Source organism: Rutidosis leptorrhynchoides, chromosome 8 (genome assembly GCF_046630445.1).
Source record: "Rutidosis leptorrhynchoides isolate AG116_Rl617_1_P2 chromosome 8, CSIRO_AGI_Rlap_v1, whole genome shotgun sequence".
NCBI classification, from domain to species: domain Eukaryota; kingdom Viridiplantae; phylum Streptophyta; class Magnoliopsida; order Asterales; family Asteraceae; genus Rutidosis; species Rutidosis leptorrhynchoides.
The window spans coordinates 357,091,207-357,163,295 of record NC_092340.1 but is presented as its reverse complement, the minus strand read 5'-3'; the positions used below and the strand labels follow the sequence as shown (position 1 = coordinate 357,163,295).

At 33.4% G+C, this 72,089-nt stretch overlaps 1 protein-coding gene across 1 annotated transcript; it reads left to right on the top strand.

The window, feature by feature from the left end:
* Positions 1 to 40,672: 40,672 nt before the first annotated feature.
* LOC139864656 (protein terminal ear1 homolog) lies at positions 40,673 to 44,577 on the top strand. The gene is made up of 5 exons (XM_071853233.1): positions 40,673 to 41,300; positions 41,899 to 42,448; positions 42,656 to 42,778; positions 42,880 to 43,021; positions 44,196 to 44,577. The coding sequence occupies exons 1-5, from the start codon at positions 40,673 to 40,675 to the stop codon at positions 44,574 to 44,576; spliced, it is 1,824 nt and encodes a 607-aa protein (XP_071709334.1). The 3' UTR covers position 44,577.
* The last annotated feature ends 27,512 nt before the right edge of the window (positions 44,578 to 72,089 follow it).

The following is a 72,089-nucleotide window of genomic DNA, read 5'->3' as shown; positions in this document are numbered from 1 at the left end:
GCAGGTCGCATAGGTACATAGTTATTTGGTACCTGATATGATAGCTGGCTCATGATTTGGTGTTGATGAACTAACCAGCTATCGTGTTGGCGTCGTCTATAATCCTCGTATACTCGCTCGGAGTTCCACTGCTCATACATACTATGTCTTGCCGCGTTCGTCATTGCTTCCTCATCTATACGAACGTGGACGTCAAGAATAGCATCTCGAAAGACATCCCTAATGTCTTCCGCCTCCTCCATTTCCTCGTCTGAGCCTCTCTCTACCTGAGGATGAGATTCCTCATAGGGTACTGCCTGGTTACGTCTACTTTTCAATACCTTAACACCCACATAAACTTTCAATCCTAAGGGCTCAACATGTTCTCTACAAATCTGTAATGGACCCCCTTGGTTCCTATCAACACCTAAATACTCTCCAATGAGAGTAACAAAAATACCTCCTCCTATTATACTCCCGTCCTGCATTCCCTCTACCATTTTAGATAAATAAAAAGCAACACAGTAAGGGATATTGACAAAGCTTCTAGGATCCCGAATACACTTTAGGTAGAATAAATCATATAAGGTAATTTTTTCTTTATTATGACCTCTTTGTGTAATCGAGTTAGCCAAAAATCTATGAATAATATGAAGCTCGGCTCTGTCAATATGTGTATAGGAGTGTCCTCCTGCTCGTGTAAAAACATCAAAATGTGACATACGCCTCCAAATGGCGTCGGCGTCAAAGTTACTATCTACCCGTTCACCATAATGAATCAAGTTTGTACAATCGGGTAATAGCAACTCACCAGGAGTATATATCTGTAAGGCCCTGGCCATGTCCAACATGGACATTCTGTACATCCTACCGCCAAGGATAAACCTAAGAAATCTTCTATCATCTATTCTAACTATATTTGTATCAAGTGATACAGTACTCATCAACTCAACACACCATTCCTTATATACAGGTCTACGAATGGTGAAAAGACGTTCCCAATCTGTAAAAGAAGAACTGCCATACCTTTGAACTAAAAGCTGTCTAACACGGTCAGCTAGATGGACCGTTTCCAAAGGGGCCCAATCGATTACCCTTGGCACCTCTACATTTTTTGTTACCAATTTGAATTTGTTCCTTTGATATGTCTCGTAATCTCTCCATCTTCTATCAAATCTCAGATTAGGATGTAGAGTGTGCTCAGGAATCGTTGGGAATTCTACTGGCGGCCTCATTGGGAATACTATGAATTCATCAACAAACTGTACCTGATCATAATAATGTATGTGCTGATCAGGCTGTTGTTGTTGTTCCTGTTGTGGTTCTTGTTCGTGTTGCATTTCTGGTTCTGGTTCTGGTGCTGGTGCTGGTCGTCTAGATGATGATGCTCCTGAAACTCCAGTATCGACTTTCTGCAAAACACATTAAACACAAAATTTGTGCATCCAAATATGCATTTAGTGTTAGCAAAATAACAACTTAAAACAATCACTATAACATGTTAAATCAAAATTAAACTTATACACATTTTCACAATTTTTCACAATTCTACATTTTTCAAATAAGCACATATGAAAATGTATACAAAATTCATAAGCATTTAACTCAAATAACATGTCAAAATAGTTATTACTAATAATTAAACAAGTCTCAAATGGCAATTACATCAAATTAATCAAGTTCATGAATTTTGGACTTAAAAAGTCCACTTTAATCTCCAAAAATCATGTTTAGGATCATTGTTTGGATCATTTAACTATCTAAACATGTTACACTACTCAATTTAGCAATAATTCATGACAAAAATCGGCCATAACCTGTTTATATCAAAAAGCCCCAAATTGCTCAAGAACACAAACCCTAGATTTCTAAAAATTTTGAAGTTTTTGGCTTCAAATCATGTTAAATAGCATCAATCTAGGTTATACATGCATAAAATACTAACAATTTAACACTAATTACACTAAAAATTAACAAAATTGTATTAGGTAAAAAAATTGGTAATTATCACAAAAACTAGGAATTTATAGAGTTTAGGGGTGTAATTTTTACCAATTTGCTGAAGAATGAGAATCTAGGCATGATTAGAGCAAGAAATTTGATGAATTACGGTGGAAAAATGGCGAAAATTGGTGAATTTTTGGGTGTGTTTCGTGAATGTATGTGTGTGTTTGTGGTGAGGCAGAACCGAACTGCTGTATGTATCAGGCCTGCATTTAGTCCCCATGCGATCGCATGGGTTCCAAGTGCAAACCCCATGCGATCGCATGGGGTGCCGGCTACAGTGATTTCTGATTTTTTTTTTTTTATAAAACCTTATACTTTATAAAACTTATAATTAATTAAATTTTAAAAATTTTGATTTCCTTTAGGAGCGAGGGCGTTTCGGATCGTTGTCCTAGTCTGTCCCTCGACAAAATTTTAAAATTTGTCAAATCAAAGCGCGGTTTTTAAAAGTAAAGATTTTTTTTTTTTTTGGGTTTTTTAATGTTTTTGGCTTACTTTAATTCAATAAGATTAAAAATAATGATAATAAAAGTTCTCGTCCCTCCCTCGGGTAAAGCAATTTCGGTTCAAAGACCTAGTCTTCAACTTACGACGAATTTTAAAAATCATATTTTTAACTTAATGAGATAAAGTAAATTTTTGTTTTTAAATTCACACAACTTAAATATAAAATTCAAAATTAATATTAAAAATTCACACCAAACTTAAAATTTGAAATGCATAAAATTAAAAATTCATATTTTAAAAATTAAAAATTCACACCAAACTTAATTTAAAAATTCATATTATAAATTCACACCAAACTTATATTAATTTTTCAAATATTTACAATTTTAAATATATTGATTTTACAAAGTTTACAATATTAATTTAAGATTTATATATTAATTTTAAAAACATGGTAAAAATAAAATTAAAAATCTTTTTGTCTTTTTATCCCACTTTAATCAATCAAATATTATCAAAAATATACGCCCCTCTTTTCGGTAAAGTAATTTCGGTTCCAAAACCTAATTTAACTCATGACGAATTTTTGAAATATTTTGTGTTGATTGATTAAAGATATTTATACCTTAAGAATAAACGTTAAATTTCGCAGTGATGTAATAAATTTTTGTATGATATCAATAATTTCGGTCACCAAACCTAATTTTATTCAATACCAATTTAATACTTTATAGCGAACAAATTAGCGTTTATTATCAAAAGGTTAAAAAAAATAAAAACTGTACAGACTTACCTGTGAGATAGTATTCTTAGTTATATGATCTATCTCATTCATAAGATAGTCGGTTTAATTGGTTTTCCATAGCTACATAGGCGTAACCTCGAGCATTCAGTGTTTTTTCTTCTAAACATATGAACGGTCCGTCTCTGCATAAAGTAACAAATTCGGTATTTGAATAGGTTTGATTATTTGAACATTTACCTCCATGTGACCATTTTCCGCATTTGTGACATCTTTCTAGGTGTCGTGCTCTTCTTTTCGCTGCGGATTTTGATTTTCCTTTACCAAATTGTAACTTATTATCTTCGCATCTGGATTCTTTTCTAACTCCGTCCAATCTTTCTCTGATTACTGATACTATTTCACTCGGTAGTGTGTCATTATTACGTTTAGTGATCAAAGCGTGTAGCATTAGACCATGGTTTAGTTCACAGGCAGTCTTCATTTCCTAAAAAAATAAAAATTCAGAATGGGGGGAGAAGACTAGTTCTTTAGGGTCTGCTAGGGAAAGACCATTCAGATTTCATTTTCGAGAACTACATGAAAACAGACAATCTAACTCTAAAAGAAATACATATTATCCTTTAAAGACTTGATTCTCCCCACACTTAGTTAGTTGTGGTGTTGAAATTGTGATTAACTTCGTTGTCGACTTCCATCGGACTATCTATGTAGTGTTTAACTCTGTGACCATTAACTTTAAATTCAATCCCATTTGAATTTATTAATTCTATCGTTCCGTATGGGAAAACTCTTTTAACTATGAATGGTCCAGACCATCTTGATTTCAATTTTCCAGGAAATAGCTTGAATCGTGAATTGAAAAGAAGAACTCTGTCTCCTTCTTTAAATTCTTTTAAACTTCTGATTCTTTTATCATGCCATTTCTTCGTTCTTTCCTTATAGATTAACGAATTATCGTATGCTTCATGTCTTAATTCTTCTAATTCGTTTAGTTGACTTAACCGTAGACGTCCAGCTTCATGTAAATCAAGATTACATGTCTTCAAAGCCCAAAATGCTTTGTGTTCAATTTCTACTGGAAGATGACATGCTTTTCCATAAACAAGTCTAAAAGGTGTGGTTCTAATTGGAGTTTTGTAGGCTGTTCTAAAAGCCCAGAGTGCATCCTCCAATTTAATGGACCATTTCTTCGGATTTGATCCTACGGTTTTCTCTAGAATACGTTTTAAAGCTCGGTTGGTATTTTCAACTTGTCCACTTGTTTGTGGATGATATGCAGTGGAGATTTTATGAGTTACTCCATATCTTTTAAGAACTTTCTCAAGTTGATTATTACAGAAATGAGTACCCCGATCACTTATTAAAGCTTTCGGTGTTCCAAACCTTGCAAAAAGACGTTTTAAAAAGTTGACTACAACTCGTGCATCGTTAGTTGGGAGAGCTTGTGCTTCCGCCCATTTAGATACATAATCAATGGCTACGAGAATATAGAGATTATTATGAGATTTTGGAAATGGACCCATAAAGTCAATACTTCAAATGTCAAATACTTCACATACTTAGATGACATTTTGTGGCATTTCATCACGTTGACTTATTTTTCCAGCCCTTTGACATGCATCACAGGATTTGCAAAGAAGGTGTGCGTCTTTGTAAATTGTAGGCCAATAGAATCCAGCATCATAAACTTTTCTTGCTGTTAGTTGAGGCCCATAATGCCCTCTTGTTGGTCCTGTGTGACAATGGTTTAAAATTTTACTAGCTTCATCTCCAAATACACATCGGCGTATTATTCCATCTGGACAACTTTTAAACAGGTGTGGATCTTCCCAAAAATAGTGTTTTATATCATTGAAGAATTTCTTTCGTTTTTGGTACGATAATCCTTTTTCAAGGAATCCACAAACTAAGTAGTTTGCATAGTCTGCAAACCATGGGATTTCATTATAATCTATCTTCAATAGATATTCATCAGGAAAGTTGTCTTGTATGGCCGATTCATTTAGAACTTCTAATTCGGGATTTTCAAGACGAGAAAGATGATCAGCGGCGAGATTTTCTGCTCATCTTTTATCTCGGATTTCAATATCAAACTCTTGTAAGAGTAAGATCCAACGAATTAATCTTGGTTTAGCATCTTGTTTCGAAAATAGGTATCTAAGAGCAGAATGGTCGGTATAAACTGTAGTGACCCGAACTTTTCCATGTTTATATATATTAATTGAGATTGATGTTTACATGATTAAATGTTTCCAACATGTTAAGCAATCAAACTTGTTAAGACTTGATTAATTGAAATAGGTTTCATATAGACAATTGACCACCCAAGTTGACCGGTGATTCACGAACGTTAAAACTTGTAAAAAAACTATATGATGACATATATATGGTTATATATATAGTTAACATGATATTATGATAAGTAAACATATCATTAATTATATTAACAATGAACTACATATGTAAAAACAAGACTACTAACTTAATGATTTTGAAACGAGACATATATGTAACGTTTATCGTTGTAACGACATTTAATGTATATATATCATATTAAGAGATATTCGTACATCATAATATCATGATAATTTAATAATTTAAAATCTCTTTTGATATTATAAACATTGGGTTAACAACATTTAACAAGATCGTTAACCTAAAGGTTTCAAAACAACACTTACATGTAACGACTAACGATGACTTAACGACTCAGTTAAAATGTATATACATGTAGTGTTTTAATATGTATTTATACACTTTTGAAAGACTTCAATACACTTATCAAAATACTTCTACTTAACAAAAATGCTTACAATTACATTCTCGTTCAGTTTCATCAACAATTCTACTCGTATGCACCCGTATTCGTACTCGTACAATACACAGCTTTTAGATGTATGTACTATTGGTATATACACTCCAATGATCAGCTCTTAGCAGCCCATGTGAGTCACCTAACACATGTGGGAACCATCATTTGGCAACTAGCATGAAATATCTCATAAGATTACAAAAATATGAGTAATCATTCATGACTTATTTACATGAAAACAAAATTACATATCCTTTATATCTAATCCATACACCAACGACCAAAAACACCTACAAACACTTTCATTCTTCAATTTTCTTCATCTAATTGAACTCTCTCAAGTTCTATCTTCAAGTTCTAAGTGTTCTTCATAAATTCCAAAAGTTCTAGTTTCATAAAATCAAGAATACTTTCAAGTTTGCTAGCTCACTTCCAATCTTGTAAGGTGATCATCCAACCTCAAGAAATCTTTGTTTCTTACAGTAGGTTATCATTCTAATACAAGGTAATAATCATATTCAAACTTTGGTTCAATTTCTATAACTATAACAATCTTATTTCAAGTGATGATCTTACTTGAACTTGTTTTCGTGTCATGATTTTGCTTCAAGAACTTTGAGCCATCCAAGGATCCATTGAAGCTAGATCCATTTTTCTCTTTTCCAGTAGGTTCATCCAAGGAACTTAAGGTAGTAATGATGTTCATAACATCATTCGATTCATACATATAAAGCTATCTTATTCGAAGGTTTAAACTTGTAATCACTAGAACATAGTTTAGTTAATTCTAAACTTGTTCGCAAACAAAAGTTAATCCTTCTAACTTGACTTTTAAAATCAACTAAACACATGTTCTATATCTATATGATATGCTAACTTAATGATTTAAAACCTGGAAACACGAAAAACACCGTAAAACCGGATTTACGCCGTCGTAGTAACACCGCGGGCTGTTTTGGGTTAGTTAATTAAAAACTATGATAAACTTTGATTTAAAAGTTGTTATTCTGAGAAAATGATTTTTATTATGAACATGAAACTATATCCAAAAATTATAGTTAAACTCAAAGTGGAAGTATGTTTTCTAAAATGGTCATCTAGACGTCGTTCTTTCGACTGAAATGACTACCTTTACAAAAAACGACTTGTAACTTATTTTTCTGACTATAAACCTATACTTTTTCTGTTTAGATTCATAAAATAGAGTTCAATATGAAACCATAGCAATTTGATTCACTCAAAACGGATTTAAAATGAAGAAGTTATGGGTAAAACAAGATTGGATAAATTTTCTCATTTTAGCTACGTGAAAATTGGTAACAAATATATTCCAACCATAACTTAATCAACTTGTATTGTATATTATGTAATCTTGAGATACCATAGACACGTATACAATGTTTCGACCTATCATGTCGACACATCTATATATATTTCGGAACAACCATAGACACTCTATATGTGAATGTTGGAGTTAGCTATACAGGGTTGAGGTTGATTCCAAAATATGTATAGTTTGAGTTGTGATCAATACTGAGATACGTATACACTGGGTCGTGGATTGATTCAAGATAATATTTATCGATTTATTTCTGTATATCTAACTGTGGACAACTAGTTGTAGGTTACTAACGAGGACAGCTGACTTAATAAACTTAAAACATCAAAATATATTAAAAGTGTTGTAAATATATTTTGAACATACTTTGATATATATGTATATATTGTTATAGGTTCGTGAATCAACCAGTGGCCAAGTCTTACTTCCCGACGAAGTAAAAATCTGTGAAAGTGAGTTATAGTCCCACTTTTAAAATCTAATATTTTTGGGATGAGAATACATGCAGGTTTTATAAATGATTTACAAAATAGACACAAGTACGTGAAACTACATTCTATGGTTGAATTATCGAAATCGAATATGCCCCTTTTTATTAAGTCTGGTAATCTAAGAATTGGGGAACAGACACCCTAATTGACGCGAATCCTAAAGATAGATCTATTGGGCCTAACAAACCCCATCCAAAGTACCGGATGCTTTAGTACTTCGAAATTTATATCATATCCGAAGGGTGTCCCGGAATGATGGGGATATTCTTATATATGCATCTTGTTATTGTCGGTTACCAGGTGTTCACCATATGAATGATTTTTATCTCTATGTATGGGATGTGTATTGAAATATGAAATCTTGTGGTCTATTGTTACGATTTGATATATATAGGTTAAACCTATAACTCACCAACATTTTTGTTGACGTTTTAAGCATGTTTATTCTCAGGTGATTATTAAGAGCTTCCGCTGTCGCATACTTAAATAAGGACAAGATTTGGAGTCCATGCTTGTATGATATTGTGTAAAAACTGCATTCAAGAAACTTATTTTGTTGTAACATATTTGTATTGTAAACCATTAAGTAATGGTCGTGTGTAAACAGGATATTTTAGATTATCATTATTTGATAATCTACGTAAAGCTTTTTAAACCTTTATTGATGAAATAAAGGTTATGGTTTGTTTAAAAATGAATGCAGTCTTTGAAAAACGTCTCATATAGAGGTCAAAACCTCGCAACGAAATCAATTAATATGGAACGTTTTTAATCAATAAGAACGGGACATTTCAGTTGGTATCCGAGCGTTGGTCTTAGAGAACCAGAAAATTTGCATTAGTGTGTCTTATCGAGTTTGTTAGGATGCATTAGTGAGTCTGGACTTCGACCGTGTTTTCTTTAAAAATGATTGCTTAACATTTTTGTTGGAAACTATATATTTTTAACATATGAATATTATGTGATATATTAATCTCTTAACGTGTTTGATATTATGTGATAGATGTCTACCTCTAGAACAAGTCCCATTGACTCACCTAATAATAATGAAGAGTCAAATGTAAATTGGAATGATTTGTGGACTGATTCACAAGTTCCTGAAGAGGAACCGGAAGAAGAGTCGGAACCGGAAGAAGAATCGGAACCGGAAGAAGAATCGGAACCGGATGAAGAAATAGAACCGGTGGGGGAAATAATAAAACGGTTAAGTAAAAGAAAATCCTTAACCAACCGACCAAAGTTAATTATGGTCAATGGTGTTTCCGCCAAGGAAGCAAAATATTGGGAGGATTACCAATTCTCCGATGAATCGGATTCCGACGAGAATTCTGATGATGTTATAGAAATTACCCCAACTGAATTTAAAAAGGCAAAAGAAAATAATAAGGGAAAGGGCATAAAAATAGAGAAATCTAATTACAACCCCGATGAACTTTATATGTATCGTCAACCTCCGAAGTCCTTAAGTTGTAACAATGACCCGGGAACCTCTAAACCACCAGGTTTTTCTAAACCAATGTGGACAACGACAGCTCGTATTAGGGGAACATCATATATCCCTAGAAACTTGGCAAAACGAACCAAAACCGAAGAAGAAGAAACGAGCGAGTCGGAATAAGATAGTTGTATTCGTGTGGTGTAATATATGGAATATAGTGTTCTTATGCTTTATGATATATGTAAAAATTGCTTGTATTAATAAGTATTTTTTTTATGAATCTAACTATTGTCTATTTTACAGTTTAAAAACACAAAATGGATAGACAACCCAATATTTTAAGAGACCTACCCGGAGACATGATTGATGAAATCTTGTCTAGAGTCGGCCAGAATTCTTCGGCACAACTATTTAAGGCGAGATCAGTTTGTAAGACATTCGAAGAACGTTCCAAGAATGTCTTGGTTTATAAGAGACTTTCGTTTGAAAGATGGGGGATATCACATTGGGAAACCCATAAGTTACGATGTGTTTACTTTGACGCATATATTGCGGGGAACCCAAATGCTATTTTACGCAACGGGTTAAGAAATTATTTTGACTCAATATATCCGAATATTGGACTTCGTGATTTAGAAAAAGCGGCTAACATGCAACATAAAGAAGCATGTTATGCTTACGGATTAGTAATGTTCGCTTCTCACCAAAGTGAGAACAAGAATATCGGGCTACAACTATTAAACAAAACGTTTCCACAAGTGACGGAGTCGGTAATTGGGGTAAGAAATGAGGTTTTTAGATTATTACGGGACTGTTGGACATTACGTAACCCTCGTCCCTTTGATGACGTTACAACACGCTGTCTTATCAACGGCCATAACGGTTATGTTGCACAAGACCAAGGATGGGAAGTAGTCCTAGTAAAACCAGAATGCATGACTTGTTTCTGGACGTATGAATTACGTGTCTTTATTGCCTTTGCTGAACGACTTGTGTACTAGCTAGAATTGTCTTCACAACTATCTTGTATCAAAGTTATTGTGTGCTATATTTCATGCTTTATGTAAAATAAGCGGTATTGTAAGTTTGTAAAATATTGTATAAAAGTTTGAACGCGAAATATTATTATAATCAGTTTTTCATATAGAATTGTAGTAGTTGAATTGTATATTAGCTACTAAGTATGAACTTAACGGGTAGGTACTACCCGAATTTAAACTTATAAAACGCTAATATGAAGAAAAAGCTTTTATAAATGAGTTCATATTATGCTACGAAATACTATTAACTACTCTGGTATTCTGTATGATTAACTTGTTCCATTTAACTATTTTGAAGGAAATGGCACCGACTACTCGACACACCGTGAATATGAATGAAGAGGAATTCCGTACTTTTCTAGCTTCAAACATAGCCGCAGTACAGGCTGCGCTACATACCAACAATAACCTTGGATCTAGCAGTACAGGAAATCGTGTAGGATGCACCTACAAAGAATTCACTGCCTGCAAACCTTTGGAATTTGATGGAACCGAAGGACCGATCGGATTGAAACGGTGGACCGAGAAGGTTGAATCGGTGTTTGCCATAAGTAAGTGTACTGAAGAGGACAAAGTGAAGTACGCTACGCATACCTTCACAGGTTCTGCGTTAACATGGTGGAATACCTATCTAGAGCAAGTGGGACAAGATGATGCGTACGCACTACCGTGGTCAGCATTCAAGCACTTGATGAACGAGAAGTACCGTCCCAGAACCGAGGTCAATAAGCTCAAGACAGAACTTAGAGGGTTACGAACCCAAGGATTTGATATTACCACGTACGAAAGACGATTCACAGAATTGTGCCTATTGTGTCCGGGAGCATTCGAAGATGAGGAAGAGAAGATCGACGCGTTTGTGAAAGGATTACCGGAAAGAATCCAAGAAGATATAAGTTCACACGAGCCCGCCTCCATACAACAGGCATGTAGAATGGCTCACAAACTAGTGAACCAGATTGAAGAAAGAATTAAAGAACAGACTGCTGAAGAGGCCAATGTGAAGCAAGTCAAAAGAAAGTGGGAGGAAAACGGTGATAAGAATCACCAATACAATAACAACAGCAATTACAACAATAATCGCAACAATTATCCCAACAATCGCAACATCAATCGCAACTACAACAAACGGCACAACAACAACAACAACAACAACAACAACAGCAACTACAACAATCATCCCAACAACAATAATAACCGCAACAACAACAACAATCAGAAGCAACTATGCCAAAGGTGTGAAAAGAATCACTCGGGGTTCTGCACCAAATTTTGCAACAAGTGTAAAAGAAATGGTCATAGCGCGGCGAAGTGTGAGGTCTACGGACCAGGGGTTAATAGAACGAAAGGAACAAATGGTGTCGGAACGAGTAATGGCGGAGCAAGTAGTGTCGGAGCAAGTTATGCCAATGTAGTTTGTTATAAATGTGGAAAACCAGGCCACATTATTAGAAATTGCCCGAACCAGGAGAACACGAATGGACAAGGCCGTGGAAGAGTTTTCAATATTAATGCGGTAGAGGCACAGGAAGACCCGGAGCTTGTTACGGGTACGTTTCTTATTGACAATAAATCTGCTTACGTTTTATTTGATTCGGGTGCGGATAGAAGCTATATGAGTAGAGATTTTTGTGCTAAATTAAGTTGTCCATTGACGCCTTTGGATAGTAAATTTTTACTCGAATTAGCAAATGGTAAATTAATTTCAGCAGATAATATATGTCGGAATCGAGAAATTAAACTGGTTAGCGAAACATTTAAGATTGATTTGATACCAGTAGAGTTAGGGAGTTTTGATGTGATAATCGGTATGGACTGGTTGAAAGAAGTGAAAGCGGAGATCGTTTGTTACAAAAATGCAATTCGCATTATACGAGAAAAAGGAAAACCCTTAATGGTGTACGGAGAAAAGGGCAACACGAAGCTACATCTTATTAGTAATTTGAAGGCACAAAAACTAATAAGAAAAGGTTGCTATGCTGTTCTAGCACACGTCGAGAAAGTACAAACTGAAGAAAAGAGCATCAATGATGTTCCCATTGCAAAAGAATTTCCCGATGTATTTCCGAAAGAATTACCGGGATTACCCCCACATCATTCCGTTGAATTTCAAATAGATCTTGTACCAGGAGCTGCACCAATAGCTCGTGCTCCTTACAGACTCGCACCCAGCGAGATGAAAGAACTGCAAAGCCAATTACAAGAACTTTTAGAGCGTGGTTTCATTCGACCAAGCACATCACCGTGGGGAGCTCCTGTTTTGTTTGTCAAGAAGAAAGATGGTACATTCAGGTTGTGTATCGACTACCGAGAGTTGAACAAACTTACCATCAAGAACCGCTACCCACTACCGAGAATCGACGACTTATTTGATCAACTACAAGGCTCGTCTGTTTATTCAAAGATTGACTTACGTTCCGGGTATCATCAAATGCGGGTGAAAGAAGATGATATTCCAAAGACTGCTTTCAGAACACGTTACGGTCATTACGAGTTTATGGTCATGCCGTTTGGTTTAACTAATGCACCAGCTGTGTTTATGGACCTTATGAACCGAGTGTGTGGACCATACCTTGACAAGTTTGTCATTGTTTTCATTGATGACATACTTATTTACTCAAAGAATGACCAAGAACACGGTGAACATTTGAGAAAGGTGTTAGAAGTATTGAGGAAGGAAGAATTGTACGCTAAGTTTTCAAAGTGTGCATTTTGGTTGGAAGAAGTTCAATTCCTCGGTCACATAGTGAACAAAGAAGGTATTAAGGTGGATCCGGCAAAGATAGAAACTGTTGAAAAGTGGGAAACCCCGAAAACTCCGAAACACATACGCCAGTTTTTAGGACTAGCTGGTTACTACAGAAGGTTCATCCAAGACTTTTCCAGAATAGCAAAACCCTTGACTGCATTAACGCATAAAGGGAAGAAATTTGAATGGAATGATGAACAAGAGAAAGCGTTTCAGTTATTGAAGAAAAAGCTAACTACGGCACCTATATTGTCATTGCCTGAAGGGAATGATGATTTTGTGATTTATTGTGACGCATCAAAGCAAGGTCTCGGTTGTGTATTAATGCAACGAACGAAGGTGATTGCTTATGCGTCTAGACAATTGAAGATTCACGAACAAAATTATACGACGCATGATTTGGAATTAGGCGCGGTTGTTTTTGCATTAAAGACTTGGAGGCACTACTTATATGGGGTCAAAAGTATTATATATACCGACCACAAAAGTCTTCAACACATATTTAATCAGAAACAACTGAATATGAGGCAGCGTAGGTGGATTGAATTATTGAATGATTACGATTTTGAGATTCGTTACCACCCGGGGAAGGCAAATGTGGTAGCCGATGCCTTGAGCAGGAAGGATAGAGAACCCATTCGAGTAAAATCTATGAATATAATGATTCATAATAACATTACTACTCAAATAAAGGAGGCGCAACAAGGAGTTTTAAAAGAGGGAAATTTAAAGGATGAAATACCCAAAGGATCGGAGAAGCATCTTAATATTCGGGAAGATGGAACCCGGTATAGGGCTGAAAGGATTTGGGTACCAAAATTTGGAGATATGAGAGAAATGGTACTTAGAGAAGCTCATAAAACCAGATACTCAATACATCCTGGGACGGGGAAGATGTACAAGGATCTCAAGAAACATTTTTGGTGGCCGGGTATGAAAGCCGATGTTGCTAAATACGTAGGAGAATGTTTGACGTGTTCTAAGGTCAAAGCTGAGCATCAGAAACCATCAGGTCTACTTCAACAACCCGAAATCCCGGAATGGAAATGGGAAAACATTACCATGGATTTCATCACTAAATTGCCAAGGACTGCAAGTGGTTTTGATACTATTTGGGTAATAGTTGATCGTCTCACCAAATCAGCACACTTCCTACCAATAAGAGAAGATGACAAGATGGAGAAGTTAGCACGACTGTATTTGAAGGAAGTCGTCTCCAGACATGGAATACCAATCTCTATTATCTCTGATAGGGATGGCAGATTTATTTCAAGATTCTGGCAGACATTACAGCAAGCATTAGGAACTCGTCTAGACATGAGTACTGCCTATCATCCACAAACTGATGGGCAGAGCGAAAGGACGATACAAACGCTTGAAGACATGCTACGAGCATGTGTTATTGATTTCGGAAACAGTTGGGATCGACATCTACCGTTAGCAGAATTTTCCTACAACAACAGCTACCATTCAAGCATTGAGATGGCGCCGTTTGAAGCACTTTATGGTAGAAAGTGCAGGTCTCCGATTTGTTGGAGTGAGGTGGGGGATAGACAGATTACGGGTCCGGAGATTATACAAGAAACTACCGAGAAGATCATCCAAATTCAACAACGGTTGAAAACCGCCCAAAGTCGACAAAAGAGCTACGCTGACATTAAAAGAAAAGATATAGAATTTGAAATTGGAGAGATGGTCATGCTTAAAGTTTCACCTTGGAAAGGCGTTGTTCGATTTGGTAAACGAGGGAAATTAAATCCAAGGTATATTGGACCATTCAAGATTATTGATCGTGTCGGACCAGTAGCTTACCGACTTGAGTTACCTCAACAACTCGCGGCTGTACATAACACTTTCCACGTCTCGAATTTGAAGAAATGTTTTGCTAAAGAAGATCTCACTATTCCGTTAGATGAAATCCAAATCAACGAAAAACTCCAATTCATCGAAGAACCCGTCGAAATAATGGATCGTGAGGTTAAAAGACTTAAGCAAAACAAGATACCAATTGTTAAGGTTCGATGGAATGCTCGTAGAGGACCCGAGTTCACCTGGGAGCGTGAAGATCAGATGAAGAAGAAATACCCGCATCTATTTCCAGAAGATTCGTCAACACCTTCAACAGCTTAAAATTTCGGGACGAAATTTATTTAACGGGTAGGTACTGTAGTGACCCGAACTTTTCCATGTTTATATATATTAATTGAGATTGATGTTTACATGATTAAATGTTTCCAACATGTTAAGCAATCAAACTTGTTAAGACTTGATTAATTGAAATAGGTTTCATATAGACAATTGACCACCCAAGTTGACCGGTGATTCACGAACGTTAAAACTTGTAAAAAAACTATATGATGACATATATATGGTTATATATATAGTTAACATGATATTATGATAAGTAAACATATCATTAATTATATTAACAATGAACTACATATGTAAAAACAAGACTACTAACTTAATGATTTTGAAACGAGACATATATGTAACGTTTATCGTTGTAACGACATTTAATGTATATATATCATATTAAGAGATATTCGTACATCATAATATCATGATAATTTAATAATTTAAAATCTCTTTTGATATTATAAACATTGGGTTAACAACATTTAACAAGATCGTTAACCTAAAGGTTTCAAAACAACACTTACATGTAACGACTAACGATGACTTAACGACTCAGTTAAAATGTATATACATGTAGTGTTTTAATATGTATTTATACACTTTTGAAAGACTTCAATACACTTATCAAAATACTTCTACTTAACAAAAATGCTTACAATTACATTCTCGTTCAGTTTCATCAACAATTCTACTCGTATGCACCCGTATTCGTACTCGTACAATACACAGCTTTTAGATGTATGTACTATTGGTATATACACTCCAATGATCAGCTCTTAGCAGCCCATGTGAGTCACCTAACACATGTGGGAACCATCATTTGGCAACTAGCATGAAATATCTCATAAGATTACAAAAATATGAGTAATCATTCATGACTTATTTACATGAAAACAAAATTACATATCCTTTATATCTAATCCATACACCAACGACCAAAAACACCTACAAACACTTTCATTCTTCAATTTTCTTCATCTAATTGAACTCTCTCAAGTTCTATCTTCAAGTTCTAAGTGTTCTTCATAAATTCCAAAAGTTCTAGTTTCATAAAATCAAGAATACTTTCAAGTTTGCTAGCTCACTTCCAATCTTGTAAGGTGATCATCCAACCTCAAGAAATCTTTGTTTCTTACAGTAGGTTATCATTCTAATACAAGGTAATAATCATATTCAAACTTTGGTTCAATTTCTATAACTATAACAATCTTATTTCAAGTGATGATCTTACTTGAACTTGTTTTCGTGTCATGATTTTGCTTCAAGAACTTTGAGCCATCCAAGGATCCATTGAAGCTAGATCCATTTTTCTCTTTTCCAGTAGGTTCATCCAAGGAACTTAAGGTAGTAATGATGTTCATAACATCATTCGATTCATACATATAAAGCTATCTTATTCGAAGGTTTAAACTTGTAATCACTAGAACATAGTTTAGTTAATTCTAAACTTGTTCGCAAACAAAAGTTAATCCTTCTAACTTGACTTTTAAAATCAACTAAACACATGTTCTATATCTATATGATATGCTAACTTAATGATTTAAAACCTGGAAACACGAAAAACACCGTAAAACCGGATTTACGCCGTCGTAGTAACACCGCGGGCTGTTTTGGGTTAGTTAATTAAAAACTATGATAAACTTTGATTTAAAAGTTGTTATTCTGAGAAAATGATTTTTATTATGAACATGAAACTATATCCAAAAATTATAGTTAAACTCAAAGTGGAAGTATGTTTTCTAAAATGGTCATCTAGACGTCGTTCTTTCGACTGAAATGACTACCTTTACAAAAAACGACTTGTAACTTATTTTTCCGACTATAAACCTATACTTTTTCTGTTTAGATTCATAAAATAGAGTTCAATATGAAACCATAGCAATTTGATTCACTCAAAACGGATTTAAAATGAAGAAGTTATGGGTAAAACAAGATTGGATAAATTTTCTCATTTTAGCTACGTGAAAATTGGTAACAAATATATTCCAACCATAACTTAATCAACTTGTATTGTATATTATGTAATCTTGAGATACCATAGACACGTATACAATGTTTCGACCTATCATGTCGACACATCTATATATATTTCGGAACAACCATAGACACTCTATATGTGAATGTTGGAGTTAGCTATACAGGGTTGAGGTTGATTCCAAAATATGTATAGTTTGAGTTGTGATCAATACTGAGATACGTATACACTGGGTCGTGGATTGATTCAAGATAATATTTATCGATTTATTTCTGTATATCTAACTGTGGACAACTAGTTGTAGGTTACTAACGAGGACAGCTGACTTAATAAACTTAAAACATCAAAATATATTAAAAGTGTTGTAAATATATTTTGAACATACTTTGATATATATGTATATATTGTTATAGGTTCGTGAATCAACCAGTGGCCAAGTCTTACTTCCCGACGAAGTAAAAATCTGTGAAAGTGAGTTATAGTCCCACTTTTAAAATCTAATATTTTTGGGATGAGAATACATGCAGGTTTTATAAATGATTTACAAAATAGACACAAGTACGTGAAACTACATTCTATGGTTGAATTATCGAAATCGAATATGCCCCTTTTTATTAAGTCTGGTAATCTAAGAATTGGGGAACAGACACCCTAATTGACGCGAATCCTAAAGATAGATCTATTGGGCCTAACAAACCCCATCCAAAGTACCGGATGCTTTAGTACTTCGAAATTTATATCATATCCGAAGGGTGTCCCGGAATGATGGGGATATTCTTATATATGCATCTTGTTATTGTCGGTTACCAGGTGTTCACCATATGAATGATTTTTATCTCTATGTATGGGATGTGTATTGAAATATGAAATCTTGTGGTCTATTGTTACGATTTGATATATATAGGTTAAACCTATAACTCACCAACATTTTTGTTGACGTTTTAAGCATGTTTATTCTCAGGTGATTATTAAGAGCTTCCGCTGTCGCATACTTAAATAAGGACAAGATTTGGAGTCCATGCTTGTATGATATTGTGTAAAAACTGCATTCAAGAAACTTATTTTGTTGTAACATATTTGTATTGTAAACCATTAAGTAATGGTCGTGTGTAAACAGGATATTTTAGATTATCATTATTTGATAATCTACGTAAAGCTTTTTAAACCTTTATTGATGAAATAAAGGTTATGGTTTGTTTAAAAATGAATGCAGTCTTTGAAAAACGTCTCATATAGAGGTCAAAACCTCGCAACGAAATCAATTAATATGGAACGTTTTTAATCAATAAGAACGGGACATTTCATAAACCACCGTTTTTGCTAGAACGAGATATGAACGAAATTTATCAAAAGCAAAGACAATAGCAAGGAGTTCTTTTTCAGTAGTTGTATAGTTCGTTTGTGCTCCTTGTAACGTCTTACTAGCATAATATATAGGTTGAAATCGTTTTTCAATCCTTTGTCCTAAAACGGCTCCCATTGCAAAATCACTTGCATCGCACATTAGTTCAAATGGTAGATTCCAATTTGGTGTTATCATGATCGGCGCATTAGTGAGTTTCTCTTTAAGAATATTAAAAGATTTGATACACTCATCTGAAAAGATGAATGGAGCATCCTTTTCTAGGAGTTTATTCATAGGAGTGGCAATTTTAGAAAAATCTTTTATGAAACGTCGGTAAAAACCGGCATGCCCTAGAAAACTCCTAACTCCTCTAACATTGGTGGGATGTGGAAGTTTAGCAATTACATCTACTTTAGCTCTATCCACTTCAATTCCTTCTTTTGAAATTTTATGTCCAAGAACGATGCCTTCTTTAACTATGAAATGGCATTTCTCCCAATTAAGTACTAGATTTGATTGTTCGCATCTAATAAGCATTCGTTCAAGATTAACTAGACATGATTCAAATGTATCACCGAAGACTGAAAAGTCACCAATGAAAACTTCCATGCATTCTTCTATCATGTCGTGAAAAATCGCCATCATACACCTTTGAAAGGTTGCAGGGGTTTTGCAAAGTCCAAATGGCATGCGTTTGTAAGCAAAAGTACCATAAGGGCACGTGAATGTGGTTTTCTCTTGGTCCTCGGGTGCTATTGGAATTTGAAAATATCCGGAAAATCCATCTAGAAAACAATAGTAACTATTTCCGGCTAATCTTTCCAACATTTGATGAATGAAAGGTAAGGGAAAGTGATCTTTTCTGGTGGCGTCATTTAATTTTCTATAATCAATACACACACGCCATCCTGTTACAGTCCTAGTAGGAATAAGCTCATTTTTTTCATTTGTAATGACAGTCATGCCACCCTTCTTAGGCACGCATTGAACTGGGCTTACCCATGGACTATCAGAAATTGGATATATCAAACCTGCATCTAGCAGTTTAATAATCTCTTTCTTAACTACATCTTGCATATTAGGATTTAGTCTTCGTTGGCTTTGTACATACGTTTTATGACCTTCTTCCATAAGGATTTTATGTGTGCAATACGAAGGACTTATTCCTTTAATATCATGAATCTTCCATGCAATGGCTGGTTTATGAGCTTTCAACACAGAAATGAGTTGTGATTTCTCATTTTCAGTAAGAGAAGACGATATTATTACAGGTAATTCAGATTCACCATGTAAATAAGCGTATTCCAAATGGTTTGGAAGTGGCTTTAATTCTAATTTCGGAGGTTCTTCTATCGATGATTTATATCGATATCTGTCTTCTTCTTTTAGCATTTGAATTTCTTCTGTTGTTGGTTCATATCCATTAGCTATAAGTGTAGCTAACATTTCAGCTTCATCAATTGGTTCATTACCTTCTCCTAAAGAACATTCTCCTGTTCCTTGTAATTCTGGAAATTCTTCTAATAATTCTGCATGTGCATCTATAGTTTGAATATAATAACATGTATCATCTGCAGATTGTGGTTGTTGCATTGCTCTATCAACTGAAAAGGTAACACTCTCATCCTCTATACTTAGGGTCAATTTCTTACCGAACACGTCTATCATTGCTTTAGCCGTGTTTAAGAATGGGCTTCCTAATATGAGAGGAACTTGAGAATCTTCTTCCATGTCCAGAACAACAAAATCTACTGGAAATACTAAAGTACCAACTTTAACTAGCATGTTCTCCATTATCCCTCTAGGATATTTTATTGATCTATCGGCTAGTTGTATGCTTATTCTGGTTGGTTTCAATTCTCCAAGGTCTAGTTTAGCGTATAGTGAATATGGCATTAGATTTATACTAGCACCTAAGTCTGCCAATGCTTCTATTGAACTAAGACTACCCAGAAAACATGGAATTGTGAAACTTCCTGGATCAGATAGTTTTTCTGGTATCTTATTCAACAGTACTGCTGAACAATTAGCATTCATGGTAACAGCCGAGAGTTCTTCCATTTTCTTTCTATTTGAGATTAGATCTTTCAGAAATTTAGCATATCTAGGCATTCCTGAAATCACATCAATGAAAGGAAGATTTACATTTATCTGTTTAAACATATCCAAGAATTTGGATTGCTCGGCTTCAAGTTTCTCTTTCTTCATTTTACTCGGGTAAGGAAGTGGTGGTTGGTATTGTTTAACATAAGGTTTAGCCTTAACTGTGTTATCTTCATTAACCTTTTCAACTACCGGTTCTTTTTCCTTATCTTGATCAGGTTGTGGTTCTTGTGGAGTAGGAATAGCTTCATCAGAAGTTACAGGTATTTCAGGTGGTTTAAGTGTTGTACCACTTCTTGTGGTAATGGCTTTAGCTGTTTCATTCCGGGGATTAGCATTTGTATCACTAGGTAGACTTCCCGGTTTTCTTTCACCTATTAACCTTGCTAGGTTACTTACTTCTTGTTCCAGATTTTGAATAGAAGCTTGTTGATTTCTAAATGCTTGAGCATTTTGTTCATTGGTTTGTTTCTGAGATGTGAAAAACTGCGTTTGAGTTTCAACTAGCTTCGTCATCATGTCTTCTAAATTCGGCTTTTTATCATCGGTTTGTTGTGGTGGTTTGTTTTGAAAATTAGGTCTTTGCTGATTGTAATTATTATTGGATACTTGTTGATTGCTAGGACCTTGTTGGTTGTTGTATGGAATATTTCTGTTATAATTCTGGTTTTGATTGTAAATTGGTCTTGGCGGTTGATAATTATTCTGATAATTATTTTCAGGCCTTTAGTTTATGTATGAAATATTCTCTCTTTGTTCCATTGTTAATTCAATACTGAGACAATCTTTTGTCAAATGTGGTCCTCCACACTGCTCACAACTAATTCGTATTGAGTGAATATCCTTAGTCATCTTTTCCATTCGTCTCTCGGCAGCATCTATCTTTGCGGAAATGGAATCTAAGTCATGGCTAGAATCGGCTCTAGCTGCTTTAGATGATCTAACGATAACTTTTTCTTGGTGCCACTCGTGTGAGTGGGAAGCAGTGTTATCAATAATTTTGTAAGCATCAGTTTCGGTTTTCTTCATAATAGAACCACCAGCTGCTATATCTATGTCTTTCCTTGTAGTGATGTCGCATCCTTGGTAGAATATTTGTACTATTTGACAGGTATCTAAACCATGTTGCGGACATCCTCTTAATAACTTTCCAAATCTTGTCCACGCCTCATATAGAGTTTCATTTGGTTTCTGTGTGAACGTAACAATTTCTCCTTGAAGTCTTACGGCTTTAGATGAAGGAAAGAATTGTTTAAGAAATTTTTCAACTAAAACATCCCATGTATCAATCGCCCCTTCAGGTAACGATTCCAACCAATCTTTGGATTCTCCCTTTAAAGTCCAGGGAAATAACATGAGATATATCTGTTCATCCTCCACTTCTCGGATTTTAAATAGTGTGCAGATCCTATTAAAGGTACGTAAATGTTCATTTGGATCTTCCTTCGGCGCACCACTAAATTGGCATTGATTAGTCACCATGTGTAGAATTTGTCCTTTGATTTCATAATCTGGCGCATTAATGTCTGGATGAGTAATTGCGTGACCTTGGCCAGTGCGTTTAGCTCTCATTCGGTCTTCCATACTTAAAGGTTCCAGATTCTCCATAATTGAATTTGTTGAATCGGAATCACTAGAGGATTCTGATTTAATGGTTCGTTCCTCAACAATATCTGTTTGAATGATTGGTGGTTCCGGAGGAAAATTTAATGGTTCAGGATCTACGAATCGTTCCTGAATATTCTCCGGATTCTCAATTGTGAGGTCGGGTCCAAAAAATGGATTATCGAAAATTTGAACTGGAGTACTTGGTCGACTGGATGACGATTCTAAAGAAAAATCAACGGCAGTAATATTTGCTAAATGTCTTGATCTAGTTACAGGTGGTGAACGTACAAAAGGTAGTGAACGTCTTGCTCGGTGCATTCACTGAATATCCTATTAGTTTTTAAAAGGAAAGAAAAATTATAATAAGTTATCCAATCAATAGACTTTTCTGATTTTGCCCACGTTTCGAATAGCCAAAAGATGCAGCAGATGGGCAGGATTCGTTTGGTCTCAATATAATTGAGGACTGTTTGGCTCCAATAACCCGGTCCACGTACAAATCCAACTATTACTACGAACCAGAAAATTTTGATGTCTATCAATTTAACCACTTAAAATAAATTTTCGTAATTTTAAGAAATTTAGATAAGAAGTAGAATAAAAATCTATGTCCTAAAAACTAAAATAGCAAGAAATAAGAAAGAAAAAGAGTTCGTCGGAAAAAGATCGAAAAAGAAAAATAAGAAAGAAAGATAAAAGGCGACGGAAAAATAAAAGAAACTTATAAAACTTAAAAACACTTGACTAACCCAACCTTATCACTACAACTAACTTAAAATTATAATAGCAAATTGTGATTACTAATTGGAATGATAATTGATACATAGGTAAAATGTGTCTAAAAATATTAAAGCTTACAGGAAAAACTATATCCCAAATGGAAATAACTTAAAAAGAAACTAAAACTTAAAAAGGCGTCGCAAAATTCTAAAGTACCTAAATTTTAGTCTAAAGAAAAACACTTAAGGGATTTTACGGCAAAGCCTAAAAATCTAGAAGTAAAAATAACTATGGCAAAAACTAAGTTTAAAACTAAATATGAGCTAAAAATACAAATATTACGCTAAAACGATTAAAAAGGGACAAAATATAAAAATATACAAAAAGTTGTAAAAATTACAATTTTTATAAAAATATTATTTTTATATTATTTATTTTATAAAACTATTAATTTTACAATTTAATTAAACTAATTAAACTAAATAATACAAATAAAACTAAATTAATATATTAATTAACTAATAAACCCTAATTAGGGTTTTAATAATAATAATAATTAAAATATACTCCGTAATTAATGCAGTTACAGTCTGGCGTGTCAGATGGGCTCATGCGATCGCATGAGTCCTAAACAATCCGGCCATGCGATCGCATGGGCTAGGGTTTCTGGCCACAGAGTGGGCTGCTACAGTACCGGACTCGAGTTTTAATTTTTTTTCTGTTTTTGCTGTAAAATATAAAATATATTTATTAATTAAATAAAACTTATATTTTTACAAACTAAAAGAAATAGAAATAAAGAAACTTTATAAAACTTAAATATTTACCAAACTATAAAAAAAAATATTTATATTTTTGTTTTTCTTTTAATATTTTTGAATATTTAAAACGTGTTTTTACAAAAGCGTACTAAAAATAAAAATCTTTTTTTTTCTATATATATTAGCGTTGCGCTTCCGGCTTTTAAGCTAGATTGATTCCCCGGCAGCGGCGCCAAAAATAACTTGATGTGTCGCGAGGTGTATATAAAATACTATTAAATTTAAAAGGAAATACTATTAAATACGATACAATTTTACACAAGATATTTATTTATTTATAGAATGGATATACTTAAACCTTGCTACAACACTTATAGGCAGTGTACCTAATCGTACACTAGTGTAGTTTTTAGTAAGTCCGGTTCATTCCACAGAGAAAATCTTTAAACAAAGCTTAACGCTATATTAGTTTACTTTTATAAAAATACAAATATATATACAAGTAATATTATTATTATAAAGGGGGGTTTTTACCGTTTAATGACCGGTTTGTCGATTTTAAAACTTTAGTCGCAGTTAAAACCAAATGTAAAATATTAAAAATAAATACAAGACTTAAATTAAAGCGTAAAGTAAATAACGATAATGAAATTGCGAATAATAAAAGTGCGATAAAATAAACTTGCGATAATTAAAAAGTACGATAATTAAAAGTGCAATTAAATACAATAACAATAAATAAAAATGCGATAATTAGAAGTGCAATTAAATATAAAATAAAGAAAATTAAATATGAAATAAAAGAATTATGCTTATTTAAACTTCCGTAATCATGATGTTTGACGTGTTGATTTTAGTTTTATGCCCATGGGTTAATTGTCCTTTGTCCTGGATTATTTAATATGTCCGTCTGGTTTTTGTCCATAACAGTCCATCAGTCATAAATATAAAGTGCGAGTGTCCTCGTCAAATTATTCTTATACCCGAAGTTAAATATTCCAACTAATTGAGGACTTAAACTGTAACAAGATTTTAATACTTTGTTTAATAATTACACCAGGATGTCGACTGAGTGTAACCCAAGGTTTTAATATTTTGTTATCAATTATACCAAGTGTCCTTGTACATAATTTCACCCCTGTTTTAATTATTCTAGTGGCTATTAATCCATTCCCGTGTCCGGTTAAATGAACGATTATTCGTACATATAAATACCCTGCCCATCGTGTCCGATCGAGTGTAAATGGTTATTTATAGGGACGCCCAATTGTAAATCTTTATATTGACATTAACAAACTATCATTTAGTTAAACAAATATAAAGCCCATTAATAGCCCATGGTCTAATTTCCACAAGTGTCGTTCTTTTATCCAAACCCCAATTATGGTACAACGCCCAATTACCCAATTTTAGTAATTAGCCCAACATCATGATTACTTCGGATTAAATAAGCATAATAATAACTTAGCTACGAGACATTAAATTAAAAAGGTTGAACATAACTTACAATGATTAAAAATAGCGTAGCGTTACACGGACAGAATTTCGACTTACACCCTTACAACATTCGCTAAAATACCCTTATTATTAGAATTATAATTAAAATTAAAATTAAAATATAAATTATAAATATAAATATTACGTATGAATGGAGAAGAGAAAGATAGATGGATTTTACATTCACCAAACTGCGAATTTATAGGCCTGTGAACTGAAAAAGGAGCTCATGCGATCGCATGAGCTTTGCTCTTCAAGGCCATGCGATCGCATGGCCAGCTGGGGAAGCTCACATTTGGTTGTTTTCTTCTGCCGACGGTTTTATAAATAAATATAATATATTAAATAATTATAAGAATTATTTAAATATTATATTATATTTATGTGCATAGTTGACTTGTAATTTTTAGTCCGTTGCGTCGAGCGTTGAGAGTTGACTCTGGTCCCAGTTCCGGATTTTCGAACGTCCTTGCGTACAATTTAATATCTTGTACTTTTTGTTTTGAATCTTGTACTCTTGTAATTTTGAGACGTTTCTTATCAATAATTGGAACCTCGTTGATTGTATTTTGTACTTTTGAGCTTTTTGGTCGTTTGCGTCTTCAATTCGTCGAATCTGTCTTTTGTCTTCACCTTTTATTATTTAAACGAATATTACTTGTAAATAGAACAATTGCAACTAAAAGCTTGTCTTTCTTGAGGAATAATGCTATGAAATATATGTTCGTTTTTAGCATTATCAGTCTTCCTCTTTTAGCATTTGAATTTCTACTGTTGTTGGTTCATATCCATTAGCCATAAGTGTAGCTAACATTTCAGTTTCATCAATTGATTCAGTTCCTTCTCCTAAAGAACAATCTCCTGTTCCTTGTAATTCTGGAAATTCTTCTAACAACTCTGCATGTGATTCTATAGTTTGAATATAATAACATGTATCATCTGCAGATTGCGGTTATTGCATGGCTCTATCAACTGAAAAGGTAACACTCTCGTCCTCTATACTCAGGGTCAGTTTCTTACCAAACACGTCTATTATTGCTTTGGCCGTTTTTAAGAATGGTCTTCCTAATATGAGAGGTACTCGAGAATCTTCTTCCATGTCCAGAATAACAAAATCTACTGGAAATACTAAAGTACCAACTTTAACTAGCATGTTCTCCATTATCCCTCTAGGATATTTTACTGATTGATCGGCTAGTTGTATGCTTATTCGTGTTGGTTTCAACTCTCCAAGGTCTAGTTTAACGTATAGTGAATACGGCATTAAATTTATACTAGCACCTAAGTCTGCCAATGCTTCTATTGAACTAAGACTACCCAAAAAACATGGAATTTTGAAACTTCCTAGATCTGATAATTTTTCTGGTATCTTATTCAACAGCACTGCAGAATAATTAGCATTCATAGTAACAGCTGAGAGTTCTTCCATTTTCTTTCTATTTGTGATTAGATCTTTCAGAAATTTAGCATATCTAGGCATTCCTGAAATCACATCAATGAAAGGAAGATTGACATTTATCTGTTTAAACATATCCAAGAATTTGGATTGCTCGGCTTCAAGTCTCTCTTTTTTCATTTTACTCGGGTAAGGAAGTGGTGGTTGGTATGGTTTAACATAAGGTTTAGCCTTAACTGTGTTATCTTCATTAACATTTTCAACTACCGGTTCTTTTTCCTTATCTTGCTCAGATTGTGGTTCTTGTGGAGTAGGAATAGCTTCATCAGAAATTACGGGTATTTCAGGTGGTTTAAGTGTAATACCACTTCTTGTGGTAATGGCTTTAGCTGTTTCATTCCGGGGGTTAGCATTTGTATCACTTGGTAGACTTCCCGATTTTCTTTCACCTATTAACCTTGCTAGGTTGCTTACTTCTTGTTCTAGATTTTGAATAGAAGCTTGTTGATTTCTAAATGCTTGAGCATTTTGTTCATTGGTTTGTTTCTGAGATGTGAAAAATTAAGTTTGAGAATCAACTAGCTTCGACATCATGTCTTCTAAATTTGGCTTTTTATCATCGGTTTGTGGTGGTTTATTTCGAAAATTAGGTCTTTGCTGATTGTAAGTATTATTGGATACTTGTTGATTACTTGGACCTTGTTGGTTGTTGTATGGAACATTTCGGTTATAATTCTGGTTTTGATTGTTATTCTGATAATTATTTCCAGGCCTTTGGTTTATGTATGAAACATTCTCTCTTTGTTCCATTGTTAGTTCAATACTGAGACAATCTTTTGTCAAATGTGGTCCTCCACACTGCTCACAACTAATTCGTATTGAGTGGATATCTTTAGTTATCTTTTCCATTCGTCTCTCGACAGCATCTATCTTTGCAGAAATGGAATCAAAGTCACGGCTAGAATCGGCTCTAGCTGCTTTAGATGATCTAACGATATCTTTTTCTTAGTGCCACTCATGTGAATGGGAAGCAGTGTTATCAATAATTTTATAAGCATCAGTTGCGGTTTTCTTCATAATAGAACCACCAGCTGCTATATCGATGTCTTTTCTTGTAGTGATGTCGCATCCTTGGTAGAATATTTGTACTATTTGACAGGTGTCTAAACCATGTTGCGGACATCCTCTTAAAAACTTTCCAAATCTTGTCCAAGCCTCATATAGAGTTTCATTTGGCTTCTGTGTGAACGTAACAATTTCTCCTTGAAGTCTCACGGCTTTAGATGCCGGAAAGAATTGTTTAAGAAATTTTTCAACTAAAACGTCTCATGTATCAATCGCCCCTTCAGGTAACGATTCCAACCAATCTTTGGCTTCTCCCTTTAAAGTCCAGGGAAATAACATGAGATATATCTGTTCATCCTCCACTTCTCTGATTTTAAATAGAGTGCAGATCCTATTAAAGGTACGAAGATGTTCATTTGGATCTTCCTTCGGCGCACCACTAAATTGGCATTGATTTGTTACCATGTGTAGGATTTGTCCCTTGATTTCATAATCTGGCGCATTAATGTCAGGTTGAGTAATTGCGTGACCTTGGCCAGTGCGTTTAGCTCTCATTCGGTCTTCCATACTTAGAGGTTCCAGATTTTCCATGATTGAATTTGTTGAATCTGAATCACTAGAGGATTCTGATTTAATGGTTCGTTCCTCAACAATCTCTGTTTGAATGATTGGTGGTTCCGGAGGAAAGATTAATGGTTCAGGATCTATGAATTGTCCCTGAATATTCTCCGGATTCTCAATTGCGAGGTCGGGTTCAAAAAATGGATTATCGGAAATTTGAATTGGAGTACTTGGTCGACTAGATGATGATTCTAAAGAAAAATCAACGGCGACAATATTTGCTAGATGTCTTGATCGAGTTACAGGTGGTGAACGTACAAAAGGTGGTGAACGTTTTGCTCGGTGCATTCACTGTATATCCTATTAGTTTTTAAAAAGGAAAAAAAATTATATAAGTTATCAAATTAATAGGCTTTTTTGATTTTGCCCACGTTTCGAATAGTCAAAAGATGCAGCAGAGGGGCAGGATTCGTTTGGTCTCAATATAATTGAGTACTGTTTGGCTCCAATAACCCAGTCCACGTACAAATCCAACTATTACTACGAACCAGAAAATTTTGATGTCTATCAATTTAACCACTTTAAAATAATTTTTCGTTTTAAAATTTAAAGAAATTTTAGATAAGAAATAGAAAAAATCTAAGTCCTAAAAACTAGATCGGCGAGAAATAAGAAAGAAAAAGAGCGCGTCAAAAAACGTCGAAAAATAAAAAGTGTCAAAAAATAAAAATAAGAAAGTAGCGCGTCGAAACTTAAAAAGGAACTAAAAACTAAGAATTAAAAGTTGCGTCTAAAAATATTAAAGCTTAAAAGAAAAACTAAATCCAAAATGGCAATAACTTAAAAAGGTACTAAAACTTAAAAAGGCGTCGCAAAATTCTAAAACACCTAAATCTTAGTCTAAAGAAAAAGCACTTAAGGGATTTTACGGCAATGCCTAAAAATCTAGAAATAAAAATAACTATGGAAAAAACTATGACTTAAAACTAAATACGAGCGAAAATTACAAATATTACAAATAAACAATTAAAAAGATACGAAATTTTAAAAATAAAACTTATAGTTGTAAAAAGTACAATTTTTATAAAAATATTATTTTTATATTAATATTTTATAAAAGTATTAGTTTATATATTTAATAAAACTAATTATAACTTAATAATACAAATAAATTAAAAACTTAAACTAAATATTAATTTAATTAAAACCCTAATTAATATTAATAATAATAAAATTAACCCTAATTTCGTAATTAATGCTGGCTGTGTTGACCTGTCAGAAACCTCCGCGAGTGCGGATCCTAGCTGGAATAAAGTACCGCGAGTGCGGATATTCCAGATTCAGATGAGATTAAGGTCGATTTTTATGCAGGCTCAGTTTTTTTTATATTTTTTTTTTACTTTTTATGTTTTGTTTTTTAATTTTCTATTTTTATTTTATAGAAAATGTTTTATAATGTAACTAAAACTTATAAAATAACTTATTAGTATTTTATAACTAAAAATACCTTCTTTTTTTTTTGACTTAAAGATATATATTTTTTTGTGTTTTTATATTTTTGATATTTAAAACTTATGTAAATATATTTTTACAAAAAAAACGTAAAGACTAATTTTTTTTTATATATATAGCGTCTCGCTTCGGCGTTAAGTGTTATCCCCGGCAGCGGCGCCAAAAAAATACTTGATGTGTGCGAGGTGTACTAGGAAATAGTATTATTTTTACAACGAAATACTATTAAATACGATACAATTTTACACAAGATATTTATTTATTTATAGAATGGATATACCTAAACCTTGCTACAACACTTATAGGCAGTGTACCTAATCGTACAGTGGTGTAGTTTTTAGTAAGTCCGGTTCGTCCACAGGGAACTCTTAAACAAGCTTAACGCTATATTAGTTTTAAATTTATAAAAATACAAATATATATATATATATATATATATATATATATATATATATATATATATATATATATATATATATATATATATATATATATATATATATATATAAGTGATATTATTATTATAAAAGGGGGTTTTTACCGTTTAATGACCGGTTTGTCGATTTTTAAAACTTTAGTCGCAGTTAAAACCTAATGTAAAATATTAAAAATAAATATAACTTAATTTAAAGCGTAAAGTAAATAACGATAATGAAATTGCGATAAATAAAAGTGCGATAAAATAAAATTGCGATAATTAAAGAGTACGATAATTAAAAGTGCAATTAAATACAATGACAATAAATAAAAGTGCGATAATTAAAAGTTCAATTAAATATGAAATAAAGGAAATTAAATATGAAATAAAGGAATTATGCTTATTTAAACTTCCGTAATCATGATGTTTGACGTGTTGATTTTTAGTTTATTCCCATGGGTTAATTGTTCTTTGTCCTGGATTATTTAATATGTCCATACGGATTTGTCCATAATAGTCCATCAGTCATAAATATAAAGTGCGAAAGCCTTCGTCAAATTATTCTTATTACCGAAGTCAAATATTCCAACTAATTGGGGATTCGAATTGTAACAAGGTCTTAATACTTTGTTTAATGAATACACCAGGTTATCGACTGCGTGTAGACCAAGGTTTTACTACTTTGTTAACAATTACACCAATTACCCTTGAATGTAATCCACCCCTGGTTCAACAAGTCTATTAACTATTAATCCAATTCCGTGTCCGGTAAAATGAACAATTATTGGTATTTATAGATATCCCGCCCACCGTACCCAGTCAAGCGTATGTGGTTATATATAAATACGTCAAATTATAAGTCTATATATTAAATTAACAAGGTATCATTTAGTTAATATAAAGCCCATTAATAGCCCATAGTCTAATTTCCACAAGTGTCGTTCTTTTGTCCAAACCCCAATTATGGTACAAAGCCCAATTACTCAATTTTAATATTTAGCCCAACATCATGATTACTTCGGCATTAAATAAGCATAATAATAACTTAGCTACGAGACATTAAATTAAAAATAACATTAACCATAACTTATAGTGATTAAAAATAGTGTAGCGTTACACGGACAGAAATTCGACTTACACCCTTACAACATTCGCTAATATACCCTTATTATTAGAATTTAAAATTAAAATTAAAATTATAATATAAATATATATATATATATATATATATGTGAGATAGATAGAGGAAAGATTAGAAAAAGTGTGTAAAATTCGTGTAGAATTCGATGGCTTTTATAGGCCCACGTTGTACTGTAGAGCTCCGCGAGTGCGGATGTCTCATTCACAAAAGTACCGCGAGTGCGGATGTCTGGAAACCAGCTCACATATTAGATCCAAAACGTGGGCTGCGTAAAATTATATTATATAATAATATATATAATTAATTATATATATTATTTTATTCTTATGCATAGTTGACTTGAAATTTTTGGTCCGTCGCGTCGAGCGTTGAGAGTTGACTTTGGTCCCGGTTCTGGATTTTCGAACGTCCTTTCGTATGATTTAATATCGTGTACTTTGCGTTTTACGTCTTGTACTCTCGTAATTTCGAGACGTTTCTCATCAATAATTGGAACCACTTTGATTGTATTTTGTACTTTTGAGCTTTTTGGTCGTTTGCATCTTTAATTCGTCGAATCTGTCTTTTGTCTTCACCTTTTATTATTTAAACGAATATCACTTGTAAATAGGACAATTGCAACTAAAAGCTTGTCTTTCTTGAGAGATAATACTATGAAATATATGTTCATTTTTAGCATTATCAGAAGGGCATTATTAGGTTTAGAAAACGGGGAAAGTTAGCTCCTCGGTTTATTGGGCCATTTAAGGTTTTAGCTCGTGTTGGTGAAGTCGCGTATCGTTTAAATTACCCGAAGAGCTTGCGGGGATCCATAATACATTCCATGTTTCCCATCTCCGCAAGTGTCTTGCGGATGATTCATCTTGGGTACCATTAGACGAAATTGAGCTAAACAACAAGTTAGAATATATTGAGGAGCCGATTGCCATACTCGATGAGAAGGTCAAAAGGTTGAGAAATAAAGAAGTGAGGACTTTTAAAGTTCAATGGCATCGGAGTAAAGGTTCCGAGTTTACGTGGGAGCCCGAAGAATTCATGTTAGTTTATCTTCCATCTTGTCATGCGGCTTGGATCGCGAGGACGAGCTCCGATTCAAGTGGGGGAGAGTTGTAAGACCCAAATAATTGTTGTGTACATAAGCGTAAATAAGATGCTTGAAGTGGGGGTTTCGTTGTACATTTTAAAATGAAAAAGAATCTAATCTGGGGGAGTGGCGCGCCGCGCCGTTGGTCTGTGACAGATTCCCTTCTTTTTAAATTAGATATTTTAAGGGCTTTTTGGTAATTACACATGGGGGCCCGAATTTAAGGCCTAGATTCAGTCTTGGAGCTTCATTTACTCCATCTTCAACAACCCTTATCACCTCCATTAAATTTCTAGAGAAAGAGTGATATTCTAGTGAGGGAAAACTCATTTTGGGGAAGAAGAAGAAGAAGGAATCTTGCTTAAGCTCAAGTTCTAAAGTTGTTCATCTACTTCCTAGCTACATTTTGAGTGTGGTGGTATGTTCTAACTTTGTTTTCCTTGTTTATTTTGATTAAGGGTTAGGGTTTGGGGTAAGTGATGAACTTAAAACCCATTTATTAGTGAATTGGGTGTTTTGGGTGAATTCGGGTCATGTAGGCTCAAAGATGACTAACTAGGGTTTTTCAAGGTATTAATTGATGTTTATGAGCTTAAATTAGTTAGTCAATTACTAGCACACCTAGAGATAAGTAAATGGGCATTGTGTGGGTTAGTGGATGACCCGAAATGGGTGTGTTGACCTTAATTTGGTTAAATGGGTCAAAATGGACCTAAGTTCATTAATGTTGGTGTGTAATGCATAAACCTTGTGTTGAAATGTGTTTTAAACCTAACTTGGCTAATGATTAGGGTTTTGGGGATGCTAACCCAAATATTAGGGTTAAGGGTGCAATTGGGTCGAGATTGCACCATGGGTCAAGATGACACTAGGATGGAGTTTTAGTTAGTTGACCAACTTGAGTTTGTGATTGATATTATGTATAATGTAATAGGTACGTTACATTGAAGGTTTTCGAGCTTGATTATCTTTCACAAGAGATTTTGAGGTGAGTGGAGTAATTATACGTATGTGTATATGACGCGTTTATTTGTGGGTGTTATGGTATGAACCATTGAGCCGGTAGTGCCATAACATGTGTGCGATAAGATGTGAACCACGAACCGGTAGCATCGAGTGTGAACCACGAGCTGGTAGCATCGAGTGTGAACCACGAGCCGGTAGCACTATAAAATAAGATGTGAACCACGAGCCGGTAGCATCGAGTGTGAACCACGAGCCGGTAGCACTATAAAATAAGATGTGAACCACGAGCCGGTAGCATCGAGTGTGAACCACGAGCCGGTAGCACTATAAAAGAGTATGACTCAATTGCGTATGATGTGAACCACGAGCCGGTAGCACCATAGCGTTTATGGTTAACCATATTGAGATTGTCGATTATTTAGCATATTGTTATATATATATATATATATATATATATATATATATATATATATATATATATATATATATATATATTGTGTTGAGTATATGCTAATGCGGTTTTGTGTTAATGTACGACTTGTTAAGTGTTTTGGGTACGATGACATGCTAATTGAGTTAAAAGTTCGTATGAGGTATTTGGTGAATGTGATTGCAAATAGATGAGTTATATATATGTATGTGTAATTATTGCATTCACTAAGCTTTGCTTACCCTCTCATTGTTTACCTTTTTATAGGCTCAGGTATGGACAAAGGTAAGGGCGTTTGTTTGGTGTAGAGATCTCGTTGTGTTAGGGGACGCTTTTGGAGATTTAGCTTTGGAGTTTGACCGAGGCTTGGGTAGTTTAACCCCAAACACGATGCTCGTAGGGTCGTTTGGTATTTAAACCTTTTGTGGTCGAAACTCTCGTTATGTATTAAACTCGTAATTCGGGCCGATGTGGGCCCCGCTTTGTAAAACTTATTTTATGTTTGAATCGTGTTAGTTTTACATATTGGAATATGTTGTTAAAAGCGTTTCGTCTAAATATGTCGGGAAGTGGGCGATCTTTTTCACAAAAAAGGAAAAGTTGGACAGGCCAGTTTGGCGCACCGCAAGGTTAAATGGTGCGCCTCGCCACTATGCTGTACAATTTTTTTTTTTTTTATTTTGCATATTTCGATTGCATATGGTTTGGTTTGTTACACATACGATGACGTACCATGAGAAGACTTGCGCAATAACCAGAGGACGTCGCCACAATGATGCATGAAGATGAAGACTACACGAAGACGAAGACTATACCATCACAAGACTTAGAGTACCATCGTACATAAAAGGATCAACAAACAGTAGATCACTAAATACAGAGACAAGCACGTTAACCCGATGACCTTCGCTATGGGTAACCTTGTTAGGTACAATAATAAGGCAAGCAGAGTGTAGAAAAACGGGAAGCTAGGGCCTAAATGGACATCAGCAAAATCAGGTTCAAACGATTATGCCGAACCTGGAGACTTGGACATCGGCAAAACCAGGTTCGAACGATTATGCCGAACCTGGGAGCTTAGACATCAGCAATACCAGGTTGAGACGATCATGCCGAACCTGAGGACTTGGATACCAGCAAACCCAGGTTCAAACGATTATGAACCTGGGGACTTGATGATATGTATAGCCCATCAGACCAATTCTTGGGCATATAATGAATGATGAGCATATCCGCGTATTTTGAGCATACGCATCGCATGCAACACACACAAGATTACCACGATAATCAAGACGCGTCAGATAGACTCAACGATGAACACGTTACGCGCATCGCGCATTATTAGAGTCAAGTGATTATGGAGTAAGCAGATTGACAATAGCGCGTTAACAGTAAAGCTTACGGTGTGCGCTGAACAAGCGCATGTATAGCTCCCCGAACTTCCAACCATGGCATCCCGAGATTACGAGATTATCACCATGAAGAAATTCACCCGCGTCGACCAGTATCTACATAGCTCCAGGGCAAACCTTCGGCAGTAACAAGTAACGTTCCTTGAACATAAATCCCAACACTTCTCAACGAGCCATCGATACCGGCTACCCCGAATGATGGTGGGTTACATTTAACCACCCCGGCTGAGATCATCATTGTAACACCCCGTCAAAAATCCCTTTAATGGAATGTTAACTCTGGTCCCAGTGCTTGGCTTGACTTCTACGTAACAGCAATATTCTACAGCGGAAGCAATTAATACCTGAGAATAAAACACGCAAAACGGATCAACAACAATGTTGAGTGAATCTACAGGTTTTAGGTAAACAATACAGTATGTTTAAGAAATACATTTTGAAAATGGTTATTAGTGGAAGACCACCAAGGTTCAATGTTAAAAGTTAGACAACTCCGTGTCCCATTTCAAAAGTTTGTTGACACTACCATGTCAAGTTTCAATCATTTGTAGACAATACCATGTCAAGTTTTAAATATTCGTAGACAATACCATGTCAAGTTTTATCTCATTTGTTCGTAAACCACAGTTTTAAATAACGTTGTAAAGTATCTGAAAAACAGTTATCAGAAATATAGTTTAGTTTCCTTGACCACGAGATTTTACAAGTACAACTCCAAGTTGCGAAACGTTTGCATAATCTATGAGCACCTGAATACTAGCAATGACCCGAGTATAGAATCCACTATACCCGCCTTTACCTCATAAAAATGTTATACACTTGTACGAATGTATTTTGTTCAAAGTAAATGCACCACAATTTTTATAGCGGGTGAGGTTGTCAACCTAACGGATCCGTCCATCTAAATTGTGCCTACACCGATGGTATTTAAAGTATTCAAGCTAGAGGATTTGTGTACAAACTCAATATGCAGATATAGTACTCGTGTCAATACAAAAAGCATTTGATAATGTAAGTATAACAGCGTGTATTCTCATCCCTGAAAACATGTAAAAAGCGGGACTGTAGACTCACCTTTGAATAAAGCTCGGATTGAAAAGTGGACAATTTACTTGTACGGTTTATAGCCGAGTAATGCAACCTAAGTATATGTATTTAGGTTGGTCAATAAATATGTCTTAAACAAGTGTGGTTTCATAGTATAAGTTGTCTTATTGCTCGAATCGACGCGTTTCAAAGTAGAAGTCAACATAGAGTCAACTAATTCATGCAAGTCAAACAAAGTCAACCGAAGTGAAACCGAAAGTCAAACTTGGTCAAAGTAGTCAACTAAAGTCAACATCAGTAGGTTCATGTCAAATGTTTGTCAACATATCAAACCTAAGTCAAACAACACGTTTTAGATCATAATTGGTCAACTTCACAATTTCAGTTTATCGTTGTGCACAAAGTTCATGTACATGTAGCAAACTTAGCATATTATCTCATAGTAAAAAATTCAAGTAAACATGGAAAACTCCAGATCATAAGTATACTCAAAATAGATTCCAAAAAGTCCGGCCAGGGTCTCATACGATAATTAAAAGTCAGGAATCAGAAGGGGTACATTTGGGGTTCACCAAGTCAGTTTCTGACCGCGCACTGATTTGGTTTTAGCTATAACCAGAGTTAGGAACATGCAATCGATACAAGACCAGTGGCTATAGTTCAAAAACAAGTTAAACTAACACATATCAAAAATCGAGCAATTTTGGTTTAGCCAATTTGTACAGTTTATTCATGCAAATTGAACATTCAGTTTTTCAGCTCAAATCAGAATTTACATAAAGTATGGCCCTATTGTGCCCAATGCATAAGGTTTCAGAGATTGACATAAACTAACAATAAGTCACATATCATGTTAAAATTCATATTCCAGAATCTTACATGCTCATTCAATAAACACAATCCACAGAGTATAAAACAGAGAGCAATTTACAGATTCGATTCTAGTTTCGCTAGTCACATTCGCAAGCGATTAGCCGAATATCTAGATACAATTAGCCTATGATATCTACATGAAAGATGAAGTAATTTTTGTGTAGATTTCAAATATGCAAAGCTTTAATCACAGAAGCTAACACATTTTATCATACAAGGTCGTTTTCATGCAAGTGCTGTATAATACTACTTTTACACTAATTCAAGTATATCTCGGGTTTTACATAAGCAAAGGACATGATATCCAAGTGTAAACTGAGTGTTTTTAAATTACCTATCCAATGGTATAAATTTCACAATCCAATTCGTGGTCTATCAAACCCAGATTTCTGATCAATCACAAAAACACAACGTTAATTTCAATTGGCCATAACTTGATCATCCGAAAATGAAATCAAGCGAATCCAAAGCCTAAAATCAATAGTTTTTCGCAAAGAATCTAATTATAATATAATATCATACAATTGAAAAATTAAAATTACTGTACACATCAAATACAAATTCAGTTTTCGCATAAAACAATCAAGACGAGCAATTTATCGCATCTAGTATTCATCAAACATCAAGACTTGAGCAATAGACAACCTAATCCATGAAACCTTAATAACAATCTGATTTTAGAGATTAGAGTTTATGTGTTTATACCTTTGATCACAAAATCGTTTATACAAACGCGTAGAGAACGATGCAAGCAACAATATTGATCAAAGAAGCAAAAACAAGAGATCAAAACTTGATGGAGAATTGTAGGGATGAAGGTATGGGATTATTTGGTGTGTATGGGGCTGCAATCATGGAGCAAGAATGATAGAAAAAAGAATGGGACATGTTCTCTTGTTACTTAGAAATTAAGAGAATATAGTTAGTGTCCTAAACAACCAAAAGTCAACAAACATGGGCCTAAACTAATAGTCAACATGCATTGGCTACTCATGGGACCAAGGATGATGAGGTATGAGGTCATGTCCATGTGGCCTCGGGCTCGGGTCTCGGGCTCATTTTGTGTAAAAGCTCGTTCTCGCGTGGTTCGTTTCGAGTGCCATTAACCGTACCGAATCTCCGGCACGTTAACTAGTCGTTGAAACAAAAGCACCGTGTTTAATTCATTAAGTAAATAATAAATTAAATTTCTTTCATAAGTTTAATAATTATTAACAATAATTATTCTATCGTTTTTCTGAGTTCCGTTAACTGAAAAGTTTTCTAGGCGATTAACTTTAATCGTGTCGTTTCTAGTTTAATTCATCAACCGAATTAAGTTCACTAATTAATATAACATATTAATTCAAGTAATCCACTAAGGATCAAGTACGCATTTAATTACTTTAAATACGAAAAGATTCACGTAGCCACTGTTAACTATTCTGGAAAAAAATTCGGCGTATGCAAATCGTATGATTTAACTAACGATCGTCAAGTATTTAACGGAAGTTTTAACGGAAAAACTCGGGTTGTTACAATCATCACACATTGGGGTTATTCACGGTGTACCAGACCGGAGAGTTAAATACAAAAAACCCTTAAATCCCCCTTTCTTTGATGACAAGCATAGATGAACCCTAGATCGTTTATATATATGAGACGCGGCTTATGACTAAGCATTGTGGTATCCCGGATGACGATTGGGAGCACAAACACAATTGACTACTACAACACCCGCGCGCATCCACATTGTGCGGCGCCCGGTGACGTGACGAATGGTTACATGGCTCATGATCCGATGAAGCGCGTCGCACAGACTTGTGTGATATGAGGGCGCTCCCTGACTTATGGCGGTGGCATACTTGCAAGTTCAATATGATATATCTTCAACATATCACACCGAACTTGGGGGACTTGATGATGTGCGTAGCCCATCATGTTTTCTCATTGGGCTTACACTTGGGCTTGAGCTAAGAAAAGCCCACAAGTCTCCTAAAAATCCTAAAAATCCTAAAATCCCCTCTATAAATAGAGGGGTCATCCTCCCATTTTATCCATCTCATCTTTCTCTCTCTATATGGTTCTCCACTCATTCTCTCTCATCCTTTTCTCCTCACACATAAATCCAAGGGTTTTTGCCTCTTAGGCTTTTTTCCCTCGCAGCCCGACTACCCGATCAAACCGGACGACCCTCAACCATCGACCATCCTCTCGAGATCATCATCTCGATTCGGGTTATCCAGGTATCCGGACCGGAGTGTTGATGTCGTTGAACCTCAAAAACTCCTCTTTCGTTGACTCAAGTGTACTTCTGTCAACGGCGCAAATCTATGCTTGATCAATGACTATGGAGTATAAATTAAAGATAAGGAGGTTTGTTAAAAGGAATACCAATCATCAAGTGATGGTGGTGGTGGTGCTAGTGGCGCATCAACGGCGGTAGTGGTTCAACAGCCACAACCACTCTCCGAAGTTCAACAGAGGTTTCAAATAGAGGTAACTTTCCTTTTATTTTTTATTCCGTTTTGTTCTTTCAAATTAGAGCTTTGTTCCGGGTTTTGTTTAGAGATGATGATGAACATTTGGTTATGTTATGAGTTTTGTTTATGATGAATACCCATGATGACGATGAACGTAGAGATGATGAGGAGATGATGATGAACAAATTGGTGGATCATCTAATTTCTTGGATCTGATCATCGAAGTGAACAAATAGGTTTCTGATCCAATTTCTTTGTCATGATTAATTTTTTTTTTCTTCAACAAATGCGTTTTTGTTTTAGCACTTATTTAAAATTTAAATTGATGCACTTGTTTAGATTTGATCATCTGAAGTGAGGGATATTTGGATGTTAAATATACTTATGCGAATGATATATGGATTCATGAATAATTAATTGTAAAGGAAGGAGATGGAGTTTATGAAAGAAATAGATAAAAAGTCGAATTAAAAACTTGAGGGACTCAGATTGCAATTTTGTATATAAACGAAGGACCAACGGAGCAAAAAATTCGAAGAAATGAGTAAAAAGACGATTTTACCTTCACATGCATGGCACATGCCAAGGGCTAACGACCAATTTAGATGGCATGTAGACGGAGAGACTAGGATTGCCAAATTATGCAATTGAAAGGACTTGAAAATATAATTAAAAACTTGAAGGACTCGGATTGCAATTTCATGTATAACTCAAAATCAACGAAGGAAAAATGTCAAAATATAAATATATATAAATATATATAAATATAAATAAATAGCCAATAAAACACAAATAGTATACTCCCTAATCCGTATAATGTAGTAGTTGCAAATATTTACAAAAGAATCCAATGAATTCCACCAAGAAAGTCTAAAAATTGTAATCCCACATGACAAACATCAAACCGTACATTTTATTAATTTTACATATCTAGTCTAGAAAATAAAATTACTCCGTATGAAGATTTTCACCATAAATGTCCATGAAACAACTCAATCACTTTTGTTCCTTCCAAGAGACACACACGTATACATACAAACCCCTATATCTATACATCTATACACCAACGAATCGCCTCTTCTGTAAACTTTCCACCTCCCTACGGAAAAAATGACCAACGCCGTCGTCCTCAATTTTCCGATCACTTTAAACCCCACCGCCCCTGAATTCCGGCCAACATTTCCCCCACCACTAAATCCCAATTACTACACATTCCCATTACCACCCCAACCGCCACCACCGCCGCCTCCGCCGTACATGTTTCCACCTCCTCCGCCGTCAACCGTACCGACACGCGCATTACTCCTCAGCTCTGTCCCAACCCACGTCAGCGAATCAACACTCCGGCGAGAATTAGAAGTTTTTGGTGACGTACGAGCCGTACAAATGGAAAGATCACGTGATGGAATCGTGACCGTTCACTTTTACGATATACGACAAGCGACTGAAGCGTTGACGGAGATTAAAGAACAACATATGAAACAACAGTGTCGGTTAAGGAAATATTATGAAGATGGGCTTATTTATAATAATTATAATTATAACATAAATTACGTTACACCGGTTGCGTTAGCTTCACCGGCGCGTGGGATTATTTCCGGTAGAGCTGTTTGGGCTCAGTATACTTTTCCGGTTGCCGGTGGGCTTCCTGACGGGTATAACCAAGGAAATGTTGTTGTCTTCAACTTGGGTTCTGATGTTTCTTCTGCCGTTATCAGAGAAATATTTGAAGCTTTTGGTAAATTTGAATTTAATTTATTATTAATATATTAGTAGTATAATGTTATTGAATTTCAAATTTTATATTTTTTTATTTAAAAGTATTGCAGTTACTCATCATGAATTTATAAATTAAAACGATATAAAAATATCATTACCCGTTTATTCTTTTTTTTTTTTTTTTCCTAACGTGGTAAACATTTTTTTCGAATTGTTTACATTATGCAAACTAAGAACTTTTTCAGAGTAAATTTTTAATCTTAGTACAATTCTATTAAAAATTAACATTTTTTGAAGATATACTCCGTATTAAACATAAATAAACACAAACACAAAGACCTATTTTGAAAAGAAAGTAGTATAAGTATTTGGTCAAATTAATTTGTGGATTTAAATTTTTTCCATAAATGTGGTATAGACAACTAACTTATGCGGGGTAAAATATTTGGGGATATTTGTTAAAAGTGATATGTCGCTTTCCGAACACAAAGTACTTTTCATGTTGATACTTTTGTATTTTTCTGGTGGTTTTTTAATTTTTTTTTCATTTTACTTTTGCATAAGAATGAGCTGTACTTAACCATGTACTGTATGTATGCTAATTTATTTATTTCTAGGTTGTGTGAAGGAAATTAGAGATGCATCATTAAAGAAAAATCAAAAGATCATCGAATTTTATGACACTCGTGATGCCGCTAAAGCCGTTGCAGCAGTAAACGGTCGAGAAATCTGTGGCAAGCAGGTGGTGGTGGAGTTTAGTCGGCCTGGTGGTTATAAGTACAACTACAAACAAAATAAAGTCTTGACAATTGGTTCAGGTGGCGTTCAACCGGCACCATACCACCCACAACCGCCGTGTAGGAAAGATAGGGTGGTGGATTATGGTGGTGCTAGGGAGGTTATTAATGTAAATTCTTATCGTGACGGTTATAAGAAAAATAGGAAGAATTTTTTTAAGAGTCAGCAACGACCTTTGGAACGAGAAGCTAAGTGGTTAAGTGGTAGTGATTGCGATGGTAATGGTGGTCGGAATAAGCCGTGGAAAGGATCAAAATATGGCCGTGAAAAATGCGATGAATGGTTTTCAATCAAAGAAGATGATGTCATTTCGAGCGATCGTGATCCTAGAACGACCGTTATGATCAAGAACATTCCAAACAAATACAGGTTTTATTTGCATAATTTGAAACTTATGCACAAAAATATTCTTGATTATAGTTTATATAGTTAATATTTCCTATATTCTATAGTTTAATTAACATATAAACGGGTAAATAAATAAGGTTTCTGATCAGGCAACCCGTGAAAACAAGTATTTATACGTGTGGTTTAATAAACATTAACTGTAAATTTGAATTTGTTTTGTTTTTGTAGTCGGAAATTGTTGATAAATATGTTGGACAACCATTGCATACAATGTGATAAGCAAGTGGAGGATGGAGAAGACGGTCGACCGATGTCTTCGTATGATTTCGTGTATCTACCCATTGATTTTGTGTAAGTTGATTATTACTCATTTTTTGATGACTTACTAATTTTAAAAGTTTAGCTTTGTGATTGAAAGTTAAAATGTGGTTTAATGTTTGAATCTGGATCAGGAACAAATGCAATGTAGGATATGGATTTGTTAACATGACATCACCAGAAGCAACATGGAGGTTATATAAGGCGTTCCATAATAAAAATTGGGAGGTTTTTAACTCTAAGAAAATTTGTGAGATTTCTTATGCTAGACTGCAGGTATTTTTCCTACTGTTCTATCATTTACTTTACTTTAGTTGCAATTGTAATAGTATAACATAACCAAGTTTAATTGTCAAACGTATACTCTCTATCTAGAGGCGGAAACTAGACAAAGCTTAATCGAATAAACTAGGACTTTCGGGATCGAAAAATTAAACTTAGAAGAAATCAGATCGACACATAGAGTTGCTATCCGTGTTGCATGTGATATGGAACGATTACGGATTGTTTAGGAACGGCTAGGGTATGTGTAGGGTGTGTAACCTAACAATGAAACCCGTACCTGTATTTATTGTTTTGCAGTGACTCTCGATCGATGATCTCTCACCCTCGGTCCACTGTCTTGACAGTCAATCGACGGTCACATTTATATATCTACGAAATACGATTAACATCAAATATCCATCGTCTGATTATATAAATGTCCGATGACCGAATTAAACATTACATAACAATAGAACAAGAGATTTACAAATATGCACCAATATTTATCATGATAGTACTATTTTTGGTTATAATTCGTTATTTCAATGTTTAAGCTGATTTGTAAATCAGGTTTACGGGGTTAATTAAGATAATTATAGCTCGCAAGCTACTCAAAATAAAATTGATATATATGCTCAAAATCGACTCGGTATGCTACTGCTCAAAATTTACTTGGTACTTGTTGAGTCAAGCTGTAGCTACTCCAGTACACTTTTGGATCGAGCTCAAGAGACTCGGAGCTCAATTGAGCTTGATTGTTTAATGTATTTTACGATAAACGTGAGATGAGTCAACAATAAAAGTACAAATTGATTCGATTAAATAAGCACTCAATCATTCTGTTTTCTTAAACGCAACTTAAAGAGTAAATTACATTGATTGTTTTTATTGTTTAGGTGAAGTTTTCTAATTATTCAAGCTATACCGATGATTCCAATCGGTTATTAATTACACTAATCGTCCCGACTTTCTACAGTGTTTGGACTTATTTTGTATCTTTCGGTTGATTGAAATTTTTTTTTTTTTTCCTTGAAAACGTTAGTATATATAAGTTATCGTTAATTTGAAAGAAAAAAACCGAGCAACTACCCTGTGAATTTGTTAAAAAGTTATGGACGATATGTGTAATTCAACGGGTAATTTAAAAATTTACAAGTTCAACGAGAAATTTATAATAAATGGACAGGGAATTGAAGCATTAAAGGAGCATTTCAAGAACTCAAAGTTTCCACGTGAAGCTGAAGAATACATGCCGGTTGTATTCACGCCACCAAGAGATGGCCGGACACTAACGGAACCAACGCCGATCACCGGAAGTAGTAGCAACCTCACCAGTAACACAACAATCACATCATCATTATCATCATCAGTTTCGTCATCATTGGAAGTATTAGGGTTAGGGTGTAATGATGAAGAAGATGATGATGTGACTGATACTAGTAGATCTTCTGATAATTTGCTTGTAGAAGAAGAAGAAGATATTATTATTACTACCAAATCTGACATTAGGACAACATCATCATCATTATCGACAACTAGTGGCGGCGATAGAAATGAAGAGGTTTGATTGATGGTGAAATGAAATTAATGTGTATTAAATCTGATCATGAGTTGATATGAAGCGACAGTTTCTATCTTGTTTTACTGTGCTTAGATATGGTTATGGTAAATAACTACAGTAGTTACTAGCTACAAATGGCCGACCTATATAATACGGAGTATATACATTGCGTATTAATCAATCACATTTAAGAAAAAATAAAAACATAAAATAAAAAATTACGTAAGTTTTTTTTTGTGGGTTTTTGGTAAAATATTTTACTCGATAAATATGTATTGTATATATAAAATAGTAAAAAAATACTCCGTACAAAATAAAACAACGGTTACAAGTGCCTTGCGATCTCAAAAACATGTATAAAAACAAGATAGAACCAAACGACATATCTAGAGTCTAGATTCTAGACCAAGACATGAAACAACATGGACCTTACAACAAGGAGCGTTACAACCAACACGATTCATCCTCATAATCATTGAACGTATCAAATGAAATTTGTTCAGCCACGTGAATCTCATTCGAACACTGAACACCCACATTGATCAATAATATGTGATGTAGAGATTCAACATAACGATCACACGAGTTTTACCCGGAATTTTTTACCCATATATGTGTCCGCATATAAGATTACACGGGTTCACTCAAAACGGATATTTACGAATCACGGATTTTTTCAAGTACTTTGCCACTTAGTCATCCCATGACTGGGTAAAGACTACACATAATTCAAAATACATTTTATTGAGATTCTTTTTCAGGAAAAATAGAAAAGTAAGTTTTCAAAATTATACGAGTAAGTTACTAATGAAACAAATGGGATTCTGAGTTTTTCCTTAGAATTCCTATATATTAAACAGAGTACATTTTAAAAAGATTTTGCTAACATAGGTTTTTTATGAAAGAGAGAGTTTTGTTAATATATGCTCGTATAAAAAAGGGTGGTGATCCTTTTACCACTAAAGTTTTACCATTCACCATTAAAATATTATTTTTGACTACATTACCCTTACTATCCTAAATTAATTTTTTATTTTTAATTACCCTAAATTAATACCCTGACTCCAATTCTTGTATAACGGTTGCCTCACAATTTTTGTATGAAGGCTGCACTTCTCAAATTCCTCAATTTCAATCATATATATGCGATCCTCCGATACACCGATGGATACACGGATACTATATTCACCTCTCAATTATTGCTATTTTTTATTCATACTTATTTACTAGTTATTGGTATATTTTTTTTCAATACTATTCTATTTGTAGTTTTATTCAACTTCTTCTAACAAAACATGTTAATTAGATATTTTATAGTTCAACATTAACATTTTGATATTCAAATATCATTATAGGTTTTGTAAAGTAAGTACAGAATATATATGAGTGTGATGAATTTTTGTATGCATGAGCATTTATATGTTTATGGAGTTTTGTGATGTAAAAGTTATAGAACATAATGTTGTGTAACCATTAACCGATTAATAATATGCACTCATCACTTTTTTTATATAGTGATTTATTATATGTAACAGGCTTCAATTGACCGACGAGGTTAGCATTATCCATCGTGAAAGTAATGTCATCGAGTTAAATGTTTTTCTTGATTTTTTAAGTGACATATTTTGAAAGTATTGTGATGAAACTTTGTTTCTTAGGTGTTATGTATATTGGTATTATTTTTTTTCTTTTGTAAACAATTGAGACAGTAGCTTCAGAGTTCAAACAACTTATTTCAATTTTTGTATTGTTCAATTTCATGGCTACTTTGAATGGATGTTGGTCTTATATTTAAAAGTTATATTTAATTTTTTTAAATATTTGCAATCTTGTACTTTTGATTTATGGATAATTTTCTATATAAAAAAAAATATTGACTAACATATACTCCGTAATAAAGAGGATATAAATTAAAATGATAAATTATAGGACATTTTAAAGGACTAACATATACTCCCCAATGTTGTACTGAGTCAACATTAATTTCAGAATATTACATGAAATTCAATTATAGGACATTTAAAAATATAAATTAATTTAGGTTAATAAGGGTAAAATTGTCAAAAATATATATTAGTGGTGTATGGCAAAAGATTGGTGGTGGAAAGATCACCACCCCATAAAAAATGTTAAACTGCATTTAATAAAATTTAACATATCAGAAATCACAGAGTATTATTTTCATTTAATACTAATCAGTTCAATATGAAAGTTACTTTTTATATTCATGTAGTGATCATATTTTCTGCTATATAAGGCAATTTCGACTTCATTAAATGGTGCTTAACGTATGTTAAAATAATTTCTAATTAAAACATAATAGCTTTATTATGTTATCGAGTATAATCCAGTAGACATTTTTCTTGCTATTTTAAACTAATAATTGTTGTGTTCAATGGTATTCACAAACTGAAGGTAAGAAAAGGAATGTTGTGCGTGGGTTTTGTTTACGATGAAGTTCTATGTGTATTATGTAAAAAGAAGAAAATGTACTAATGCGGGAACAAATTATATTTATACGCAGTTCACTGGGCCTTGTTTTATGGATTTGAAGTAAATATGTGGCCCATTTAGATCAGTTAACTAATTTTATTCAAAAATAAACTTGCTTTAAAGTGTTGTACTGTACAACACCATCAAATATGTTTGAATGTGTATAGATGAAAATTAGTTGTGCACGGACGCTTATCTAGCCAATAGAAATATAAATGGGATTTGGACATGGCAATGGGTTCAGATAATATAGGTCCGCGTAACTTGAAACTTTTTTAACACGGTTACGGATCTGGGTCAGATTCATCTCAACAACGAAAGTGATAGCTGGGAATGGGCAATCGACACCCATGTGTTATACAGAGTAAGCTCTAATCGATTTTTCATGGACGAGTCAATTCTGCCTAATACTAATATCAAAAGTCGATGGATCAAAATTCTTCCTTGCAAGATTAACGTATTTACCTGGAGGGTTGCTTGGGATAGACTTCCAACGAGAAGTAAGCTTTCTAACCATGATGAAGAGATCACCGATACGAGTTGCATTACTTGCGGTCGCCAGTTGAAATTTGTGGACCATGTGTTGTTTGATTGTGCTTTGGCACGAGCATTATGGTTGAATATTGAAGTACGGGCATACATTATTTAACCGCAAATTAGCACATGGATCGAGTGGTTCGAGTGGTTCGAGACATGGCATGCATCATCTACTTCTAAGGATAAGTTATTTGTTATTGTGACTTCTAATCTTTGACATATTTGGAGTTATCGCAACAACATTATGTTTGGAGATCGTTCGTAGAAGAAATATTCTATTTTCGATTATATTCGTAATTTTTCTTATAATTAGCTTTGTAATCGTAGCAACTATAACGTCCGCCGGGAGGAATGGCTCTTGAAGCCCTTGTAATCTTTTGTTTGTAATCCTTTCCTAGTGTCTTACTAGGGGATCTTAATATAATCTCTTTTGCTGACAAAAAAATGTATTAATCTATTGGCTTTTGTTCTTTTAATTTATTTTAACTAGAAATTACAACAATAATAAATAGTTTTTATCATATTTTGTTAAAATGAATTTGTATTTGATTTAAGTAATTTAAATTTTGTCATTTTATTATTGCAAATTCTAAAAAATCATATTAATTAATTCATTAACATTTTTAAAAAAACGTCCTCACACTGTAACTTAATTGTGTTCTTACAAAACATTGTTTGTGACGTAGTCATCAATCTCAATGCTCTTAAAGCATGTGCAATGGGCGTTGATCCACCATTGAAACAATGTCGAATAGACTTTCGCCATCTTTAGGTAACGTTATGGTGCATCGTCACCTGTGAGACACTGTAATTTATTTTCTTTAAAGGAAAATATCTAAGCGAGTTTATTGAATTTTGTGTAGTTCGTAGTTATGTGTAGTTTTTAGCCCTAAATATTCAATTAATATGAGAAACACCGATAATCGAAGCTGAGCAACGTCGTAAAAGAAAAAAGAATCTATTGTAGAAAATTTTTGTTACACAATGAACCATGTACTTTACATTTACCTATGACGACAAAAATTGTGTAACAGCCAGCTAACGTATTTTTTAACGTGAAAATCATGTAATAGGTGAAAATTTACATGGAAAAACACAAGGGCACGTAAACAAAATATCGGCATCTCAATAGTTGATGCTAAGCTAGTATTTGGACGATAACTAGCTAACGCTATAATATGAATCTATAACAAATACCTTTTACAAGCTTTTTGTTACAATGGGTAAATAGAGGGAGGTGATATCTACACTTACTATTTTGATAGATCCACAACAATTACGTGCAACGTTCCAAAATACCCTTCAGGTAGATACTAGTAAGAGATTTGTGCAAATGCATCATTAAAGGTAAGTTAGTAAACTTAAGTGAATTTATCAAAATTCATGTTAGAAATATCATCTTCCGTAAATAAAGAGGAATGATATTACAATAATCAATAGTTTGATAAATATGAAGGTTTTATGCCCTCTTTCTAAAATATTATATTATAACTATAATACCTATTATAACGATCTTTGTTTAGTTTTTCTTATGGGGGAAAATTGTTTGAAAATCTATTAAACTTTCACCAAATTCCTATTGTATGCATTTAACTTTCAGATCTTCTATTGTATGTATTCAACTATTTTAATTGTTCTATTGTATGTATTAAGTAACTTGTAGACAAGGTAACAAGTTAATATGTAGAAAAATTTTGTGGTTGGTCCCTAAACTTAACGTCCGTTAATTCTTCCATTAAATCTTATTTCACCCTGCCATTCCCTTCATCATTTTTAAGAACATCTTCATCTTCAAGACCTAAATACTAGATTATATAGTTTCAGATTTTAACTCATCAAATCCCAAACCTTCCCCAAATTAAAAATCCATCAATTATTAATCCGATCTTTAATATAAATCTGAACCAAACAATAAACATTATAAACTATCAATTTATAAACTTATTAACATCAGATCTTGAAATTCAAAACCAAAAAAAGATAATAAACTTATAATCAATGTGTGAAACCCAGTAACACATTTTTTTTGCCAAAGCATCTCATCTGCTCAAACACACTTCTTGTTTTCTTTTTTTAAGCATCTCATTTTTCTAAAATGTTCTTAGGATTACTTTTTCTTTTCTATTTTTTGATCGAAATCACTTTGACATTTTTCAACTCCGATTCGTGTTAGTTTTTGTATTTACGGTGCTTGTACGGTGGATCTCACCCAACTCTGGTTCAAAGAACTCTTGTTTATGTTGATCTTGTGAGAGCATCGACTAAGAGTTAAAACATCTACAAATTTAATAATCATTGACGAACACGAAACTTTCTTTTCACATGACCTCGAATTCTAAAATCATGATTTAGAAAGTTTTAGATGTTGATTCGAACATAAAAGACGTTACAAATAAACATCCGAATGTTCGTGATTCATTTCTCAAGCAGAAAATGTAAGCATCAATCCAGTTGAAATCTTGACCAAGATGAACACAACTTTGACCATCAGATCTGGAATTCAGTGATGTGAATGAACTTAAATCTGTGTTTAATTTGAGTTACACTAACCAAATCGTTCCAAAGACCAAAGTGGATCTCGAATAAAAAACTGAATCGATTCTTCTATTTTTTTGCTCCATTTGCTGTTGTTATTGAGATGTAATGTTTCACAATCATTATAAATTTAATAGTAATCTCATTTTTATTTGTAGACAAGGATTAAGGGATAAAGGTTTTTGTTACAGGGAAAAAAAAATGACGAATAGAACTCAGATCCAAAAAATTTGTTTTTGATTTTCTGTTTTGATGAAAAGTGTTGTTGTTTGGATGATGATAATGATAAAGATAATGATAATGATGAAATCTAATGATAAAATGTTCTAGGACCAATGAAATTAAGGTTTATAAATCTGAGGGACCAATGATGTAAATGTCCAAAAATGAAATTGGGATGACCTGAAAGATGACCTGTTATAATAGGTTAAATACATACAATAGAACAATTTAAATAGTTGAATACATACAATAGGTAATTTAAAAGTTAGATGCACACAATAAGAATTTGGTGAAAGTTCAATACATTTTCAAATAATTTTCCGTTTTTATGTAGACAAAGCTTCTTTTGTAAACTATATATCGTATATAATAAATTTTACAATTTCTCTATTGTATATACAATTTCCTCTCCTAACTTTCTGTCTATTGTATGTTTTATATCTCTCATCAAACATATAAAAGATGATAAAAAATAAACATGATAAATTACATTGACCGATTTAATCTATTACATACTAGTAAAATGTCAATTGCATGACATCATTTTATAATTAAAACCTTACCTTAAAAAATAATCAAGGACACATGGCACATCCTAATGACATGATGCTTACATCATTATTTATAATTAATTAATTAAAATAATTAAATGTTTTTGTATTATTAATTTAATTAGTAATTAAAAAAAGAGATAAAAATTTTAAAAAAATGCAGCTAAAAAAAGCTTCACGCGTGAAATAGATATGGAGTGAAATACCTCTCAATTTTTTGAGCCTCTCAAAATTGCAGAGCACGCTTCTTCTAGGGTTTCTCAATTACTCATCCAGATCCATTTCAATTCTATCCATTACTCTTCATAAATCCACAAAACAAAAAACAATTCTTAAACACACTTTTCTGTGTCTTGAATTCTAACTGCTACAATCTATAGCCGCCACCATCTCTGCCATCGCGGCTGCCAATCGATTATATTAGTCCGTTGATCTTCAAGAAATTATGCATCTTTTCATCATCTTCTTGCTTTATCAGCAGGTTATAATCTTTTTTCTTGAACCTTTTTTTTCATTTACAACCTGATTTTGGGTGTTAGAGTTTTTGTGGCTTCATTTTATTAGTTTAAGTTTTTAGTTCTATTAATAATATGTTTTGTATCCTTTTGAGGTTAATTTGGATACTGCTTCAAGTTGCTGAAGAAATATAGCAAATGTATGGCACCCGAAAAATGTATTTTTTTCATTCGATACGTTTTTTCACTATTTCCCCACTAGGGTTGTATTTTGTTGTCTCCGTAACTTCATTTTCATTATCATTAGTTTTTCATGTTGTTTAAGACTGTAAAGGGGGATGAAACAAGGGTTTTGATTTTTGCAGGGTTTAACCCGAGTGGTTTGTGATTTGTAACAAAATTCATCTCTATCTCAATCTATCTTATATTTGAGTAAGTTCGTGGAAGAAATGATCAAAAAGTTGATATTGTAAGGCTGGAAAAGTGAACCTTAAAGTGGATTTGTCATTTACTTCTGTTTGTGTAGTTGTAATGTTGTATGTCTACTGCTTATTGGGTATGAAAATAAGTCAACATATAATATTGTAATTAGTTGCAACATAGGCTAAATTTTGTTGTCATTTTGTTATGATTTTAACTTGAATAAGAGTTTACGACTAAGAATCAAACCATGACTTTTTATATAAGTGCAACACTTTGCATTATTAAATGAGTGCTGTTTATGAATTGAGTTTTTCTTTATAAACTAACATGAGTTTGTGATCTAATTTATGGAGTAAAAGTGTAGATGGTTTTGGTGCAACTAATTAGAAAGTCCCCTTTGTTGTCAACAATAAATCTTTATCACGGTATGTATTATTTGAATCTCTTACAAAGATATTTATCTATTTAATTATTAGCTATAATTAAGGGAACTGACATGTGTATTACAAGTATTACTTTTGTAACAGTTAATCTTAATATTCGAATGTTAAATCTTTTAGGTGATTGAATTTGCATAAATAAAAAAGGCACTTTTGCTAAAATTACACATCATGTGTTTGTTTTAATGCTTGTGAGAAAAAGGAACCAAAACTGAACTTTATGGTTTGTTTGTTTGATTTATTTCAACAACATATATATATATATATATATATATATATATATATATATATATATATATATATATATATATATATATATATATATATATATATATATATATATATATATATATATATATATATGATTATAACAACATGATTAGAAAAAAGAGTATGAGTAGTGGCTGTAAAATGTTTACCTGGTTCAGAAGAAGATTTCTAGCATTATAAAGTAAAGCTAGCATTAAGCATGGGATGGATGTTTGGAGGAATGGAGGTATTACAAAATGGAGGTTTATAGAAAAGGGATGCATCTTTAAATGATCGGATTTTGTGATGACCCGGAAATTTCTGACCAAATTTAAACTTAATCTTTGTATGATTAACGTTTCCGACACGATAAGCAAAGTCTGTAAAACTGAATCTCAATATTTTTGAACTACTTTCATATGTTCAATTACCCATTGATTGTTCTCGACGATTCGCGAACAATTGTATGTAAATAGATACATATATATACTATAACTTGAAAGCGTAACAAGTTTTAATTGTATGAATAGCTTGCGACGTATATTTAAAAATGTGTTTATAAATATTGAGAATAGATATTAACTGGGTTATGAAACGTTTGATAAATACTATTATATTAATAAATTACGAGACGATGATTTATAGAAGTAAATGACCAAAACACTCAAATGTATGAGTTATATTTCGAGTGGTATAGTTTATGAATAATTTAAGTCTATATTTTGACAAAGGTACGAGTTACTAAACGTATAGTGCTAGTTTTATAAGCGTACGAAGTAGCGTTCGAAAAACCGGAACCGGGACATAAGTCGAGTAACGACGTACGACTTATCGGAACAAAAATTACAAATCAACTATGCACGGGAATATAATATAATATATAATTAATTAATTTAAATTATATATATTATATTAATATTTTATTATGTCGACGAGCTAAATTACAAAACAAATGTGATCTGGCAGGAGCAGCCATGCGATCACATGGCATATAGGCACAGAACCCATGCGATCGCATGGGGTCTGAATTAAGGAGACATCTATAAAAGCACGATCAGTTTACTTCACAAACACACACATCTATCTATCTTTACTCTGTATTATTATTTTTATTATTATTATTATTATTATTATTATTATTATTATTATTATTATTATTATTATTATTATTATTATTATTATTATTATTATTATTATTATTATTAAGATTAATATTATTATTATTATTAATCTTATTATTATTATTAGTAGTGTTATTATACATAAAATACTACGACGAGGTCATGAGCGTGTCACTTTCAAAATGGGTTCTCAAACGGATTAAAGCTAAGGAAATTATGGGTTATAGCTATGGAGGTTATGAGTAATGCTCATGGGTATTGTTTGCAAGTCAAACCTAGTGTTTATCATCTCCGTTGTGTCTACGTACTTTCCTTCAATATTGAATCACAATATTGATACGTGAGCATTCATATCTTATCTTTTATATATTAATAGTGTATCCATGTCTAGTGCTCGAACATTTATGTTTATGCATGCTTGTATGCTAAATTTTGTCGTTATATAGTTTATGATGAATCACGAATTTAATACAAATATTACTGATATAAGGTATATGGTATGCATGTTTTTGGAAAGCTGGCGAAAAATCAATAACTTTTCATTTAGAAATCGCGCAATTTCGATGAACGAATTTAAAGATATGGTCAACTGAATTATTATTAACATTAATTGAAATTTCTTTTGAATCTACAATTGATATTTAAACAACTTGTTTATAAGATTGATAAATTAAATTTTCAAATATTACTAATTGAGTAAGTGAATTTTTATATAAGGCACGTCTCGTCTTGTTGAGCAATTGTCAAAATTGATTGTTTTATCATATTTTAAAACCTTATAAAAACTATAGTTTAATTTTACAAGAATTGGGAAACTATGTGAAATGTTAAAACGTTTCGATTGACATGATCATTCAACTATAGTATTGAGTCAAATTGACTTTTTGAAATGACTTTTGATAACTTTTGTATGTCGATCTCGAGCATTAGGATTGTGATACACTATGACCTGACCTAGCTTGATAGACATTTATTGACCAACATATGTTCTCTAGGTTGAGATCTACGATTATTTGGTATTCCGAGTTTCGATCACATTTCGGTGAACAACTTTATGTGCTGCTAAGGTGAGTTTCATTTGCTCCCTTTTTAATTGCTTCTGCAATCTATATTTTTGGACTGAGAATACATGCACTTTATTTTAAACGCAATGGATACAAGTACATACTAAATTCTACACCGAGTTTGAACCGAAAATACCTTAGCTTTGGTAACTAGTAACTGCCGGTTATAAGAACTGGTGGGCGCGAATAGTAGTATATGGATCCATAAGGCTTGACATCCCCGTCTGTTCCAGGTATAGAAACCCTAGCCTGAACTATAAAACAGACGTATGCTATTTGAGGTTAGTAAACGTTGGATTGCGTGTATTGTACATGTTGGTTGCATGTATGTTAAAACAGGGGTACTTATTATAACGTTAAAGCTTAGTTTCCAGGGTGCTCAATCTTGTAGAATATTTTGATAAACGTTTCTGGATGAAACAACTGAAATCTTGTGATCCACCTTTATGTGCAGATTATACAAAATATTAAAACTATGAACTCACCAACCTTTGTGTTGACACTTGTTAGCATGTTTATTCTCAGGTTCCCTAGAAGTCTTCCGCTGTTTGCTTATATGTTAGACAAGGTATGTGCATGGAGTCTTACATGGCATATTTTTCAAGGAAACATTGCATTCACCAAATCATCACCATGTATCTTATTTTGACTGCATTGTCAACGGAAGTACTATTGTAAACTATTATTTACGGTGATTGTCTATATGTAGAAATCATCAGATGTCAAAAAACTTTGATTTAAATATTCATTTATGGTGTGCCTTTTCAAAAGAATGCAATGTTTACAAAACGTATCATATAGAGGTCAAATACCTCGCAATGAAATCGATGAATGACGTGTTCGTTCATATGGATTTGGAGTGATCGTCACAGTTGGTATCAGAGCGTTGGTCCTAGCGAACCAGGTCTTGAATTAGTGTGTCTAACTGGTAGTTGTTAGGATGCATTAGTGAGTCTGGACTTTGACCGTATCTGTTTTTACCGAGTTTTGCTTATCATTTCTTGTCGGAAATTACATGCTTATCATTCTTAAGTCTAGACACATCTTACTGCATTGATTGCATGAATAGTGTATAGATAAAATTCATATCTTAGCGTATCTTCTAATTCATATCTTAGCGTATCTGTTACTATAAACTTTTCCTGACATCTTCCGAAAATTTCTCCGTAATTTATGGGATTTAGGTATTATATATACATATGTAAATTAGGTGTTGAAGAATACTAATATAAGTCCTATAATCTATTCTATATCAAAAATCAATTCCCTGATTATACAAGATGGATCACGTATCTAGTTCAAATTCCTTAGATACCGACAACTATTCCAATATGGATTTCCACTCAAGCTCCGAAAGCAGTGTGACCAGAATGGATCAACCAATTAGCCATCATCTATTCTGGATGAATTGGGGATGGGTTCGTAGTCTACTTAATCATTGGAGACAAGAAGAAGGCGATCCCTTCCATCCACCACATTCCCCTCTTGGCGAAGAACCTGAAGCACTTACCGGCGAACCTGTCCGTAATACCATTTTCTCTCTCATTTCCAGAGTATCTCGTCATGATTATATACTGATGTTAAGGGAGGTGTATATAAAATAGTTATTATTTTACTAGGAAAATACTATTAAATACGATACAATTTTACACAAGATATTTATTTTATTTTTAGAATGGATATACTTAAACCTTGCTACAACACTTATAGGCAGTGTACCTAATCGTACAGTAGTGTAGTTTTTAGTAAGTCCGGTTCGTTCCACAGGGAAATCTTTAAACAAAGCTCAACGCTATATTAGTTTACTTTTATAAAAATACAAATATATATATATAAGTAATATTATTATTATAAAGGGGGGTTTTTACCGTTTAATGACCGGTTTATCGATTTTAAAACTTTAGTCGCAGTTAAAACCTAATGTAAAATATAAAATAAATAAAAGACGTAATTTAAAGCGTAAAGTAAATAACGATAATGAAATTGCGAATAATAAAAGTGCGATTAAATAACAATAAATAAAAGTGCGATAATTAGAAGTGCAATTAAATATAAAATAAAGGAAATTAAATATGAAATAAAAGAATTATGCTTATTTAAACTTCCGTAATCATGATGTTTGACGTGTTGATTTTAGTTTTATGCCCATGGGTTAATTGTCCTTTGTCCTGGATTATTTAATATGTCCGTCTGGTTTTTGTCCATAACAGTCCATCAGTCATAAATATAAATTGCAAGTGTCCTTGTCAAATTATTATTATACCCGAAGATAAATATTCCAACTAATTGGGGATTCGAATTGTAACAAGGTTTTAATACTTTGTTTAATGAATACACCAGGTTATCGACTGCGTGTAAACCAAGGTTTTACTACTTTGTTAACAATTACACCAATTACCCTTGAATGTAATTTCACCCCTGTTTTAATTATTCTAGTGGCTATTAATCCATTCCTGTTTCCGGTTAAATGAACGATTATTCGTACATATAAATATCCCGCCCATCGTGTCCGATCGAGTGTATATGGTAATTTATAGGGACGCCCAATTGTAAATCTTTATATTAACATTAACAAACTTTCATTTAGTTAAACAAATATAAAGCCCATTAATAGCCCATAGTCTAATTTCCACAAGTGTCGTTCTTTTGTCCAAACCCCAATTATGGTACAAAGCCCAATTACCCAATTTTAGTAATTAGCCCAACATCATGATTACTTCGTTTTAAATAAGCATAATAATAACTTAGCTACGAGACATTAATATAAAAAGGTTGAACATAACTTACAATGATTAAAAATAGCGTAGCGTTACACGGACAGAATTTCGACTTACACCCTTACAACATTCGCTAACATACCCTTATTATTAGGATTTAAAATTAAAATTAAAATTAAAATATAAATTATATATATATATTACGTATATATTGAGAGAGATATAGAAATAGAATATGAAATTTGATCAGAATTCGGTTTGCTTTATAGCCAGAGTTGAATTTTGGGGCTCCGCGACTCGCGGAAAAATCCCCTTCAAACTCCGCGAGTCACGGAGATAGTATTTACAGCTCAGTCCTTGGAGTTTTCTTTGCCGACGGTTTTATATATATAAATATAATATATATATAATTAATATAATTAATTATATATTATATTATATTTATATACATAGTTAACTTGTAATTTTTAGTCCGTTGCGTCGAGCGTTAAGAGTTGACTCTGGTCCCGGTTCCGGATTTTCGAACGTCCTTGCGTACAATTTTATATTTTGTACTTTGCGTTTTGAATCTTGTACTCTTGTAATTTCGAGACGTTTCTTATCAATAATTGGAACCTTTTTGATTGTCTTTTGTACTTTTGAGCTTTTTGGTCGTTTGCGTCTTCAATTCGTCGAATCTGTCTTTTGTCTTCACCTTTTATTATTTAAACGAATATCACTTGTAAATAGAACAATTGCAACTAAAAGCTTGTCTTTCTTGAGGAATAATGCTATGAAATATATGTTCGTTTTTAGCATTATCAAATATTCCCACACTTGAGCGTTGCTTGTCCTCAAGCAATATTGTCTTGAAATACTAGAATCACTTCTTTATTCTTCACACTTTGTACATCAGTGATTTCTATACGGCGGTATAAACAATGGTAGTAACGATATGGTTTACAGTCCCACATGACTATAAAAATTTAGATCCATTAAGGAAATTGGATCTTTATGAAAACATTTGATCTTTTGAAATCTAGTTTTTACCCTAGATAAGTTTTCCGGAATAACCCTTTACCGGTATTTGCAAAATATTTTTGTGGGTTTGGTGGGTTTCAGATTTGAAAATTTTAGCTCAAAACTTGCGGTTTTGTGTCACCCACTTGCTAACCTTGTATTAGGAAAGCAACACGTCCAGTTTACTTGTTCCGTATATTACCTTTCGGCAAACTACCGTCCGGTTGAAAGGAAAGCGTTGAATAAGCAACTGTTAAGGCAATGTCCCGTGACATGCTTTTGATTATGGTCTATAACGTGTCGGACGCAATTACTATCCTTGGTAGGAGCAATAGTAAAGCTCACCCTTATAATTTTTCGGTCTGGCACAAGGTCCTGTCTTTGACCACTATGCAACCACCGTTCTTACGGTTGACACCCGATTTGGTTCAGGTGACCTAATGAATTCCAGGTGAATTCCTAGGATTTTACGTTCAATGGTAATGAACGCATTGAAAATAGGGTTTTCAGAAAACAAATCGGTTTGTAATTTTGATCAAAATATTTTCTCTTTTAAGCTCGAGTTTAGATATCATTGAATTCCATGAGTTTGTAATTCTCAATCTTTAAGGTCAATCTCTAGGATTGAGTAATATCAGTCTTAAAAGCTGATTTTTAATCTTTAAGGAGATTATCCTTTCTGGGGATCTGATTCATTAGTCTTATCCAGCTAATTTGCATGGTGCCCCCCCATTGTACGAGATAAATCCTTCTCATGGTTAGGATAAATCTGACCACTTGGCGACCCTGTTTAATGCTGAGGTTCGTGGATTTCCTGCTGATTTTAGTGATGACTTTTCTAGATTTTTCGTCAACCTACAGCTGGTCTGAACGACAACTTCATGACCTAAATCAAGAAGCGCGTGTCTTTTTCGGAAGACTTGACTTCCTTTTAATGATGGAATTGATTCATCGTGTAGATCCATCTCTTCTTTTCTTTCATCGGGTAAAACAGTTTAGTTTAGTCCAAAGCAAAAGTATTTTCAGTTATTTGTTACAGATATATGTGACATATGTTTAAAATAACTTGGTAAATTTTCCCACACTTGGCTTTTTATTTTTCTTTTTATCGTCCTCTATTCCATTTTAAATGAATTTTAACATTTTAATTTGTTTCTCAATTTATGTCCTTTCCGAGGTAACAATAATTTCGGTGTTAAAACCTAGTTTTATCGTTCATAAATATGTATAAACATGATTTGAATTCATTTAATTGAAATTTTTTTACTAGAATTGGGTAGTCAGTATATAAGACTAGGGCTGTTCTTTTTTTATCAGAGAGCACTAGATTCTAATACAACTACTGCTTTACTAGTATTTTTAATGGTAACCAAGTGTTTAATATAAAAATTTTAAAATCCGAAAGAATTTAACCCCTTCCCACACTTAAGATCTTGCAATGCCCTCATTTGCAAGAAATCAGTAACAATTTAAATTATTGAGGGTGATTTGTGTGAAAATGATTAAATTTTTACCAAAGTTTCCAAATATATTGGCGTTTGTTTGCTGAATGATAAATGGTGCACATCATTTGTTCATTCCGTCTTGTTGTTATTTCACATATATTTTGCATCTTGTCGTCAAAATTAGTTGCTTTTGCTGAACTTAATGCCAGTCTTTGAAAATGCGTTGTTTTACCCTGTTGTGTACATAAGATAAACTGCAAACATATATACATATTTTTGAAGTTTGGTATATTACCCCACATTCAAAAATTATTAAAGTCTAAGAATAAAAGTTAGATAATTATAAAAATGATTACAATATTAACAAAAGTATTAAACATATCAATAATTACAAATTACAAAATAATAAAAAATAATAAGTAAACTAAGGATGATATTGGTACCAATAGGGGTTCCAGGCATAACCATAAGTGCTATAGAATGCTTCGGCAGGGTCATACGTAGGATATGGTGGCTGCATCTCTATAGACCAAGGAGGGAAGACGGGTTTCGGTGTAGGAATATAGTTTCTACCTATATGTTGGCAATGCGCTATGATCTGGTTCTGATGAACTTGCCAATCCTCAAATGCTCTCTGTCTAGCATTTTCGTATTCCTGAGAAGCTATAAACCTATGCATTTCTTGCATCTCATTCCCCCCTCCTACATTACCTTGTTGCTGGTTTCTCTCCACCTGTGGATGTCTACCATGGTATCGTACTGCGGCGTTATTTAGCCTCTTCAAAACTTTCGCACCATGGTATACATTTAAACCTATAGTATCGCGGGGTTCCGGCTCTTCTAGTAATAATCCCCCCCAACTTATATCCACACCGAGATATTCACCAATCAAAGTAATAAAAATACCACCTCCTATTATGCTATGTGGTCGCATCCCCCGAACCATAGCTGATAAATAATAACCCACACAATATGGTATACTTACAGCGCTCTGTGGGTCTCGAATACACATATGGTAAAACAAATCTTGTTCATTTACTTTTTCTTTGTTCTTACCCCTTTGTGTAATCGAATTAGCTAAAAACCTATGTATCACTCTTAATTCGGCTCTATCTATATCCAAATAAGAGTAGTTTCCCCCTTTGAAACGGTGATGGCTTGTCATTTGACTCCACACACCGTGTGTATCAAAATTCTCATCTATCTTTCTACCGTTTAGTATCAATCCTCTACAATCGGCAGACGCTAACTCCTCAGGCGTATATATACGTAAAGCCTGAGCCATGTCCAGTAAAGACATGTGGCGCATCGAACCGCCTAACAAAAATCTAATAAAAGAACGATCGGTTAAACTAGCTACCCGATCATTCAACTCTATACTACATAACAACTCTTCACACCATACTTTATATACAGGTCTACGTATGGTGAATAAACATATCCAGTCATTAAAAGAAGAACTACCATACCTCTGTACAAGTAATTCCCTAATTGGCCCGGCCAATTCTACAGCTTCTAAGGGTCCCCATTCTATGACCCTCGGTACCTCAACAACCTTAGAGTGAAGAGTATGCAAACCCCGTTGATATTTTGGATAATCTATCCAAAGTCTGTCAAATCTCAGGTTCGGGTGCAACTCTTCCAAATGCATATCGGAAAAGGTCATGACTGGATGAGGTACATCCTGCTTGTAGTAGTTATCTACCTCCTGTTGTTCCAAATTCTCGGCAGGAGCATTGCGGGCTTGGGATGAAGATTCACCCCTTTCATTCTGCAAAACACATCAAACACAATTTTTGTGCATCCAAATATGCATTAGTGTCAGCAAAATCATCAATCAAAATAATTACAATGACATTATCAATTTATATCAAACTTAAGCTTATTTTCACATTTTTATCAAATCTACACTTTTTCAAATAAGCATATACGAAAATTTTCGCCAAGTTCATAAGCATTCAACTCAAATAACATGTCAAAATAATCATTACTAGCAATCAAACAAGTCTCAAATGGCATTATCTTTCAAAAATCAAGTTCATGAATTTTAGACTTGAAAAAGTCCACTTTAATTCTCAAAATCATGTTTAGGCTCAAAGTTTGGATCATTTAACTACCTAGACATGTTACACTACTTAATTTAGCAACAATTCATGACAAAAATCGGCCATAACCTGTTTATATCAAAAAGCCCCAAATTTGCTCAAGAACACAAACCCTAGATTATTCAAAATTTGAAGTTTAAGGCTTCTAATCATGTTAAACAGCATCAATCTAGGTTATACAAGCATAATACATAAACAATTTAAGTCTAATTACACTAAAAAGCATCAAAATCAAATTGGGGAAAAAATAGCTCAAGAACACCTAATTTCGAATTAAATGGTGTTTAGGTGTAGAAATTTACCCTTTTTCTTGAGTAATTCTTAGATAGCATCCTTCTCAACATGATTTTAGCAAAAAATTTGGTGATTAACGGTTAAAAATTGTGATTTTTGGGGGTGTTTTTCGGGTTTTTTCGGGTTCTTTTTTCGCAGTATTTTTCTGTTTTGTGTGTGGGGGAGTTGGGACTGATCTGTTGTTCAGTTATATTTTTTTCCGGTTTTTAGTATCTCCGCGACTCGCGGAGATTTAAGCTCTAAACTCCGCGAGTCGCGGAGTTTGGTATTTTTTTTTTTTTTTTTTTTTTTATAAAAATTAACTTTTGAAAACAATTAAGAAATTAATTTTAAAATTTTGTTTCCCTTGTTATTTAGGACGAGGTCGTTTCGGATCGATGTCCTAGTCCGTCCTTCGACAAACTTTTAAAATTTGTCTTTTTGTAGCGATTGTTTTAAAAGCTAAGATTTTTTGGGTTTTTTTAATGTTTTTGGCATACTTTAAATCAATAAGATTAAAAATAATGATAATAAAAGTTCTCGTCCCTCCCTTGGGTAAAGCAATTTCGGTTCAAAGACCTAGTCTTCAACTTACGACGAATTTAAAAATCATATTCTTAACTTAATGAGATAAAGTAAATTTTTGTTTTTAAATTCACACAACTTAAATATAAAATTCAAAATTAAAAATTAATAATTAAAAATTCACACCAAACTTAAAATTTGAAATGCATAAAATTAAAATTTCATATTTTAAAAATTAAAAATTCACAACAAACTTATATTAATTTTTCAAATTTTTTACAATTTTAAATATATTGTTTTTACAAAGTTTACAATATTAATTTAAGATTTAAATATTAATTTTAAAAATATGGTAAAAATAAAATTAAAAATCTTTTTTTTTTTCTTTTTATCCCACTTTAATCAATCAAATATTATCAAAAATATGCGCCCCTCTTTTCGGTAAAGAAATTTCGGTTCCAAGACCTAATTTAACTCATGACGAATTTTTGAAATATTTTGGGTTGATTGATTAAAGATATTTATACCTTAAGAATAAACGTTAAATTTCGCAGTGATGTAATAAATTTTTGAATGATATCAATAATTTCGGTCGCCAAACCTAATTTTATTTAATACCAATTTAATACTTTTTAGCGAACAAATTAGCGTTTATTATCAAAAGGTTAAAAATAAAAAAAATAAAAACTGTACAGACATACCTGTGAAATAGATCTTAGTTATATGATCTATTCCATTCATAAGATAGTCGGTTTAATTGGTTTTCCATGGCTCCAAAGCCGTAACCCCGAGCATTCAGTGTCTTTTCTTCTAAACATATGAACGGTCCGTCTCTGCATAAAGTAACAAATTCGGTATTTGAATAGGTTTGATTATTTGAACATTTACCTCCATGTGACCATTTTCCGCATTTGTGACATCGTTCTAGGTGTCGTGCTCTTCTTTTCGCTGCGGATTTTGATTTTCCTTTACCAAATTGTAACTTATTATCTTCGCATCTGGATTCTTTTCTAACTCCGTCCATTCTTTCTCTTATTACTGATACTAATTCGCTCGGTAGTATGTCATTATTACGTTTAGTGATCAAAGCGTGTAGCATTAGACCATGGTTTAGTTCACAGGCAGTCTTCATTTCGTAAAAACCTAAAAAAATAAAAATTCAGAATGGGGGGAGAAGACTAGTTCTTTAGGGTCTGCTAGGGAAAGACCATACGTGTTCCATTTTCGAGAACTACACGAAAACAGACAATCTAACTCTAACAGAAATATATATTATCCTTTAAAGACTTGATTCTCCCCACACTTAGTTAGCTGTGGTGTCGAAATTGTGATTAACTTCGTTGTCGACTTCCATCGGACCATGTATGTAATGTTTAACTCTGTGACCATTGACTTTAAATTCAATCCCATTTGAATTTATTAATTCTATCGTTCCGTATGGGAAAACTCTTTTGACTATGAATGGTCCAGACCATCTTGATTTCAATTTTCCAGGAAATAGCTTGAATCGTGAATTGAAAAGAAGAACTCTGTCTCCTTCTTTAAATTCTTTTGAACTTCTGATTCTTTTATCATGCCATTTCTTCGTTTTTTCTTTATAGATTAACGAATTTTCGTATGCTTCATGTCTTAATTCTTCTAATTCGTTTAGTTGACTTAATCGTAGACGTCCGGCTTCATGTAAATCAAGATTACATGTCTTCAAAGCCCAAAATGCTTTGTGTTCAATTTCTACTGGAAGATGACATGCTTTTCCATAAACAAGTCTAAAAGGTGTGGTTCCAATTGGAGTTTTGTAGGCTGTTCTAAAAGCCCAGAGTGCATCCTCCAATTTAATGGACCATTCCTTCGAATTTGATCCTACGGTTTTCTCTAGAATACGTTTTAAAGCTCGGTTGGTATTTTCAACTTGTCCACTTGTTTGTGGATGATATGCGGTGGAGATTTTATGAGTTACTCCATATCTTTTAAGAACTTTCTCAAGTTGATTATTACAGAAATGAGTACCCCGATCACTTATTAAAGCTTTCGGTGTTCCAAACCTTGCAAAAAGACGTTTTAAAAAGTTGACTACAACTCGTGCATCGTTAGTTGGTAGAGCTTGTGCTTCCGCCCATTTAGATACATAATCAATGGCTACGAGTATATATAGATTATTATGAGATTTTGGAAATGGACCCATAAAGTCAATACCCCAAATGTCAAATACTTCACATACTTGGATGACATTTTGTGGCATTTCATCACGTTGACTTATTTTTCCGGCCCTTTGACATGCATCACAGGATTTGCAAAGAAGGTGTGCGTCTTTGTAAATTGTAGGCCAATAGAATCCAGCTTCATAAACTTTTCTTGCTGTTAGTTGAGGCCCATAATGCCCTCCTGTTGGTCCTGTGTGACAATGGTTTAAAATTTTACTAGCTTCATCTCCAAATACACATCGGCGTATTATTCCATCGGGACAACTTTTAAACAAATGTGGATCTTCCCAGAAATAGTGTTTTATATCACTGAAGAATTTCTTTCGTCTTTGGTACGATAATCCTTTTTCAAGGAATCCACAAACTAAGTAGTTTGCATAGTCTGCAAACCATGGGATTTCTTTATAATCTATCTTCAATAGATATTCATCAGGAAAGTTGTCTTGTATGGCCGATTCATTCAGAACTTCTAATTCGGGATTTTCAAGACGAGAAAGATGATCAGCGGCGAGATTTTCTGCTCCTCTTTTATCTCGGATTTCAATATCAAACTCTTGTAAGAGTAAGATCCAACGGATTAATCTTGGTTTAGCATCTTGTTTTGAAAATAGGTATCTAAGAGCAGAATGGTCTGTATAGACCACCGTTTTTGCTAGAACGAGATATGATCGAAATTTGTCAAAAGTAAAGACAATAGCAAGGAGTTCTTTTTCAGTAGTTGTATAGTTCGTTTGTGCTCCTTGTAATGTCTTACTAGCATAATATATAGGTTGAAATCGTTTTTCAATCCTTTGTCCTAAAACGGCTCCCATTGCAAAATCACTTGCATCGCACATTAGTTCAAATGGTAGATTCCAATTTGGTGTTATCATGATCGGCGCATTAGTGAGTTTTTCTTTAAGAATATTAAAAGATTTGATACACTCATCTGAAAAGATGAATTGCGCATCCTTTTCTAGGAGTTTATTCATAGGAGTGGCAATTTTAGAAAAATCTTTTATGAAACGTCGGTAAAAACCGGCATGCCCTAGAAAACTCCTAACTCCTCTAACATTGGTGGGATGTGGAAGTTTAGCAATTACATCTACTTTAGCTCTATCCACTTCAATCCCTTCTTTTGAAATTTTATGTCCAAGAACGATGCCTTCTTTAACCATGAAATGGCATTTCTCCCAATTAAGTACTAGATTTGATTTTTCGCATCTAATTAGCATTCGTTCCAGATTAACTAGACATGATTTAAATGTATCACCGAAGACTGAAAAGTCATCCATGAATACTTCCATGCATTCTTCTATCATTTCATGAAAAATCGCCATCATACACCTTTGAAAGGTTGCAGGGGCGTTGCAAAGTCCAAATGGCATTCTTTTGTAAGCAAAAGTACCATAAGGGCACGTGAATGTGGTTTTCTCTTGGTCCTCGGGTGCTATTGGAATTTGAAAATATCCGGAAAATCCATCTAGAAAACAATAGTAACTATTTCCGGCTAATCTTTTCAACATTTGATCTATAAAAGGTAAGGGAAAGTGATCTTTTCTGGTGGCGTCATTTAATTTTCTATAATCAATACATACACGCCATCCTGTTACAGTCCTAGTAGGAATAAGCTCATTTTTCTCATTTGTAATGACAGTCATGCCACCCTTCTTAGGTACGCATTGAACTGGGCTTACCCATGGACTATCAGAGATTGGATAAATTAAACCTGCATCTAGCAGTTTAATAATCTCTTTCTTAACTACATCTTGCATATTAGGATTTAGTCTTCGTTGGCGTTGCACATACGTTTTATGACCTTCTTCCATAAGGATTTTATGTGTGCAATACGAAGGACTTATTCCTTTAATATCATGAATCTTCCATGCAATGGCTGGTTTATGAGCTTTCAACACAGAAATGAGTTGTGATTTCTCATTTTCAGTAAGAGAAGACGATATTATTACAGGTAATTCAGATTCACCATGTAAATAAGCGTATTCCAAATGGTTTGGAAGTGGCTTTAACTCTAATTTCAGAGGTTCTTCTATCGATGATTTATATCGATATCTGTCTTCTTCTTTTAGCATTTGAATTTCTTCTGTTGTTGGTTCATATCCATTAGCTATAAGTGTAGCTAACATTTCAGCTTCATCAATTGGTTCATTACCTTCTCCTAAAGAACATTCTCCTGTTCCTTGTAATTCTGGAAATTCTTCTAATAATTCTGCATGTGCATCTATAGTTTGAATATAATAACATGTATCATCTGCAGATTGTGGTTGTTGCATTGCTCTATCAACTGAAAAGGTAACACTCTTATCCTCTATACTTAGGGTCAGTTTCTTACCGAACACGTCTATCATTGCTTTAGCCGTGTTTAAGAATGGTCTTCCTAATATGAGAGGAACTTGAGAATCTTCTTCCATGTCCAAAACAACAAAATCTACTGGAAATACTAAAGTACCAACTTTAACTAGCATGTTCTCCATTATCCCTCTAGGATATTTTATTGATCTATCGGCTAGTTGTATGCTTATTCTGGTTGGTTTCAATTCTCCAAGGTCTAGTTTAGCGTATAGTGAATACGGCATTAGATTTATACTAGCACCTAAGTCTGCCAATGCTTCTATTGAACTAAGACTACCCAGAAAACATGGAATTGTGAAACTTCCTGGATCAGATAATTTTTCTGGTATCTTATTCAACAGCACTGCTGAACAATTAGCATTCATAGTAACAGCCGAGAGTTCTTCCATTTTCTTTCTATTTGTGATTAGATCTTTCAAGAATTTAGCATATCTAGGCATTCCTGAAATTACATCAATGAAAGGAAGATTTACATTTATTTGTTTAAACATATCCAAAAATTTGGATTGCTCGGCTTCAAGTTTTTCTTTCTTCATTTTACTCGGGTAAGGAAGTGGTGGTTGGTATGGTTTAACATAAGGTTTATCCTTAACTGTGTTATCTTCATTAACCTTTTCAACTACCGGTTCTTTTTCCTTATCTTGATCAGGTTGTGGTTCTTGTGGAGTAGGAATAGTTTCATCAGAAGTTACAGGTATTTCAGGTGGTTTAAGTGTTGTACCACTTCTTGTGGTAATGGCTTTAGCTGTTTCATTTCGTGGGTTAGTATTTGTATCACTAGGTAGACTTCCCGGTTTCGTTTCACCTATTAACCTTGCTAGGTTACTTACTTCTTGTTCCAGATTTTGAATAGAAGCTTGTTGATTTCTAAATGCTTGAGCATTTTGTTCATTGGTTTGTTTCTGAGATGTGAAAAACTGTGTTTGAGTTTCAACTAGCTTCGTCATCATATCTTCTAAATTCGGCTTTTTATCATCGGTTTGTTGTGGTGGTTTGTTTTGAAAATTCGGTCTTTGCTGATTGTAAGTATTATTGGATACTTGTTGATTGCTAGGACCTTGTTGGTTGTTGTATGGAATATTTCGGTTATAATTCTGGTTTTGATTGTAAATCGGTCTTGGCGGTTGATAATTATTCTGATAATTATTTCCAGGCCTTTGGTTTATGTATGAAATATTCTCTCTTTGTTCCATTGTTAATTCAATACTGAGACAATCTTTTGTCAAATGTGGTCCTCCACACTGCTCACAACTAATTCGTATTGAGTGAATATCCTTAGTCATCTTTTCCATTCGTCTCTCCACAGCATCTATCTTTGCGGAAATGGAATCTAAGTCATGGCTAGAATCGGCTCTAGCTGCTTTAGATGATCTAATGATATCTTTTTCTTGGTGCCACTCATGTGAGTGGGAAGCAGTGTTATCAATAATTTTGTAAGCATCAGTTTCGGTTTTCTTCATAATAGAACCACCAGCTGCTATATCTATATCTTTCCTTGTAGTGATGTCGCATCCTTGGTAGAATATTTGTACTATTTGACAGGTGTCTAAACCATGTTGCGGACATCCTCTTAACAACTTTCCATATCTTGTCCACGCCTCATATAGAGTTTCATTTGGCTTTTGTGTGAACGTAACAATTTCTGCTTGAAGTCTTACGGCTTTAGATGCAGGAAAGAATTGTTTAAGAAATTTGTCAATTAAAACATCCCATGTATCAATCGCCCCTTCAGGTAACGATTCCAACCAATCTTTGGCTTCTCCCTTTAAAGTCCAGGGAAATAACATGAGATATATCTGTTCATCCTCCACTTCTCGTATTTTAAATAGTGTGCAGATCCTATTAAAGGTACGTAGATGTTCATTTGGATCTTCCTTCGGCGCACCACTAAATTGGCATTGATTAGTCACCATGTGTAGAATTTGTCCTTTGATTTCATAATCTGGCGCATTAATGTCTGGATGAGTAATTGCGTGACCTTGGCCAGTGCGTTTAGCTCTCATTCGGTCTTCCATACTTAAAGGTTCCAGATTCTCCATAATTGAATTTGTTGAATCGGTATCACTAGATGATTCTGATTTAATGGTTCGTTCCTCAACAATCTCTGTTTGAATGATTGGTGGTTCCGGAGGAAAGTTTAATGGTTCAGGATCTATGAACCGTTCCTGAATATTCTCTGGATTCTCAATTGTGAGGTTGGGTTCAAAAAATGGATTATCGGAAATTTGAACTGAAGTACTTGGTTGACTGGATGACGATTCTAAAGAAAAATCAACGGCGGTTATATTTGCTAAATGTCTTGATCTAGTTACAGGTGGTGAACGTACAAAAGGTGATGAACGTCTTGCTCGGTGCATTCACTGAATATCATATTAGTTTTTAAAAGGAAAGAAAAATTATAATAAGTTATCCAATCAATAGACTTTTCTGATTTTGCCCACGTTTCGAATAGCCAAAAGATGCAGCAGAGGGGCAGGATTCGTTTGGTCTCAATATAATTGAGGACTGTTTGGCTCCAATAACCCGGTCCACGTACAAATCCAACTATTACTACGAACCAGAAAATTTTGATGTCTATCAATTTAACCACTTAAAATAAATTTTCGTAATTTTAAGAAATTTAGATAAGAAGTAGAAAAAATTCTAAGTCCTAAAAACTAGAATAGCGAGAAATAAGAGAGAAAAAGAGTTCGTCGAAAAAGGTTGAAAAGAAAAAAAAAATGGTTGAAAAATAAAAGGTGACGGAAAAATAAAAGAAACTTATAAAAACTTAAAAATACTTTACTAACCTGACCTTATTACTACAACTAACTTAAAATTATAATCGCAAATTGAAATTACTAATTGGAATGATAATTGGTACATAGTAAAAGGTGTCTAAAAATATTAAAGCTTACAGGAAAAACTAAATCCCAAATGGAAATAACTTAAAAAGAAACTAAAACTTAAAAAGGCGTCGCAAAATTCTAAAGCACCTAAATCTTAGTCTAAAGAAAAAGCACTTAAGGAATTCTACGGCAAAGCCTAAAAATCTAGGAGTAAAAATAACTAAAGCAAAAACTAAGTTTAAAATTAAATATGAGCTAAAAATACAAAAGTTACGCTAAAACGATTAAAAAGGGACAAAATATAAAAATATACAAAAAGTTGTAAAAAGTACAATTTTTTATAAAAATATTATTTTTATATTATTTATTTTATTAAACTATTAATTTTACAATTTTAATAAAACTAATTAAACAAAATACATAAATTAAATAAAAAGTAAAAATAAAACTAAAACTAATAAGAATAATAATAATAATTAGGGTAAAATAATAATAATTAATAATTACCGTAATTAATGCTCGATTAGGGCTTCCTGTTCGCGTGTCAGAGAAGCTCCGCGAGTCGCGGCAATTAATGAAGAAAACCCCGCGAGTCGCGGGGTTCAGAAATTCAGCTGACAGGTTGTAATTTTTACGCGTTTTTCTTTATTTTTTTTTTTTTTTTTTATTTTATGTTTTCTGTTTTTTAAATAAATAAAAGATTTTAAAATAAAACTTATATTTTTATAAACTAAAATAGAAATAAAGAAACTTATAAAACTTAAATATTTAACAAAATCTTAAAAATACTTATATTTTTGTTTTTCTTTTTATATTTTTCGAATATTTAAAACGTATTTTTACAAAAACGACTTTTAATAAAAGTAACTAAAAATCTTTTTTTTTTATATTAGCGTTGCGCTTCCGGCGTTTAAGAGTTTCCCCGGCAGCGGCGCCAAAAATAACTTGATGTTAAGCGAGGTGTATATAAAATAGTTATTATTTTACTAGGAAAATACTATTAAATACGATACAATTTTACACAAGATATTTATTTTATTTTTAGAATGGATATACTTAAACCTTGCTACAACACTTATAGGCAGTGTACCTAATCGTACAGTAGTGTAGTTTTTAGTAAGTCCGGTTCGTTCCACAGGGAAATCTTTAAACAAAGCTCAACGCTATATTAGTTTACTTTTATAAAAATACAAATATATATATAAGTAATATTATTATTATAAAGGGGGTTTTTACCGTTTAATGACCGGTTTGTCGATTTTAAAACTTTAGTCGCAGTTAAAACCTAATGTAAAATATAAAATAAATAAAAGACGTAATTTAAAGCGTAAAGTAAATAACGATAATGAAATTGCGAATAATAAAAGTGCGATTAAATAACAATAAATAAAAGTGCGATAATTAGAAGTGCAATTAAATATAAAATAAAGGAAATTAAATATGAAATAAAAGAATTATGCTTATTTAAACTTCCGTAATCATGATGTTTGACGTGTTGATTTTAGTTTTATGCCCATGGGTTAATTGTCCTTTGTCCTGGATTATTTAATATGTCCGTCTGGTTTTTGTCCATAACAGTCCATCAGTCATAAATATAAATTGCAAGTGTCCTTGTCAAATTATTATTATACCCGAAGATAAATATTCCAACTAATTGGGGATTCGAATTGTAACAAGGTTTTAATACTTTGTTTAATGAATACACCAGGTTATCGACTGCGTGTAAACCAAGGTTTTACTACTTTGTTAACAATTACACCAATTACCCTTGAATGTAATTTCACCCCTGTTTTAATTATTCTAGTGGCTATTAATCCATTCCCGTTTCCGGTTAAATGAACGATTATTCGTACATATAAATATCCCGCCCATCGTGTCCGATCGAGTGTATATGGTAATTTATAGGGACGCCCAATTGTAAATCTTTATATTAACATTAACAAACTTTCATTTAGTTAAACAAATATAAAGCCCATTAATAGCCCAT

Coding starts and splice junctions, on each gene's coding strand:
- LOC139864656 (XM_071853233.1), top strand. CDS start 40,673: ATGACCAACGCCGTCGTCCTCAATTTTCCGATCACTTTAAACCCCACC. Junction 41,301..41,898: donor AGAAATATTTGAAGCTTTTG/GTAAATTTGAAT, acceptor ATTTATTTCTAG/GTTGTGTGAAGGAAATTAGA. Junction 42,449..42,655: donor AACATTCCAAACAAATACAG/GTTTTATTTGCA, acceptor TTGTTTTTGTAG/TCGGAAATTGTTGATAAATA.